At 38.4% G+C, this 51,246-nt stretch overlaps 2 protein-coding genes across 2 annotated transcripts in view; one reads left to right on the forward strand and one right to left on the reverse strand.

Annotated features, from left to right (window-relative positions):
• The window catches only part of DBT (dihydrolipoamide branched chain transacylase E2), a 44,709-nt gene extending 36,829 nt beyond the window's left edge, over positions 1 to 7,880 (reverse strand). Inside the window, exon 1 of the mRNA XM_007449610.1 lies at positions 7,823 to 7,880. Coding sequence (XP_007449672.1) covers positions 7,823 to 7,873 — 51 coding nt within the window. The 5' untranslated portion in view covers positions 7,874 to 7,880. The remainder of the gene's footprint in view (positions 1 to 7,822) is intronic.
• A 9,792-nt stretch (positions 7,881 to 17,672) lies between these two features.
• Positions 17,673 to 39,802, forward strand: RTCA (RNA 3'-terminal phosphate cyclase). The gene is made up of 11 exons (XM_007449611.1): positions 17,673 to 17,876; positions 17,975 to 18,075; positions 19,689 to 19,832; positions 22,261 to 22,384; positions 25,777 to 25,835; positions 27,280 to 27,421; positions 27,792 to 27,916; positions 28,844 to 28,902; positions 35,055 to 35,149; positions 36,309 to 36,413; positions 39,424 to 39,802. Exons 1-11 carry the CDS (start codon positions 17,832 to 17,834, stop codon positions 39,523 to 39,525), a joined length of 1,101 nt encoding a protein of 366 aa, XP_007449673.1. The 5' UTR covers positions 17,673 to 17,831; the 3' UTR covers positions 39,526 to 39,802.
• Positions 39,803 to 51,246: the final 11,444 nt, after the last annotated feature.

Consider the following 51,246-nt stretch of genomic DNA (forward strand, 5'->3'; position numbering starts at 1 on the left):
AAAAAAAAAAAAAAAAGTGACTGCTAGCAGGCTTCCCTTGTGGCCCACTGGTTAAGAATCCACCTGCCAATTCAGGGGACACAGGTCTGGGAAGATCCCACATGCGGGGGAGCAACTAAGCCTGTGTGCCACAACTACTGAAGCCCATGCTCTAGAGCCCACAAGCCACAACTACGGAGCCCATGTGCCACAACTACTGAAGCCCGCGTGCCTACAGCCTGTGCTCCGCAACAAGAGAAGCACCGCAATGAAGAGTAGACCCCGCTCGCCGCGAAAGCCTGCATGCAGCAACGAAGACCCAATGCAGCCAAAAATAAATAAATAAATAAATAAATATATAAATAAATAATCACTTTATTCTTAAAAACTGACTCCTTTAGCATCTAAAGACACTGGAAAACACACATAGTATTGTCCTCAAAGGTTTTCTTATCATAATTTATAGATGACTCTTTAGATTTAACTATTGACATTTTATATAAAATCCTAATATAATAAAATACAATGTTACAGAAGTAAGTAGGACTGAGTGTATTTCATTTGATATATCAAAACCTAAGTGTGTGAAAGGTACAATATTTTATTTTGAAAGTTAACATTTCAATGTTATTAATACCTGATAAACTACATCATACTTTTTTTTAAAAAAATTTATACAATTTTTAAAGGTTACAGTACATTTACAGTTCTTACAAAATTCAGGCTATATTCCCCATGTTGTACAATACATCCTTGAGCCTATCTTACACCCATAAGTTTGTATCTCCCACACCATCACCCCTATATTGCCCTCCCTCCTACTGGAAACCACTAGCTTGTTCTCTATATCTGTGAGTCTGCTGCTTTTTTGTTCTATTCACTAGTTTATTGTATTTTTTAGATTTCACACATAAGTGATTACATACAGTTCTTTTCTTTCTCTGACTTACTCCACTTAGCGTAATGCTTTTCAAGTCCATCCATGTTGCTGCAAATGGCAAAATTTCATTCTTTTTTATGACTGAATAGTATTCCATTACATACATATAGATAGATACATATATATATCTATATCTATATATATATATATATACATATGTATATCACATCTTCTTGATCCATTCATCTGTTGATGGGCACTTAGGTTGCATCCATATCTTGGTAATTGTAAATAATGCTGCTATGAACATTACGGTGCATATATCTTTTCAAACTAGTGTTTTGTTTTTTTTTGGATATGTACCCAGGAGTGGCATTGCTGGGTCATATGGTAGTTCTATTTTTAATTTTTTGGAGAAACCTCCATACTGTTTTCCACAGTGGCTGCACCAATTTACATTTCCACCAACAGTGTACAAGGGCTCCCTTTTCTCCACAACCTTGCCAACGTTTGTTATTGGTGTTCTTTTTGATGATAGCCATTTTGACAGGTGTGAGGTGATATCTCATTGTGGTTTTAGTTTGCATTTGCCTGATGATTAGTGGTGTTAAGCATCCTTCATGTGCCTGTTGGCCATCTGCATTTCTTCTTTGGAAAAATGTCTATTCAATTCTGCCCATTTTTTAATGTTGAGTTGTATGATTTGCCTTGATCAAATTTATCAAAGGGAGCAGTGGAAGGAGCTCAAGGACCAAACTGTTGATGACTGTAAATGTCAGATTAAGGAGTATGAACTCATACATTATGGGTTATTGAAGAAAAAGGATTAATCGTCCAACAAACGAAAAGTCCAGGACCAGATGGCTTCACAGGTGAATTCTATCAAACATTTAGAGAAGAGCTAACACTGATCCTTCTCAAACTCTTCCAAAATACAGCAGAGGAAGGAACACTCCCAAACTCATTCTATGAGATCACTATTACCCTGATACCAAAACCAGACAAAGATACTACAAAAAAACAAAATTACAGACCAATATCACTGATGAATATATAGGCAAAAATCCTCAACAAAATACTACCAAACAGAATCCAATGACACATTAAAAGGATCATACACCATGATCAAGTGGGATTTATCCCAGGGATGCAAGGATTCTTCAATATACTCAAATCAATCAATGGGATACACCATATTAACAAATCGAAGATTAAAACCATATGATCATCTCAATAGATGCAGAAAAAGCTTTCGACAAAATTCAACACCGATTTATGATAAAAACTCTCCAGGAAGTGGGTATAAAGGGAACCTACCTTAACATAATAAAGCCCATATACAACAAACCCATAGCAAACATCATTCTCAATGGTGAAAAACTGAAAGTATTTCCTCTAAGAAAAGGAACAAGACAAGGATGTCCACTCTCACCACTGTTATTCAACATAGTTTTGGAAGTCCTAGCCACGGCAATCAGAGAAGAAAAAGAAATAAAAGGAATACAAATTGGAAAAGAAGTAAAACTGTCACTGTTTGCAGGTGACATGATACTATATATAAAGAATCCTAAAGATGCCACCAGAAAACTACTAGAGCTAATCAATGAATTTGGTAGAGTAGCAGGATACAAAATTAATGCAAAGAAATCTCTTGCATTCCTATACACTAATGATGAAAAATTTGAAAGAGAAATTAAGGAAACACTCCCACTTACCACTGCAACAAAAAGAATAAAATGCCTAGGAATAAACCTGCCTAGGGAGACAAAAGACCTGTATGCAGAAAACTATAAGACACTGATGAAAGAAATTAAAGATGATACCAACAGACGGACAGATATACCATGTTCTTGGATTGGAAGGATCAATATTGTGAAAATGACTATACTACCCAAAGCAATCTACAGGGAAATGCAATCCCTATCAAATTACCAATGGCATTTTTTACAGAACTAGAACAAAAAATCTTAAAATTTGTATGGAGACACAAAAGACCCCGAATAGCCAAAGCAGCCTTGAGGGATAAAAATGGAGCTGGAGGAATCAGGCTCCCTGACTTCAGGCTACACCACAAAGCTACAGTCATTAAGACAATATACTACTGGCACAAAAACAGAAACGTAGATCAATGGAACAAGATAGAAAGCCCAGAGATAAACCCACACACATACGGTCACCTTATCTTTGAAAAAGGTAGCAAGTATATACAGTAAAGAAAAGACAGTGTCTTCAATAAGTGGTGCTGGGGAAACTGGACAGCTACATGCAACAGAATGAAATTAGAACACTCCCTAATACCATACACAAAAATAAACTCAAAATGGATTTGAGACCTAAATGTAAGACCGGACACTATAAAACTCTTAGAGGAACACATAGGAAGAGCACTCTTTGACATAAATCACAGCAAGATCTTTTTTGATCCACCTCCTAGAGTAATGGAAATCAAAACAAAAATAAACAAATGGGACCTAATGAAACTTAAAAGCTTTTGCACAGCAAAGGAAACCATAAACAAGACCAAAAGACAACCCTCAGAATGGGAGAAAATATTTGCAAATGAATCAACGGACAAAGGATTAATCTCCAAAATCTATAAATAGTTCATGCAGCTCAATATTAAAGAAACAAACAACCCAATCCAAAAATGGGCAGAAGACCTAAATAGACATTTCTCCAAAGAAGACTTACAGAAGGTCAAGAAGCACATGAAAAGCTGTTCAATGTCACTCATTATTAGAGAAATGCAAATCAAAACTACAATGAGGTATCACCTCACACCAGTTAGAATGGGCATCATCAGAAAATCTACAAACAACAAATGCTGGAGAGGGTGTGGAGAAAGTGGAACCCTCTTGCACCATTGGTGGGGATGTAAATTGATACAGCCACTATGGAGAACAGTATGGAGGTTCCTTAAAAAAGTAAAAAATAGAATTACCATATGATCCAGCAATCCCACTACTGGGTATATACCCAGAGAAAACCATAATTCAACAAGACACATGTACAATGTTCATTGCAGCACTATTTACAATAGCCAGGTCATGGAAGCAAACTAAATGCCTATAGACAGACGAATGGATAAAGAAGTTGTGGTACATATATACAATGGAATATTACTCAGCCATAAAAAGGAATGAAATTGGGTTATTTGTTGAGACGTGGATGGATCTAGAGACTGTCATACAGAGTGAAGTAAGTCAGAAAGAGAAAAACAAATATTGTATATTAACGTATATATGTGGAACCTAGAAAAATGGTACAGATGAACTGGTTTGCAGGGCAGAAATTGAGACACAGATGTAGAGAACAACCGTATGGGGAAAGCGGCGGGGCGGTGGGGATGGAGGTGTGATGAATTGGGAGATTGGGATTGACATGTATACACTGATGTGTATAAAATGGATGACTAATAACCTGCTTTATAAAAAAATAAATAAAATGAAAGCACAAAAAAAGAAATTAATCTAGGGGCGTGTGTGTGTGTGTTTGTTAGATTATAACAGGTAAAGCTTGGAGAGAAAGGACAAAGTTAAGGAACAATTATTGTATTTGAGGCATGAAATGACAGGCTCCTGGCTGAGAAGATTTAAAGTAGAAAAAGGAAGAAAGCAACATAAGTGCAATAGGCATTATGTGATAAATAGCGATTGAGTGGCTATTAAGAGAAAGCTAAAACACATTAGTGAAGCTGCCGACTAAAGGTATAAAAAGGAAAACAGAAGGATAAAAATGGAAGGAAGGGGCTTCGCTGGTGGCACAGTGATTAAGAATCTACACAGGTTCGAGCCCTGGTCCAGGAAGATCCCACATGCTGCAGAGTAACTAAGCCCGTGTGCCACAACTACTGAGTCTGTGCTCTAGAGCCTGTGAGCCACAACTACTAAGCCCACGTGCCTAGAGCCCGTGCTCCACAACAAGAGAAGCCTGCGCACCGCAACTAAAGAGTAGCCCCCGCTCGTCACAACTAGAGAAAGCCCATGCACAGCAATGAAGACCCCACGCAGCCAAAAATAAATAGATAAATTTATTTTTTAAAAATGGAAGGGAGAAGGAGAAAAAAATAATTTTTCAAGTATGAAAGACATTGTCTTCTACAAACAACACAAAAAAAAATACAAAGTAATGAAAAGATGGTTTAGCAGATTCACATAAAAAGAAAATAAATTAGTAATAATTCAGCAGGCAGTTGTTGAGCATACCTAAAGACAGGATTGTTCTGTGCTCGAGAATTCAAAGCTAAATAAGATATAGAATACAGTCTCTGAATTCAAATTGCTTACACTTTACTGCAGGAAGACAGACAAAATAGAAAAATTCAAGATAATAGGGTAAGTTAATCAAGAGTCAAACGCATGATGCCATAGGGGAGTATAAACACAACATAATAAGGCTTTCTTAATAATTTACTATAGGTGATAAGACCTCTTGTTGCTTATGATTTTTTATAACATATGAAAAATAGACTTTTTTTTACTGAGTCGTTCAACAAATGTTTATTGAGTACCTACTATGTGCCAGGCATTTAGGATTAGAGAACAAAATTGATGTTATTCCTTCCCTTATGGAAGGTATAGTCCATACTGTGAAAGATAAAAGCAAGTAAACAGGTGATTACAGCAGTGTTATAATGGGGGAGATAGTGTTAAGAAAACACAAAGGAGGGAACCTATCTGGAGAAAGTGAAGTAAGACCTAAGGATGAGTAGGAGTCACCCGGGGGTGAGATGTGTTGCAGAGTAGTCTATACAGGAGTAAGGCAAGAGTCTGTAAAGCAGAGGAAATAGAAGTGCAAAGGTCTGGAGTCAAGAGAGAGAAAACAGCCTGTGTTCAATTAACTGAAATTGTTCAATATACTTCTAGTGTAGTTTAGTGTGAGCTAAGGGTGAAGTGTCAGAGTGGGGACTGGGTAGTTAGGTTTTAGCAAGGAATGAAGCTGGAGAGTTTGGAAAGATCCAGATCATATATTGCTTCATAGTCATTTGAATTCTGAACAGTTTGCTGAGAGCAGTTTTAAGCAAGGAAATGACATTCTCAAATTTGTGTCCTACTTTATAAGATCACTGTGGCTACACTATGGAGAATGGGTTAGAGAGGCACAAGATTAGAGGCAGAAAGTCCAACTTAGGAAGGTCCAGGATATCTGCAGCTGGAGACAGCTTGGAGAAAAATGACTAGATTTTTGAGATTTACAGGCTAGAATCAAGAGAAACAGGTTTGAGGGTTTAGTTCCAGAGCCTAGAGTCTGATGTTCCTCGGGGACATTATAACAGTCACTGTGAGGTGTCTAAAGGCTAGTCCTTCCAAGCTCCCTTGTGCTAGCAGTGGCCATATAACACAGTTCTAGCCAGTGAGTCTGGATGGTACCACCACTTCCTCCTTACTGCCCTGAATACAGTTGTAGCAGCCCTCTTGTGACCCTGAGGGAAAGGCCAAAGGAATTGCTAAAATAACAACCCTGATAATGATAAGCCACTTAATCAATCTCAGCTGCCATCTAACTTTCAGATGCTTTGTATACACAGATACTTGATTTCCTACTTATTGGTTGGGTTTATTACTTACAGCTGAAAAACACCTAAAATACATGCAATTTGAAGATTTCCAGGACAGTGAGATATATGGGTCTGCAGTAAAGCTGGCTGGAAGACTGGGGAACTTCAGGAATCATCAGCATATAAATGGCAACTAAATTTGAGGAAGTGGATGAGGTAACCCTGGAAGCGCAAGAAGCACACAGAGGGGCAAAGTCAGAACCCTTAAAAACACCAATATTTAAAAGTTAGGCAAGGAAAGAGGAAGAGGTTGGGATAAAGTGTTCAAAGATGTAGGAAAAAGAATACCAGGAAGCTGGTGTCACAGAAGCCAAGCATGGAGAGCTTTCAAAAGAAGGGAGGCCAATACCCAGTAAGGTGCTGCTGAGAAGAGCTTTCTTCTCTTGGTTACCTCCTACTTAGCTTTCACAAATCTCAAATTATACAGTATCCTCTGGGAGCTCTCTGACCCCCCAAGATCCCTCCTATGTGTCTCTGTAGCTCTAGGCACTTGTTCCATCTTCTCATGCTGTGCTGTAATTGCTTGTTTTAATGTCTATCTCTGCCTTTCTCCCTCATGCTACACCACAAGGCTGTAATTAAACTCTGAGGGGGCAGAAATCAGTGTCTGCCTTATTCATATTTGTACCCACAATTCCTAGCACAGTACCTGGTACATAGCAGGCTCTTGGAAGGTTTTGTAAGATCAGGAGCCCAGCACTGTAGGAAAATTCTGAAGAGGGGACCCAGGAAGAAAAACGCTACGCAAATAGGATGAAACACTATGATTATTGGAATGTTAATCGTTTGGTGCTAGAAGACTGTGCGAAAGGGGAGAAATGAAGGAAAAATGGTGGTGGGTCTTAGCTCTGGTGATTTAAAAGGTTGTAAAGATACTGGTGCAAATGTAGGAGATAAGTTTAAACCCAAAGAACAAAGCTCGAGCCTCTCAGCTGCTTGGAGGCAAGGACCTATGGTGTTACGCTTTCCTTGCCCAGTCCCTTTCTCTAGACTGTAAATTCCTCGAGGGCAGGGGTCGTATTATCAGTATCTGAAACTAAGGGGTGCTCAATAAATGTTTAGTGAATATAGTATATCTCTGTTTCCCCAGTGCCTACCACAATGCCCGGCACCCGGATGGTGCTCAATGAAAGGCTACTGAACGAAAGGATAGCTGGGCTTCGGGTGCAGATGAAGCGGGAGGGCGACCGAGTCACGACAGAAGTGCGCCCAGGTAAGGAGAGAGAGTGGGTCTCCAGACAGGTTGAGCGCCACCTTCGCTGCCCTTCGTTTTGCATACATCCCTCCACCTCTCCATCACGCGAGCCCTGTACGCGAAGCAGTAGGAAGACAAAGTAACACAACTCTCCCGGGTGACTCCGAACAAATCACTCCTTCCCGACCTTAGATCTGCCCAACCTGCTTACCAGACGCCCGGCAGTCCGGCTGCAAGTACTCAGCACACGCGCTGCAGCCATCTTACTCCGGAAATGACAATTGCTCTGAGGTTGGAGGAGTTGCCTGCGCGGGGGACCTATTGGGAGCCGGGAAACGAGCCTTCCCTTGAGGCCTGAGCGGCCAATGGAGAGCGAAGGAACGAGCCTCCCACCCAACAGCCAATCAGGAAGCGGGGCGGGGCTGAGATAACCGTGGGGGTGGGGTGGGGAAGCCCTGCAGAGTGGGAGAAGAGACAAGTGGGGAGGAGGTCTGCCCAAATTTAGTTTCAGGGACAAAGTTAGGTAAGGCACAGCTGTGTAAGTACATGTGCGCCAACGATCATATTTTCAGTGCAAGTAATGGGGGAGATAGAGTATGTTAAGGAAACAAAGGAAGGGCACTCACCTGGAGAAATTTACGTTGAAGTAAGATCTGAGGGGTAAGTAGGAGAAAGCAAAAACAAAAACAAAAACCTTCCTTCAGCTTGTATTGTAACTGCTTGATTACAGAAAATGGGACATTTCTATACTTTGTAGCAAGGATCTGTACCGCTAGTTGAGTCAAATCTATACTGGAATACTTCCCAATGACAGGCATTTCTTACTCGCATTGTGTTCTTGGTTACCGAAACTGGCTTTTCGATTTTTTTTTTTCATGGAAGATCAACAAGGTTACCATAATGTCTAAGATAAATGTCATCAATATTATCTTTCCTTTTTAGGGAATCTGTCAGATGTAGCTGCCCAGCATATGCAAGATATGTCAGACATACTACCTTTATTTATTTGCCTCTTGGACAAATGTCAAATTGAGGTCAGTGGAACTGGTAAAGAAAAGATCAGAGCTCTAATGGTCAATCCTCCTCCCAGCAACTAAGAAACCAATTTCTAGAAATGTCCACGATGTTATTTGTCTGTTCTTCCTCTTATAAGGGAATGAAAATCTGTACAGATGTCTAAAGAATTACAGAGAACAAAACCGGAACAAAGACAAAATCATAAATTCTCAACACTGAAGATTAGTGGCTGTAGAACAAAATCTCAGGTACTTCACAAATTCACTGTTGGATATTACTCAAACTCACACTTTTTATTTTGCTTTATTTGCCTTTCAGTGTATTTCACACACACACACACACACACACACACACACACACACACAAACTATAAGCAATAAATTTAAATCATTACCTTTATAAGAAAACCTGGGATAGTCAAAGAACTTTGTTTTTTTTTAACTTTCCCACTAACAAAACATTTTATAGGCACCAATAATATATTTCATAATACTACATGCATGTGTTTGTATAAAAAGATAAAGTAGCTGTGCTTTTGAATTGAATTATTTTTCTTCCCAGAGCCCCTATACTACCTTCTTCCTCTTAACTTTCCCTTTGACTCTACCTTCTCTTAAGGAAATGTCTAGTTTACTTCTTTTCTTTTATACTCTTTACCTCAACATGATTACTGCTTCCAAATTCAGTATGGTATCTTTCCTTATCCTTCCTTCCAACATCAAGAGATATGCCACATATTCACTAGTTAATCCTTTCACTTGAGCTCAAAAGAACCAAATAACCCATTTCTTCTCTTTTTAAAAATTTAATTGAGGGAATTCCCTGGTGGTCTAGTGGTTAGGATTCCGAGCTTCCACTGCAGGGGGCCTGGGTTTGATCTCTGGTGGGGGAACTAAGATCCCACAAGTTGCGCCGGTGTGGCCAAAAAATAATAATAATAATAATTGAATGATTGATTGTTACCTGGAAATTCTACTCTTAGGTATCTACCCAAGAGAAATAAAAACACATGTCCACATAAAGACTAGTACAAGAATGTTCTTAACAGCCTTATTTATATTAGCCAAAACCTAGAAACAGCCCAAATGTCCTCCATACGTAAATGAATAAACAAACTGGTGTATTCATATAATGGAATAGTATTCATCACTAACAATGACTGAAGTAATGATACATGCTTTAACATGAATGAACCTCAAAAATATTATGCTAAGTAAAAGGAGGCAGATCCAAAAGGTCACATATTGCCTGATTCCATTTGTATGGAATGTCCAGAGAAGGCAAATCTATAGAGACAGAAAGCAGATCAGTGGTTGCCTGGCACTGGGGGTGAGAATGGGGAATGACTGCAAAGGGGCAAGAGAAAGATTTTTGTGAACAATTCAGAGATTTTTAATATATTTACAAAGTTGTAAAACCATTACCACCATCTAATTCCAGAACATTTTCATCACCTCCCAAAAGAAACCCCATGCCCATTAGCAATCAATTCCCATTCTGGAACTCCCTCCCACCCCTGAGTCCCTGATACTACTAGTCTACTTTCTGACTCTATAAATTTACCTGTTCTGGACATTTCATATAAATGGAATCATACAATATGTGGCTTTTATGACTAGCTAGTGTTCTCAAGGTTCATCTATTTTACACATGTATCAGTGCTTTATTCCTTTTTATGGCCGAATAATATTTCATTCTGCAAATATAAATATTTTTGTTTATCCACTCATCAGTCGATAGATATTTGGGTTGTTTCCACTTTGGGGCTATTGTGAATGCTGCTATGAACATTAATGGACAAGTTTTTGTGTAGACATGTGTTTTATTTTTCTTGGGTGTATACCTAGGAGTTGAATTTCTGGGTTGCACCATAACCCTATGTTTAATTCCTTGAGGAACTGCCAGACTGTTTTCAAAGGTGGCTGCACCATTTCACATTCTCACTAGCAGTGTATGAAGGTCCTGGTTCCTTCACATCCTCATCAACTCTTGTTATTGTCTGTGTTTTTCATTATAACCATGCGAGTGGATATAAAGTGATATTGAAACGGAGCAGGACCCTACGGTCCTTGCCCCCACCCCCCATATCCTCAGCCTGCCTTTTGTCTGTGGAAACAATTTAGCCAAAGAATAAGTTTAATCAGAGAAGTGAGAAAATGCAGAAACAAAGGAAAACAGTCAAAGGAGACCAAATAATAATAGTTTAATCATTAAGCATAGTCAAGGACCTTTATTTCCTCCTTAAGGGCTATAGATAATATTCTGGGCCATATCCTGTGAGCTGTTTTGCAGCTACTGAAGCCCCTACCAGGTGGAGGAGGATGACTACATGATGACCAAACTGAAGCCGTGCCATAAGCTTCTACAGTTCTGAGAACTGGCCTCAAAGAAATGGGAACAAACCCTGGAACTAAAGATTAATCAGTAATCTTGAAACAACCAAGATGATGCTCATCAGACCACCACATTACTTATTTCAAGATGACTGTCAGAGCTGACTATGCTGTTCTGCTCCCTCCCTCTGCCTATACAGCCCTGAAACTCCCCTTTAAAAGCCCCTGTCCCCTGAGCAACAATCAGGAGCTGGTTCTCTTGCAGGAGTCCACCCCCCGGTTGCCGGCCTCCGAAATAAAGCAACCTTTCCTTTCCTACCAACACTTGCCTCTCAAGAATTGAGAGAATTGTCTTTGAATTATCTTTCAAGTGGTGTTCAGTAATATTTCATTGTGATTTTGATTCGAGTTTCCCTAATGACGAATGATGCTAACACCTTTTCATGTGCTTATTGGCCATTTGTATATCTTCTTTGGAGAAATGTCTATTCAAATCCTTTGCCCATTTAAAAATTGGGTTGTCTTTTTATTTTGGCATTGTAATAGTTCTTTATATATTCTAGATGCTAGACTCATCAGATGTATGACTTACAAATATTTTCTCCCATTCTTTTTTTTTTTTTTTCAGTACGCGGGCCTCTCACTGTTGTGGCCTTTCCCAAGGAATATTACAGGCCAGCATCACTGATGAACATAGATGCAAAAATCTTCAAAAAGTATTAGCAAACAAAATTCAGCAATACATTAAAAAGATCATACACCATGATCAAGAGGAATTTTTTTTTTGGGGGCAGTACGCGGGCCTCTCACTGTTGTGGCCTCTCCCGTTGAGGAGTACAGGCTCCCGACGTGCAGGCTCAGCGGCCATGGCTCACCAGCCTAGCCGCTCCGCGGCATGTGGGATCTTCCTGGACTGGGGCACGAACTCGTGTCCTCTGAATCGGCAGGCAGACTCTCAACCACTGCACCACCAGGGAAGCCCTCTCCCATTCTTTAGTTTGTCTTTTCACTTTCCTGATAGTAACCTTTGAAGTACAAAAGTTTTTTATTTTAATTAAATTGAAGTCCAATTTATTTTTAAAAAGTTGTGCTTCGGGTGTCATAGCTCAGAAACCATCAACTAATCCAAGGTTATGAAGAGTTACATCTATATCGTCTTCTAAAAGTTTTATAGTTTTAGCTCTTACATTTAGGGCTTTGACCCATTTTGAGTTAATTTTTTAAATATTATGGGAGTTATTTAAGTCTTTAAATCATCTTGAAATGGTTTTTGTGTATGGTGTGAAATACAAATCCAATTTCATTTTTTCTTACGGTTAACCTGTTGTTTCCACACCATAAACTGAAGAGTTCTTCTTTTCCCACTGATCTGCCATCTCATCTGTCAAAGAAATCAGTTTAAGGGCTCTAAGTAATCTATTTATCACTGTACCAATCTCACATTATCTTAATTACTTTAGTGTAGAGAAATAACTGAGGACATGGAAAGGAGACGTGACCCATGAGCCCCCACCCCCCACCCCCGGCAAACCGGGGGCGTGCGAATAAGCCAGAACTGCAAACAGTCCTGGATGCTTTGGGCACTGATCCGTGAAATGTCCTCGGTATAATCAGAATGATGGGAACACAAGGAAATGTCCTTGTGCTGCTTTTGAGCTCAAGGACGAAGCACGGCATGTCTTCAGGAAAGCCCACTGTTGCTTGTATAATCAGTAAAAGCATATGTAGCTGCTTTGGCATTTCTGGAATGTTAAGAAAACAAGTCTTAAGGTGTAAACATAGATAATGCTTAAATAAAAGTCACCAACAGCAGGATGAGACGGCACTGTATTGCCTGAGCGAGCAGCAGCCCTCTACTGTTGTGTTTCTGCACAATTCATCTCTTGTGATGAGCTTACTTTCAGCCCTGTCATAAGAAACTACAACATTTGGCGCCCGAACAGGGACCTGAAGGTAAGTCTCGAGGTCACGCGGGACCGAAGGGGATTTTTGTACGCTAAAAGGGAAAAGCGAAACCTTAGGGAACAGTAGAGTCATGGGGAGTTCTCACTCAGTGGAATTTCAATACATTGGACTCCTGAAACAGTTATTACGGAGTTCTGGAGTGAAAGTGAAACAAGAATCTTTTGATGAATTGTTTGCGGAGACTCGTAAACATTGTTACTGGTTTCAACCTACTGGTCATAACCAGTTGAATTTAAAAGTTTGGAAACAGGTTATGCGAGCATTAAGAAGAGCTCATCAGTATGGAGACCCTGTATCTGTCCGTGTCTGGTCTCTCTGTAATCTAATTTCTCTTGCCCTGGAATCATTACAATCTGAGACTGAAAGTGAAAATGGGGCGCGCCCTCAGCGTCCGAATTCTGCTCCCGATCACTCTGCTACTTTTCGTACTCTGTCCCGTGAATCTCCTATAGAGGACCTTCCTCCGCCTCCTCCTCTTATGTCTGAGACAGGAGAGGATTTTTCGGGTTCCAGTGATGAAGGGGCTCTTTCTGATGATGATAAAGGTCGGGAGCAAGCTAGTAAACAAAATGAGATGCCACTTTCTCAACAGAATGAGATTTCTGATATACTTTCAAAGTTGAAAAATTTGATGGCTAAATTGGAAGAAAATAAAAACAATGCTACCACCCCTTCATATCAGGAGCCATGTCCTACTATTCCTTCGGCTCCTCCTTTAGAATTAGCAGCTTATCCTGTTGGAGCCTCTCGTCAGTTTCGATTTCCTCTAAAACCTGAATGTAATAAACTTTTATTGGAAGAAGAGATGAATAAGGAAGAAAAGCAATATTCTGAACCATTTTTTGCTTTCCCTATTGTTAGACAAGCTATGCCTGCTAATGATCAATTTCCGAATGGATATATGAATGTTGAGTATAACCCTCATGATTAAAAATTTTTTTAAATGCTAAAAGAAGCCATTAATGCATATGGGATGCATTCTAATTATGTTCAAGGACTTTTGTCTGGGTATGCTTCCAAAAACATATTAATTCCTCAGGATTGGGAGGAGCTTGCCAGGACTGTTCTTGAACCTGGACAATATATGCAGTTTAAGACTTGGTGGAAAGAAGAAGCTGAAAACATGGCAAGGACTAATGCGGCCCGTAATCCTCCAGGGCCACTTTTAGATGAATTAATAGGAGCAGGCGCATTTAGTAATCTACAAGCTCAAGCTCAATTTGACGATTTACGAATCATTCAAATACGTATGTGTTGTTTGCGAGCATGGCTACGAGTGGAACCCCCTGGAAAAACAGCACAATCTTTTACTAAGTTAATGCAAGGGCCTGGTGAGCCTTACACTGATTTCTTGTCTAGATTGCGTGCAGCCATTCAAAGAGCTGTAGCACAAATAGACGTGCAAGATTTATTACAATCCTTGGCCTTTGAGAATGCAAATCCTCAATGCCAGAAGGCATTGCGGCCTTTACGAGCTGTAAACGCTCCACTTGAAGAGTATATAAAAGCTTGCCATGATATTGGATCTCCTACTTATCATGCCAATTTACTTGCAGCTGCCATAACTGGAGGGTTGAAAGATAATCAGTACTAAATGTTACAATTGTGGAAAGTATGGACATATGAGGTGAGATTGTCGAAAAGGGCAAGGCCAAATATCAAAACAGGTTAAGAATGAACAGCCACCTGGTATGTGTCGCCGGTGTGGTAAAGGACGACACTGGACTAATGAATGCCGTTCCAAAAGGGGTAAGTTAGGAAATCTTTTGCCTCCACGAAATAATGTATCGGGAAACGGGAAGCTAGGCCCAACCCGGGGCCGCAACAACAGTACGGGAAAAGCGACAGTAAATTCTCAACAGTATCCTGTAAGCAATGGCAGCTTTCATTAGACACTACAGGACAATCTCAACATCGGCTCTTAGTTACTGATCTCATGCGTGCTACCAGCGGCAGTGCTGCCGTTGACTTAATTGCTCCTCGAGATTGTATCCTTACGCCAGCAGGAGGAGTTCACAAATTAGCTACAGGAGTTTATGGGCCTATACCTGCAGGAACCGTGGGACTATTATTAGGATGAAATAGTTTGACTCTGCAGGGTGTAACAGTTCATACTGGAGTTATTGATGAGGATTATAATGGAGAAATTTCTATTATGATTTCTGTTACAAAACCTATAGAATTTAATAAAGGACAAAGAATTGCTCAATTGTTACTGTTATCATATATAAAACAAGCAGCCGCCCCGGTAAAGCGTACTGGGGTTCGGCAGCACAGGAAAAAATGTTTTTTGGCAATCCTTTATCAACGATCAACGTCCCCAATTAACGATTACCTTTAATAATAATGTGAAATTTACGGGCCTTGTTGATACGGGAGCCGATGTGTCTATAATAAAACAGTCTGAATGGCCTTCACTTTAGCTTCATAGAAATTCTGGGTTTTGAGAGGACAAGTACCCTTCACCTCATTCTTTTTAAATTATTCTTGCACTTTTGTTCTTTCATATAAATTTTAGAATTGTCTTGTCAGGCTCCTTAAAAAAGTCCTGTGACCATTTGATTGGAATTTTATTGAAACTATATTTTCAATAATATATCTAAAGATTCTTTGAGGTTTTCTTTTTTTAACTTTTTATTTTATATTGGAGTACAGTTGATTAACAATGTTGTGGTAGTTGCAGGTGTATAATACATATACATGTATTATACATATACATGTATCTATTCTTTTTCAAATTCTTTTCCCAGTTAGGTTGTTACAGAATATTGAGCAGAGTTCTCTGTGCTATACAGTAGGTCCTTGTTGGTTATCTATTTTAAATATAGCTGTGTGTACATATCAATCCCAAACTCCCTAACTATCCCCCCCCACCGTAAGTTCATTCTCTAAGTCTGTAAGTAAGTTCATTTGTATCATTTTTTAAAGATTCCGCATATAAGCAATATCATATGATATTTCTCTTTCTCTGTCTGACTTACTTCACTCAGTATGACAATATCTAGGTCCATCCATGTTGCTGCAAATGGCATTATTTCTATGTAGGTGATCATATCACCTGTGAATAATGACGGTGTTGTTTTTGTCTGTCCAGTCTTGTGTCTTTCATCTCTTTCTTGTAAAATCTGACTAGACTTCCATCATCTGTTGAAAAGAAGACATAACTGTGGGCATTACTATCTTGTTTTGATTTTAAAAGGTGTCTTATGTTTTACCATTATTTACTGTTATTAAGAATGAACTTTGCTGTAGAGTTTTCCAGATGTCCTTAATCAAGTTAAGGGAGTTTACATTTATTCCTAGGTTCATTTGCTTTTGTTTTATCATAAATAGATCTTGATTTTTTTTAAATGCTTTTTCTTCATCTATTAATGGGATCTTAGGTTTTTGATATAACATCATAACATTTTTCTAAAGTTAGAATGATATTCAGTCCCAATTTGGTCATACTGTATAGTATTTCATAAACGTTGTTGGATTTATTTGTTAATATTTTGATTGATCCTGGTGCATCTGAATTTATAAAATTTATAAATTTTTCTTCTCCATGTCATCTTTGTCTGCTTTTGGTATCAGAGATTGGGTAAAGTATATGCATTCCCAGGCTTTCTCTGTTACAAAAGTGGTGGAATGTTGGGATTAGGAGACAATTGTGTTCACATCAGAGCACCACGGTTCATATCACAGTCTGCTAGTTAACTGTGTGGCCTTGTAGCAAATTGTTTAACACATGCAGCTGTAAATCAGAGTAAAAACAGTAAGTACTTCAGCAGGTTGTGAATGCATGCAGTGGCTAAGTGCTCAATAAATGTTGACTATTTTTTTATGATTTATCATATTCTAATTGGTGCTCCCTCTTAACTGTAAGATAAGTACAGTACATTATTATCATTAAGAAGAATGACATTATAATTTATCACTTCTCAGTCTCTACAATATACTTCCAATAACTTCGAGGCAGAAAATACCTTACTCTTCTTTGCTTACCTAGAGGCTTGCATATGATTTGGTGCTCAGTTAATGTAGGAACTGAACCACAAGCGGAATCAAGAAGCGGGTTGTTGTTCCCGCCCTCCTCTGAAGTGAATTACGTTAGTGGCACTGTTCATTGCAGTCATGAACTTGCCCTCATTCTCGGACAAGGTGGCATAACTTTGGCTTTTTTGAGCATTATATTACTGATTCTGATTCTGTCCATTTCTACTCATCCCCAAATAAATGGTGTCTAGCAGAAGAAAAAGAGATAATACTCTACACACACACACGAAGAACGAGAGGCTCATGGGTATCATCAATGCACCAGGGACACATTTCAAGGGACAAGCTGCAGAGAAGGCAAACCCGACCAGAGAGAAGGTGGTCGGTGCATTGCAGGGGCCTTTCCTACATCTTCAGCTCTAAGAGTCTCCAGTTCTGGGTACGGCAGGATCCCCGAGAAAACAGAGACAAAGATGCTTGCACAAGCCTGCGAGACAGCTGGAGGATCCGACTAGAGTTGAAAGGGAGGCTTTCGGCAATCTGCGCGTTTTGCTGTATTCAGGGCGCAAGTCTTCCAGGAACACATTTCCTTCCACGCTCCAGGTAACCTCCCCGGCCACCACCCCTCCTGCTGGACAGCTTCCCATTTGCCGGAATTTTATGGGTGCCGCCTCTTTAAGCGCCGCGAGGCGCGCATGCGCCCTGGCTGGGGGGGGGCCTGGCGAACCCGGCTTCTGCACGCAGAGCGGCTTGGTTTGGGTAGGGCGTTCCTGGAGCCGGCGCGTCCTCAGCCTTTACGCGGAGCCAAGCGACCCCGAGCGAGGACAGCGCCTCCGGAGCTGCGAGGCAGGACCCTGCGTCTCCTCTTCCTCCCGTTCGGGCCGAGGCAGAGTCGCGGTTGGCCAGGCGCCAGGACCCCCCCCCCCCATGGCGGGCCCGCGGGTCGAGGTGGACGGCAGCATCATGGAAGGGGTGAGTACCGAGTCCGAGGCCTGGCGGGTTGCGGCTGCCTTCCGGGCTGCGGCACAGAGCTTGCCCATCTGATGTTCTCTCTCTTCTCTCCGCACCAGGGCGGGCAGATCTTGAGGGTGTCGACGGCACTGAGCTGTCTCCTGGGCCTCCCCTTGCGGGTGCAGAAGATCCGAGCAGGCCGCAGCACGCCGGGCCTTAGGTAAGTCGGGGAGCCAGGCGGCCCGACTGGAGGTTGGAGAGCGGGCTGGGGGCTCGGGGCGGGGGACAGGCCATTGGGGGATGGGGGGCGGGTCTTGGGGCTGGGAATCTGGAGTCCGGCGGTGATGCTGGGAAGATCCGCCCGCCCCAGGGTTGAGGACTCTGCAGCCGGGCCGCAGGGGCGGCGGGACGGTGTTCCGGGCTGGGCGGTTAGGCGTAGCCGGGCTTGTGCGCCCTTGAAAGTTTCAAGGAGCAAGTTCAGAAAATAGGCCCACGTTTTCTCTATTTGGCTAGAGTTGTCTCGTTTCCTAATGAGTTATCTTTTAAACGGTTTCCCCGCCTCGTCGGGCATTCCAAGTACTCGGAGAGCTCGTAGCAGCGGGCGAGGTAGATCAGGGCAGAACAGCCTCTAGGGCCGGAGGAAACCCCACTTTTTAACCAGTGCATTTTCTGCTGCAGCACGTTTTAGTCTCATAAGGACCCTGAGATGTGTCATTCCAGCTTTCATTCAGACCTCTAGGAGGCTGTGGATACGACCAGGATTATCAGTTGTAGGAGAGGGGAAAATGTTGACAGTTGACTGTTTCTTCTGTCTGGGAAGCTAGGCATGCCACTATTTTTTAAGTGTCAGGTATATACACCTGTTAGAAGAGGACCCAGGGGGAAGACAGACTGATTCCTTGTACTTTTTATATATTTCATTCTAATGGATCAGTTATCTCTTAGTCTTTTATCCACACCCCATGTTGAAATTATTAAAAGGCCATTACTGATATGTGTGAATAGTAATTCTCTGTCACAGCAGTAGTTTGCAGTAACCCATTTCACCAATAGGGAAATTAATTCATTAAGGCTGTGTGAGGTATTTTATTAGTTTACTAGGGCTGCCATAACAAAATACCACAGACTAGGTGGCCTAAACAACAGAAATTTATTTTTGCACAATTCTAGAGGCTGAAAGTCCAAGATCAAGGTGCTGGTAGGGTTGGTTTCCTCTGAGGGCCATAAGGGAAGACTCTGTTTCAGGCCTCTCTCCTTGGCTTGGAGGTGACCACCCTCTTGCCCCCTCTTCCCATGCTCATCCCTCTGTGCATGCGCACCCCTGGTATGTCCTAATCTTCTCTTTTTGTAAGGACACCAGTGAGAGTGGGTTACAGCTCACTCCTGACTGCCTTTTTTAATTTAATCATCTCTTCAGAGGCCTTATTTCTAAATACAGTCACATTGTGAGGTACTTCAACATATGAATTTTAGAGGAACACAGTTCAGCCCATGCAGGTATCATAGATTATTCAGTGAAATGCAAGTGAGACTGGTGGCACTTAGATAGTTTTATTAGTTTTCCTCTCTTGCATACTTAGAATTTGCAACCATATTATCAGCATATATGTTTATAGTTATTTATAGTTAAAATAACTGGTCTGGAAGGAACCCTTAAAATAATGCCTACCAGCAGGTAGTCTACATGCATAAAAAGCCAAAAGGAAGCTCTGGCACTTACTATGGTTAGAGCTTGCTGTTTTCTTGCCATTGAAGTTTTGTAAATGTGTCATAAAAAGTGGGGATATAGGCAGTCTGAATGCACACGTTTTGATGCAGTATTATGACCTGAAGGCCTCAGCATTTATCTGGACTGGAAATGATTCGAGATTTCTGTGATGGGCAACTGGAGGGGGCAGAAATCGGCTCAACAGAAATAATGTTTACGCCAGAGAAGATCAAAGGTGGAGTCCACACAGCAGATACCAAGACAGCAGGGTATGTGTCACTTACATTCCATTTAAGTATGGGTTTTGGAATTAGACCTGGATGCACATGCAGGTACTACCACTTACTGGACAAGTTGCTTAAACTCTTTGAAGCTTTAGTTTCCTCACTTTTAAAATGGAGATAAAACACTTACCTTTTAGGGTTAGAGACTGTGTAAAGTCTCAGATACCTAATTGCTTCCTAATTGTAGCTGTTGCTATACCTATCTAGAATTTTCTCACATGTGTAGTATAGCGTATTTGTTTCTTTAGTTTTATTACTTAGAAAATGAATATCTGAAAACAGCTGTAGTTTCATGCTCTATAGTGATAGTAGTCTTTGTGGTGTAGCATATTTAGTTCTTGGCTTACAGCAAATTATGAACCATCTTCTACTTTTAGTCTACGTATTTTTGTTATCTTTTAATAGATACTTATACAGCCCTATTTAGAAATTTTTATATATGATCTTGGCTTTTTCTCCCCATTGGAAACTGGATATTTAACAATTAAATTGAGGCTTTATCCCTTTCCAAGAATCCCTCCTTTTATTGATAAAACATGGAGAGCAATTTTTGTGTTTTCTGTGTTATTGGCTGATAGTTATTGTAAGCAGCATCCTTTATCAAAATCCTATCCATTTACTAGGAAATCTGGTAAAGTAAGAAACAGTACTGTGAACCCAATGCCAGTTTGTTTCAGAAATGACTGTTTCAAAAAATTATGATTTTTTTTTAGCTTAAAATGTTTAGTGATGATTGAGATTTGAGTTATGATGTGAATAGACTTCTGCTAAAAGGGGCTTGCTGCTAGGCCTAAGGTGAAGTTTGCCAAATGAGAACTTTCTTAAGGGGATTAAAGCATTTTGAGATATCTTTATAGTCAGCTTATTATTTTGGGCATTCTCTGGTACAAAAGGGGGGAAAAGTTATAGTTAATCAGCTATCTAAAAATTAACTAACACAGAATCATAGAATTTTGAAGCTACAGGAGAGAAGATAGAAGCCATGTGTTCCAACCCTTCCTCCACTTTGTGAATGAGAGTGAAGACCCTCTGGTGTTAAGTGATTAACCAGAGGTCATAGAGTAAGGGTCAGAGCTAGAATTAGAATCTAGGCCTTCTGGCTTCTAATCCACTAGAACGTATGGGCAGTGAATTTAAGGTTGATAATCCAACTCCATTCAGTAGGCTCAAACAAGCTTGTTCCTAGTCAGAAAACACATCTTATTTATTTGAATTCTAACATTTTCATCCCTAACTGTGATTACAGTACCATGTGTTTTCTCATGTCTACCTTTGTCTTTGCAATTCCTTACTCTTCTAATATTAAAGTTTTCTTTAGTCTTCTTAGAATCTGATTTTATTGAATGGAAGAGAGACACTTTAGCTATGTTGGGTTTCTCAGGGAATAAACAGAAGTTCAGTAGTTGTAAACCTATGGTTTATGGTAAACTGAACATTTCCACGTTTTTTTCACTTGCTCCTAGGCTCAACTCCTGAGAACAGGGATTATATTGCATGCATTTTCTCTTATAATGCCTAACACATTATACAGTCAATAAATATTTACTGAATTAATGAAATGCATTATCAGTGATAGAGACTGTCTAACTCAGTACACCTGCATCATTGCTATAAGAAAGTTAAATAAAGGCTATCTTTTGGTATGTAGAGGCTATGTTGCACTCCTTTTCAAACTACAGTCTATGTATTAATATGATTGTTTTCCCTTGACTTTGGAGAAGGGAGATAACAGCTCATTTAGAAAATCTGACCGTTTCATTTTATAAAATGCTACATATTCTATAATTATTTCTTGTGATTTCTCACATTATTTGACTATAAGGACCAAACAGAGGTGAGTTATGGTAAGGATTATCTCCTTAACAGTTTTTTCCATGTAAAACATTTGGCTATCAGTCTTTGTAAAACATTACTCTATCATACCACAGATGCCAACATAGTAGGAACTGTATCTTAATATCTGGAACGATGCCTTGTGCGTGGTGGAGACTCAGATACAATCATTAGAATATTTCTAGACCTTGATGGTTTTGAATGCATTTTCATAAACTGTTACTTTTAAGAATCCTTTTATAAAAACGTTGTAAAGATGCTTTAATTAAATTTTTTTTTTTTTTACTTCTTTGTAAGATAAAGAAAAGTGTTAGGACTTAACCTAAGATCGCACAGCTAATGTATTTAGTATTGGATTCAAACCCAGATTTGCTTATCATTTAAGGCCAGTTCCTTCTACTGCGAAATACTAATCGGATGTTATCATTCAGTCACTGGAGTGTTTTTTAACTTTAAACTTGAGGGCGTGTACCTGCCTTCTCAGTTGTCTGTGCTTCAGCTAATGGTGATATGTAGTTATGTCTCTTTCTTGAGACTTTAAAAAGAAAATGCAGCTAAGCCTGTTCTGTCTTCTTCTTAGGAGTGTATGCCTCTTGATGCAGGTCTCAATGCCCTGTGCTCTCTTTGCTGCTTGTCCATCAGAACTTCATTTGAAAGGTGGAACTAATGCTGAAATGGCACCACAGATTGATTACACAGCCATGGTAAGGGCTTTTGTTGCTACTGATAAACTAAGATGATCTCACATAGTCTTCTGAATCTCCGTTCTCTATTTAAATAGATCCTGAGTGTTTTTGTGTACATAGTTGTTTAATTTCTTAATGGTGTCTCGTTCTGTTGTGGGAGAGGATAATTATTTTAGATTGTGTGTTGTATCTTAGAACTGTGCTCATAGTGAATTCTTTAAAAAGCCTCAGTTATTGTATACATTATATTGTATGTATATTATATTACTTATCATATAAGTCTGTTAGTTTGTGAATACAGGGATTATGATTTGGAAGAAAAACTCAAAGTAAGAATTAAATACTATGTTTGACAGGATTGGCGAGGATGTGGAGAAATTGGAACGCTTGCACACTGTTGATGGGAATGCAAAACGGTGCAACAACTATGGAAAACAGTATGGAGGTTCCTCAAAAAAATTAAAAATACAACTACGATATAATGCAGCAATCCCACTTCTCGGTATTATCCTAAAGAGTTGAAATCAGAATCTCCAAGAGAAATTAGCATTCCCATGTTCATTGCAACACTATTCATAATAGCCAACATGTGGAAACAACCTAAATGTCCATTGATGGATGAAAGGATAAAGAAAATGTGGTATATACATACAGTGGATTACTATTTAGCCTTAAAAAAAATAAAAGAAATTCTAGAATATGTGACAACACAGTTGAACTTTGAGGACATTGTGCTAAGTGAAATGAGCCAGTCACATAAAGACAGTACTGGCATGATTCCACTTATATAAGATATCTAAAGTAGTCAAATTCATGGAATCAAAGAGTGGAATGCTAGTTAGGGGAAGGGGGAAATTGGGGAGTTCATATTCATTGGACATAACTTTTTAGTACAGTAAGATAAATGAGCTCTAGAGATCTGTTGTACACATTGTAACTATAGTCAACAATATTGTGTTGTACTCTTAAAATAAATCTCATGTTAAATATTCTTACCACAATAAAATAAAATTTTAAAAAATAATTAAATACCATGATTTGACTATAAATTTTTAGAATGATAAAATTCAGTATTGGCATGCTTATACAACTAGTGGGAGAGAAAAGTGGTATCATCTTTTTTCTCCAGGTTTATTGAGGTGTGGTTATTTATACTAAAATTCACCCTTTGTAGTATACAGTTCTGTGATTTCTGATGTATGATTGTGAACCAGCCACCACAATCAAGATAGAGAATTACTGCAGAAAATTCCGTTATCCCTCTTTGTAGTCAATCCCACCCCTCCACCCCTGGCAATCAGTGGTCTGTTTTCTCTAATAGTTCTGCCTTTTTTTCAGAATGTCATATAAAAGAATAATACTGTATATAGCCTGTTGAGTCTTGTTTTTTTCACTTAAAATACATCTGATTAGGGGAGTAAGATGGGGGAGGGATGGATTGGTAGTTTGGAATTAGCAGATGCAAACTGTTATATAATAGAATGAATAAACAACAGGGTCCTACTGTGATAGACCATAATGGAAAAGAATATGAAAAAGAATGCATATATATGTATAACTGAATCATTTTTTTAAATAAATAAATAAATTTATTTATTTATTTATTTTATTCTTGCCTCCTTGGGTCTTTGTTGCTACATGCAGGCTTTCTCTAGTTGTGGTGAGCAGAGGCTACATTTTGTTGTGGTGTGCAGGCTTCTCATTACGGTGGCTTCTCTCGTAGCGGAGCACAGGCTCTAGGCCTGTGGGCTTCAGTAGTTGTGGCACGTGGGCTCAGTAGTTGTGGCTCGCGGGCTCTAGAGCACAGGCGCAATAGTTGTGGTGCATGGGCTTTGTTGCTCCGCGGCATGTGGGATCTTCCCGGACCACTGCGCCACCAGGGAAGTCCCATAACTGCATCATTTTGCTGTATACTAGAAATTAACACAAAATTGTAAATCAACTATACTGTAATAAAATAAATTTAAAAAAATACATCTGAGGGTTTCCCTGGTGGCACAGTGGTTGAGAATCTGCCTGCCAATGCAGGGGACACGGGTTCGAGCCCTGGTCTGGGAAGATCCCACATGCCACGGAGCAACTAGCCCCGTGAGCCATAAGTACTGAGCCTGCGCGTCTGGAGCCTGTGCTCTGCAACAAGAGAGGCCGTGACAGTGAGAGGCCCGCGCACCGCGATGAAGAGTGGCCCCCGCTTGCCGCAACTAGAGAAGGCCGTCGCACAGAAATGAAGACCCAACACAGCCAAAAAATAAATAAATTAAAAAAAAATACATCTGAGAGTCATCCATGTTGCTGGTACCAGCAATAAAAGCTAAGTAGTGTTCTATTATATGGATGTTTGTTTATCAGTACCAGTTTATCCATTCATCAGTTGAAGGACATTTGGACTGTTTCCAGTTTTTGGCAAGTATGAGTAAAGCCACTATAAACACATACAGGTTTTTCTGTCTGAACATAAGTTTTTATTTGTCTTGGGTAAATACCTACAGAGGGGTTGCTCAGTTGTAATCGTAAGTTTATGTCTAACTTTATTGAGAAACTGCCAAATTGTTTTGGCATACAACGTGGCTGCATTGTTTCGCATTTTCACCAGCGCTGTAGGAGAGTTTCAGCTCTTCATCCTCCCCAGCGCTTGATAGTCTCAGGTTTCAGTTAAAATTTTTTTTGCCATTTTAATAGGTGGTACAGTCTTTTAAAATTCAGTTTGATAGGATGTATAATGAAAGTTAATCTCTCTTCACCTAGTAATACCACTTCAAGGAAATGACCCTAATTAAATATTGTGAAATGCAGCAAAAGATAATGTTAAAGGTATTGGAGCAGAGCATTATATACTATAATTATTGTTATATAATATACATAATTATGTAATAATGAAAACTTGGACAATGGTTAGGTAAATTATGCTAGAATGCCATGAAGTTGTTCAAATATTTTTTAGGAGGAATTTTATAATGTTGGGAAAATGCTTTTGTTTATAATGTTAAATGGGGAAAAATGTATAAAATGTTGTGTATGCGGTGAGATTTCAACTATATAAAAAATAACTGAGAACGCAGAATGGAATGCTGTTCAACACCCCGTAATTTCTTACGGTACACTGTATTGAGAAGGTTAGGAAATACTGGCCTCTGGAGTTAAAAACTGCTAGGATCAAGTTTCCTGAGTTCTGATTTTTTTTTTTTTTCATTAGATAGACTTGCACAGCTCTGATTAATTAAATGTTAAACTTTTAATTTTAGCTATGTCAGTTATTTTATTTGAAAAATAGAACTAGCCTACACATTTTTATATCACTGTTTATCCATGGTGCCTCATTACTGCTTCAGTGCAGAGCACTTTTGTTTACTAAATATACTTGTTGACAGTGAATATTGGTGATTAAAGTAACAGTAAACTGATTTTTTCAGGTTTTCAAGCCAATTGTTGAAAAATTTGGTTTCACATTTAATTGTGACATTAAAATGAGGTAAGTTACTTATTTCTTAACCCTTTGACCCACTACTTGTGCTAAAAATAGTGGAAAAGTTAGATCTTGGAGAACTGTCATTCCGTAACCCACTTAATACATATCTTATAGGAATAATAGTACTTCGTGGCTTAAAAACAATAAGCATCAGAGGCATGGGGACTTGAAAGGGAATTGCTACACTGAGGCACCTTCATATCTGGAATTATCCATGCTCACCACAGACAGAATGCTCACTGTGTACAGACAACTGGAATGGGCACTGCAGGGTCATAAAAGGGATTCTCTTCCATAGAGCAACCAGAATTATTTTTCTAAGAGACATGTTGGGCATTCAGGTTGTTTCTCTGTAAGGCTTCCCTTCCCTCTGTAAGGCCGCATAGTAAAAAGGCCATATTTCTTGTGTGGCATTTAAGTGATTTGCAGTCTTATTCCAATTTACTTTTCTAGCTTTATCCTCCCTCCCCTCCATATATTCTAACTACATGATTGCTGCCATTCCCTAAACATACTTTGTGCCTTCAGACTTCCATATCTTTGTTCATGTTTTTCTTCCCCTGCTCTCCTAAAAATTGGAAATCCTACATTTTCTGAAAGTGAAACTTGTAATTTCTTATGTGAGTTGTCAGTGACTGTGCCTCGGTTGGAGTTCCTATTTACATCTCTCTTGTAGTCCTCCTTACAGCCTGGCTTGTGTCCTAGTAGATTATATGTGGAGCCCCATCTTACCAGATGGGGAGTTCTTTTTGGATAAGAGCATTGTCATTCTCATCTGTGTGTTCTCAGCATCTCTTATAGAATAAGTGACACTAAATATTTGAGTTGAAATTTTATTAGTGGTTCAGCTACTAAGTATTCATCATATATTTATTGAGCACCTACTATGTGCCAGACATTGTTTTAGGCACTGGAATATAACAGGAACAAAATAGACCAAGCTCCTACCATTAAGTAGCTTAAGTCTAAAACAGCACTGTTGAATGGAACTTTCTGTACTGAGGGAAATGTTCCTTATCTGTCCAGGATGGTAGTCACTTGATACATATGACTATTGAGCACTTGAAATGTGGCTAGTAGGATTGGGGAGTTAAGTTTTAAATTTTATTAAATTTAAATTTAAATAGAGAATTCCCAGGTTGTCCAGTGGTTAGGGCTCTGCACTTTCACTGCTGAGGGCGTGGGTTCAATCCCTGGTTGGGGAACTAAGATCCTGCAAGCTGTGTGGCCTAAATAAATAAATAAATAGATTAATTAATTAATATTCATTTATTCACATGTAGCTTCAGTCTACCATATTGGACAACACAGATCTAAAACATTATTTGGAAGTTTCAAACATGAATTATATAGTTGGATATCACTCACATATTATTTTATTGTAAATATTGAGCTTTATTTTTGTCGTGCAATCAGTTTATGTGAGTATTCATGATACTTTTCATAGGGGCTACTACCCAAAAGGAGGTGGTGAAGTGATTATCCGAATGTCGCCAGTTAAACAGTTGAACCCAATAAATTTAACTGACCGTGGCTCTGTGACTAAGATATATGGAAGAGCTTTTGTTGCTGGTGTTTTGCCATTTAAAGTAAGCTATCTAATTCACTTTACTGTATACCTGAAACTAACACAACGTTGTAAATCAACTATACTCCAATAAAAATTTAAAAAAATAAAATAAAGTAATAAAAAGTAAAGTCTAGATGATCTTAGAAGTGTGTGCATGTCTTGATAAGTATTATATCATCTAAATTTTGAAATTATTGAAAGAACTTAATTTTTAAATAAATCTTTTCATTAAAAATTTTTCTTAAAATTCTGTGTTCTCTACTGTTGAAAATTGTGTTTTTATATGATGCATGTAAAAGTTATTAATTATTTGTCTTTGAAGGCTTGAAAGCAATTGTCAAAATAATCATTAATTTATTTTATTCTATTTTTTTGTCTTGCCAAAATAGGTAGCAAAAGATATGGCAGCAGCAGCCGTAAGATGCATCAGAAAGGAGATTAGGGATCTGTATGTTAACATCCAGCCTGTTCAGGAACCTAAAGACCAAGCTTTTGGCAATGGAAATGGAATAATGTGAGACAATATACTTTTTCCTAGATGTTGGTTGAGAGAGCCCTGAAATAATTATTCTATTTTAATTAAAGATTTGTCTTTTTTTGTTTGTTTAAATTTGTAGTTTTAAGAAGATATATTTTTAAGGGCATTCCTACCTAAAACAACAGAATGATGAATTATGATGATTATTTTATTCTGAATTTCTTTTCTGAGGATGGTTTACCTTTTATTACGTTATAAGAGCCTTTTTGTTTATATGGCGAACTTAAATGTTTAAGCTAATCAGAAGTTAGCCTTTGAATATGATCCTAAGAGAAACATTTCCAGTTGCTTTTCTATATCTCAAATGTGAAATCAGTTTACAAGTAAATATTAGATATGGCAAAGATCTATTTAAAAAAGAAATATAGTATATTAATCCATTTAGTAGTTATTGATTTAAGTGTTATAAAAATGCTTTAATATTTTTGAAGAATAAAAGTATCTTTTGTGGATATTTAAATTTAAGCCTTCTTTTTCAGATTTTCTATTAAAGGGTTTAAAGTAAATGCATTTTCTTTGTATGATAATACTACCTAAAAACTATAAAACAAAACCAAACATCTTTGTAGAAAGACCTTTTCATTTAAGATAATGAGTGCAGTATGGCTTTGAAATGGTACCCCTTAGTGCTGATGACAAGACTTTTGGGAGAGCCATTCCTTACCTATGAGTGGATTAGAATCTAGTGTGACTTCTTGTCCAAAGTGCTGAAAGATACTCATACCCTGATGAAGATGGAGAATGCTAATCATGCTGCTCTCTGTATGAAGACTTTCACTTTTGTAATATACTAGCCAGATCTAATTCTGCTTATTTAATAGTCACTGTTCTCCTGTGTTGTATTTGCATGTAATTTTGGAATATTTATAGCATAGATAGTAATACTTTTTTTTCCCTATATAGCATTATTGCTGAGACATCCACTGGCTGTTTGTTCGCTGGATCATCGCTTGGTAAACGAGGTATAGCTAAATGAAGGGGGTCCACTGTTCTCAGTGCTACTGTATAATTCTTTAATTATCTGTCAGGATTAGGATGTTGTAGAATGATGGATAACAAGTTTGAAAGGATATGGTTAACTGATTCTATTTTAGAGTCAATTAAATTTTCAGTCTTTCCCCCAACTTTATGCTTTTAAAATTTTCAAACTTATAGAGAAGTTGAATGATTAGTGAATATCCATACACTAGATTCACTGGTTATGAACATTTAGCTACGTGTTGTGTGTGTTTCTGAACCATCTCTATGCAAGTTGCAGGTACCAAGTCTCACCCCTGAATACTGCAGTGTGTCCATCCAAAGAATAGTGTCTGCATAATCACATTATCATTTTTATACCCAAAGAATCTATTATATATGTATTTTTTTAAGTTTTTTTTTTTGATGTGGACCATTTTTAAAGTCTCTATTGAATTTGTTACAGTATTGCTTCTGTTTTTATTTTTTGGCTTTTTGACAGTGAGGCATGTGGGATCTTAGCTCCCTGACCAGGGATTGATCCTGCACCCCCTGCATTGGAAGGTGAAGTCTTAACCACTGGACTGCCAGGAAGTTCCCTGTCTGTTATATTCAGACATAACCAGATACCTCCAAAATATTCTTTAGAGCAGTATGGGGTTTTTTGTTTGCTTGTTTGTTTGTTTTTGAGCACACACAGCATTTGGTTGTCATGTCTGTTTAGTTTTTTTTTTTTTTAACCACAGAATAGTCTCTTCACCATTTTTTTCCTTTCATGATATTTGCATTTTGAAAAGTCCAGGCCATTTTCTCATAGGATTTTCCATAATTTGAATTTGTCTGATTATCTCATGATTAGATGTATTCAGGTTAAACATTTTTAGTGAGAATATTGCACAGGTGACTTTGTGTACATTCTATTGTATCACATCAGGGTGCATGTAATGTCAGTATGCCCTTTATCAGTACAGCTCACTGATCACTTGGTTAAGGTGGTGTTCTCCAGGTCTGTCTGCTATAAAGGTTCCTTATTTATTTATTTATCTACCTACCTATCTGTCTGTCTGCCTGCCTAGCGCTACCATGCTTCGCAGCATGTGGGATCTTAGTTCCTCGACAAGGGATTGAACCCGTGCCCCTTGCAGTAGAAGCATGGAGTCCTAACCACTGGACCACCAGGGAATTCCCCCTTTTCCCTTTATAATTAATAAATACTCTGGGATAATACTTTGACACCATCTGATCATCCTGTCTCAATACAACTTTCATCCAGTGGTTTTAGCATCTGTTGATGGTTCTTCCCTGCATCAGTTATTACAGTGTTGATTTCAAAATACTGAATGCTCTTGTGCAAGGGAAATTTCTGTAGTATTTGGTATATTTGGGAGAGTAGATACATGTATGCATCTGTTGGTTAGTATTTAAAGTTACTTTTGCCATTGAGGCAACTTCTAATTGAACATTTCACTCTGTGGCAGTTGATTGCTTTATTCCTACTTTGTAGCATCTTTAAAAGATGCTTACCCTCGCTATGCCATTTAACCACATTATTACTGCTGAATACAAAAACTTCAGGTAATTTTAGTCTGCTCAGTTGGTTGATCTAGATACAGTTGGGTGTCACATCTAACCAGTGTAATAGAATAGGTAAAATCAACACCTTTGGTTGACTGGACATAAATGAATTCTGTTTAAAACCGTGCTGTTCAATGTGTGGTTGGCGGACAGGTAGCATACTGGTGTCATCTGAGAGTTTGCTGGAAATACCAATTTTGGGGCCCACCTCATGTATCAGATTAGAATCTTTGAGAGTGGGGCCCAGGAATCTGTTTTGAACAAACTCTCTAAGGTATTATAAAATTTGAGAAATAGTGACCAAAAACATATATTTAGTGTATACTCATTTCTTGTTAGGTGCAGTGAGGAATCAGCATGGATCAGTGAGCCGCTACATGCAATATCTTTAAGCCTTGAGAGGGCAAAGATAATGCAAAATATAAAGCAGAGACTAGGACCCTATGTTACAAGTAGTAAGTGCTTGGCAGGCATTGGGTTGAATGTGAGTTCAGTTTGTTTGTATTATCGTTGGGTACCAAGATGTGCCAGGTACTATGTATGAAGGATTCAGAAGTAAGAGTCACCATTTCTGCCTCCTGGCTTAGTCTGGCAGAGGAGACAGACCAGTGCTGTGATTGTTGTATCCCCAGGGCACCATAGGAACACAGGAGAAGAACAGCTTATTCTTTGGGGGCTGATTGACCCCAAATCTGTCTTGTGCCATTCATTGATCCTCCAGTGGGTTCTGTAGATAAGTAGAAGTTAGCCAGGTAGAAAAGTGAGAGCTAAGGAAGAAGGACAAAGGAAAGTGCTGACATAAAAGTGTAGTTCTGTGTTTGGGCAACTGGAACCATATGTGATGAGTACAGGATCTGGGTCACTGCAGAGAATGAGGTTAGAGAGGTCAACAGATCTTTGAAGGGCTTTATAGGCCTTATAAAGGAGTTTGGGTTTCATCCTGAAAACGTGAAGATTTTAAGGAGGGATGTAATTCCAGGTCTTTGGAAGTAAGTCTGATAGCTGTGTAGAGGATTAGAGGAAAACCATAGTGGAGGCAGGAAGACAAGAGTCTGTTAACAGCAATTCAGGTCAGGAATGGTGAGGACCTACACCAAGGAAATGCAGGGACTGAGTCTAGAGAGATGAGTACTGATATAAGGGTATTTAGGAGGGTGAATAGACAATTTGGTGATTAGCTGGAAATGGGGGGTGAGGGATGCAGTGTAATGACCTTCTAGATTTCTAACTTGGGTAACTGGAAATGCTTAAAACTTGTGAATATGGGAGGTAGAGTTAGTTTGCCAGGGTAGAAGATAGTTTTGGATGTGTTGTATTGACATCATAAAGGGACCATTACTCTGTTATGAGCAGTACTTGGAATTAACTTTACTGCCAGCCCTGAAAAAGTTTCTTTCCTAATATTCCATAAACATTTTTTTTCACTTTGTCATATGAGAGTTTTTGAAGTTGTCTTTGGACAACGCTCATGTAGAATGCACAGTACTTATTTTTAGACTTATAGTGGTAGGAGGGAATAGAGGATAGAGCAGCACACTTACTGAGGTTGCCTGACTCCTTCTGGTGCCTGCCCTTGTTTCCTGTCAGGCACTAAGTCAAAGGAGATGTCATTAGCAATTGCAAAGACCTTGGGGTCTTCTCTCTTAGTCTAGGTAGTCTATATATTAAGCATCTCAGAGAATGTCATGGATCCCAATATCCAGATCCCTTTTTTATTTGATTTAAATTAACTAGAAAATTACTAGACTCTGAATCCTAATGTTTAAGTGTTATTATCAGAAGCAACATTGGCTGGTTGTGCACACCACCATATGTATTAGAAGCAGTAAGTTGTAACTAGTCATGTTTTTGTCATTGTCTCAGTTACTAAAACTATTTTGACCTTAGTTTCCTTATCTATTGAGTGAGAGAGTTAGCCTGAAGAATCTCTGAAATCCTTCCAGTTATAACATTCTTTAATCCTGTTGCAAAGGTGAAATTTGTTTGTGTTTTTTTTTTTTCTTGAGGGAATCTTGCAGTTTTAGATGGAGGCAGTGTATTATAACAGAGAGCACTAAACTGAGAGTAAGAAGACCTAAGTTTTGGTCCTATGTCTGTCATTATCTTACATGGTGACTCTGGGCTTTCCTTATCTGAAAAATGAGATTGGACCATTATCTATGTATAAGAATCCCTTCCAACTTTATATGATTGCTGTATGGACAGAATGTATTTGTCTTTACATAGTTGAATAAATCTGTGTATTCGTTGATTCCTCGTCTTTCCGTTAGGGTTCTTTACTATGGGACAAATCAATTTGCTAAGATGAATTATGACTCTGGTTTATCAATCCTGTTTCTTATGTATGGAAACTGCCTAGCTTGTAGTAAGCACTTTTTTTCCTCCTTCAGTGTATGTGGTATAATTCATGGCATCTCTCTGATGCTATAATCAGTCATTTAGCTTTCTCTGTTCAGCCTGATAACTGTTTTATAGTTTTGTCCTTTTAATAAGCTAGAAGAAACCCCAAATCATGGAATATTCATTTTAATTTGTTATAAACCATCAAAATTGAGACCATTTTAAGAAACCTCTAGAATATCAGAAGAGTATTTTTCAGAAAAGCCTTAAGTTTTCAAAAGAAACTAGGATTTCGCTCTTTTGTTTAGAACATAATACTAATAAGAAAAATTCTCATATTTACTTCATTTTGTTCAGTTGCCACAGACCGCTAGTAATAGGTGGTAATTATGTTAGATCCATTCATACCATTATTCGCTCTCAAGGCGGCTGGGTAGGAAGGAATGTGAATGGCTCTGAGAAGTACTTTGCCCCTAGACAGAGAAACCTTGAGAAACCTTAGTGTTTCTACTGCTCTCTGATACTATTGATACAAAGCCAGGAATTCCTTCCTTCTCCTTCACATCCTCCATGCAAATTTTAGCCATTCTTCAAGGTCTCACCTAAGTCCTTCATGTTCCATGAAACCTTCTCAAGTTATTCTAGAACCTATAATTTCCTTTTCTGAAATCTCATTGGATATATAGTTTATACCATAGAGCTTAGCACTTATCCTCAAATACTCTTATATATGAGTATTTTCTGATGTCTCCTTAGCAAAGGAACCAGTTTCTATCACTTAGTATGGTACACACATAGTAGGTACTCAATAAACTTTCATATTATATATAATATGACTTTCATATTATATATAATAGCTTGCAAAGATAGTTGGTCTGATTAAATTTATTAACTTTCAACTCTATATTCTTAAACATAATTTTAAAAATCTATATTTTTTATTAATAGCTTATTTTTATTAATAGCTTATTATAAACCAGTCTTGGTAATAGAAGCTTTATAAATATTATCTCTAATTTTAGCAAGTTTGCAACTTAGGTATTATCATCTCCATCTCCATCTGGAAGAAGCAATGGAAAAGGCAAAGTGGTTTACCCAAGAAGTCAAGATTCATACATATTCCAAACCACTTCATTCAGTCATGTAAATACTTGCCTGATTGATTTTGTGAAGATAGTTTAATTTGTTATATTATTATAATAATTGCTGTAAGGGAAATAATGGTTAAAATTTGATTTCCCCTATTCTGATAAATTTTATCAAGACATACATATAGTCAAATGAATTTCCAAATATAAAATAAAATAAAAAATAACTACATTCTCATTTTTCAAAGGACATTTTCATTTGTAGCCAAGGGTTCATTTAGTTTAAAGTAAATAGAATCATTTGACATTCCACTACTTCTGATGGACTTATTTTGTATTCAGCATTGTACCAAATATTTGTGGTATGTGTAGAGAAGTAGGAAGTAGAACATGGGAATAAATTTTCTGACTTACTTTCAAAATTAGGTGATACCGGGAAATACCCTGGTGGTCCAGTAGTTAGGACTCCGTGCTCTCACTGCCAGGGAACAGGTTCAATCCCTGGTCGGGGAACTAAGTTGCTGTAAGCTCCGTGGCACAGTAAATAAATAAATAGTTCAAATCTTAAAGGAATAAAACTTTATGTTATTTGATCTGAGAATTTTTATCTATTCTTCCTTAGATGAAAATTATCTGACTTTTTAAAAAAAATCCTTTAATTCTAATGGAATTGGCTGCCGACTAATTGTAACATACATGAATTGCAAATTTAAAATTTTGAAATCAAGGTGTAGTGTTATAGGATCATAACTTAGTTGTAAATTGGTTTTATAATTAGTACTTCTTTTTTTTTTTTCTTTGGCCGCGCCGTGTGGCATTTGGGATCTTACTTCTCTGACCAGGGATAGAACCCGTGCCCCCTGCAGTGGAAGCACGGAGTCTTAACCACTGGACCTCCAGGGAAGTCCCCCTATAATTAGTACTTCTTAAACAGGGCCAAAGCAGCCTGTTTTTTCTTCCACTTGTGCATTTAATAAAATATTTGCATATGCTAAGCTCTCAGAAGATTAAATATACGTGAAGATCTTATCCTAAAGGTTGCATTGGGTGAGTTCAGAGGCCTAAAAGATATTACACCAGTGCTAACTGGGATGTATTAAACTTTTTGCCTCTTAGTAATTAATTTAGTTTTTTTTACATTGTGCCTGTTGTAGGTGTTAATGCAGACAAGGTTGGAATTGAAGCTGCTGAAATGCTGTTAGCAAATCTTAGACATGGTGGTGCTGTGGATGAGTATCTGCAAGACCAGGTAATGACACTCTTAGGATAAAAACCATCAAGCCTATTAGATTCAAATATTGGACAATTAGATTGAATATAAATTTTAGTCATTGACTTTCAGACACTGATTGGTATGTCCTAGTTCAATCCATTTTTTAGGTATTTTTCTGGAATTTATATACTATAAATTTCAGTTCTCATCTTACTTGACCTGGCTACATCATTTAGCACAATCGAGCACTCCTTCCTTCTTGAAATACTTTCTTCGCTTGCTTCCTGAAATACTGTTATTATCTTTGTATCTCGCTAACCTTACATTCTAGTCTCTTTGCAAGTTTGTTATTGTTGTTTGCCTCTTCTCAACTTGTAAATTTTGGAGAGCCCTTGGGCTTAGGCTCTTTTGTTTATCTGTATTCAGTCCCTCAGTTATTTTGTACAGTCTCATGGCTTTAGTACCATCTGTATGCTGACAGCTCCTAAATTTATATCACTAGCCCAGACCTTTCTCCTTAACTGCATGCTCATAATATTTCTTATGCCTGTCAACATCTCTGCTTGGATGTGTCATACACCTCTCAAACTTAATATATCTACTCACATTGAGAAGTGCTAGTGAATATTTCCAAATACAGTCTTTTTATGGTGCACTGTCTTGATAGATTTTCCTTTCTACCATACTTTTTTCTCCTTAGTAGCAAATCAGATGTCTATGTTTAGAAATGTATTACTCAAGATTTCTTGACCAGTTTCTTAAGACAGTTTTCCTTATTTCTAGTCTCTTCCTTCTTACTAGTCTACACTCCAGTAATTCTGTATTAGTGTATTTATTTATGTGTTAAAATGTTGTAATTCTAGAGTATGGAAGAAACTTTAATATTATATATAATAGCTTGCAAAGATAGTTGGTCTGATTAAATTTATTAACTTTCAACTCTATATTCTTAAACATTAATTTTAAAAATCTATATTGAGGTCTGCTACTAAGCATTTCTGTGCTACACCACAGACTTTTGGTAACACAGGTTTTGTATCATCTTAAGACTTTTGGAAACCTAAAGAAATGGAAATTCTTTTTTAGCTATGTTGATTTCTAGTATCAATAGTATTTTCATATGGAAAGCAGTAGAATTTTAACCCCAAATATTAGTAAATGTGTGAGAGTTTTCTTCTTGTTCTTTTTTTAACAGCTGATCATTTTCATGGCATTAGCCAGTGGAATTTCCAGAATAAAAACAGGACCAGTTACACTCCATACCCAAACAGCTATACATTTTGCTGAACAACTAGCAAAGGTGAGTATTCTATCAGAAAGAGTAATTGATTCTCATTTTGGCCAATTTGGAGTCACATTTTAATCAACAGAAAACTTAATAGTAATTGTAATTGCTGTCATTCAGTGAATACTTCCTGTGTGGCAGACACTGAGCTCACTCAGCAGTGAAGCTGAGTTGTCTCACTCTGCATGACCATTTTAGGTGACTATTTATTATTAATCCCATTTTACTTATGAGTCTAGTGAGGTAGAGGAATTAATTGCTTAGGATAGTTTCTTAGTGGCAGGACTGAGCTTTGAGGAAACTGGGAGAGCATACATCTAAGCTCATGTGTGGTAGATACTGCCTTCCAGTAAGTGAAGATGTTTTAATGGGAACTGTAAAATCAAATCACAAGGGATTTGCAGTGGGCTATAAACTTAAATTATTTATATAAAAATTTTAAATGTTTTATTTTATTTTATTGTGATTTTATTGGGGTAGACTAGAGTATTTGCTGGACTTCTAACACTTACCAGTCCTTTCAGCTTCAGAAAAGTAGATTTATAATTTTTTTTTTTTTTTAATTTGACTGCACTGCATGGCTTGTGGGATCTTAGTTCCCCGACCAGGGATTGAACCCGGGCCCTGGCAGTGAAAGCGCTGAGTCTTAACCACTGGACCACCAGGGAATTCCCTAGATTTATAATTTTTAGTGAAAAAGGGTTTGACATTGAATAAGCTCATATTTATACCTCTTCTACAGGATTCTTAACTTTAAACATGTGACATGTATATTTCATCTGAAACTAATCTCTTTATAGAAAATTTAGAAAATAGAGGAAAAAAGCTGTCCCTAACTCCCCCTTGCCAGTAAAACCACTCTTGACGTTTAGGTATTCTCCTCCTCCCTTCAAATTGTTTCTCTTTGCATGTTTTTGCAGTTAATGCATACAGCTTCATTTCTTGCTTTTTTCAGTAATGTGTGGCATATTTCCATTTTGTCATAGTCTTTATAATATAATTTTATAAAATACTATGAAATTTATAACTCAGAATTTTATGAAGGAAGGTGCTGACCTTAAGTATTTTAAAGAGTTATAAAAATAATGTGCAGTAGTATTAAGAAATTAAGCATTACAGCGGTGTACCAAGCTCAAAGCCACGGTTGCCCTACTCCGAACATGTTATTTGTATGATTCTTAATAATATGTACTTTTTTTGTTGTTATTAGAAAGGATAGGTAGATTTTGGTTATATTGTGGGAAAAAGGCTTGATAGGAGGCAAAGGCAAATTATATTTGATGTCAAAAGATAGTTAATTGTATTTTTTATTATTCTACTTATGCTGTATTTTGTAACTACTATTTGTCTCCCCACGTAGACTGTGATCTTCTTGATAGCAGAGACAAGGCTGTATTCATTCTTTTCTCTTTTTTTTTAATAAATTTATTTATTTAATTAATTTATTTTTTGCTGCATTGGGTCTTCATTGCTGCACGTGGGCTTTTTCTAGTTGGGGCAAGCGGGGCTACTCTTCATTGCGGTACATGGGCTTCTCATTGCGGTGGCTTCTCTTGTTGAGGAGCATGGGCTCTAGGCGCGTGGGCTTCAGTAGTTGTAGCATGCAGGCTCAGTAGTTGTGGCTCGTGAGCTCTAGAGCACAGGCTCAGTAGTTGTGGCACATGGGCTTAGTTGCTCCACGGCATGTGGGATCTTCCTGGACCAGGGATCAAACCTGTGTCCCCTGCATTGGCAGGCAGATTCTTAACCACTGTGCCACCATGGAAGCCCTGTATTCATTCTTTCTACAGTACTTTGCACATAGTAGACACTCACATGTTATTTGAAGTGAATACACTGTGGAAAGTGCCATGAGCTGGAATTTCTAGCTCTGGTTTCTTGTTCAGCTTTGTTGTGTTTTAACTCAGTGATTTGGGGCAAAGGTGCTTCATCATTCTGTGTCTCAGTGCAGATAATTCATCAGTAAGGTCAGAGAGTGTGCTGTAGTCCCTATGACTCCTTCCAACTCTAAATTTTTGTAGTTTTCAGTAGGTTTATATATAGGCTAGAAATGATTTCCATAATTATTACCTGTGTTTCATATTTATATAGTGCTTATAATTTGAGAAAAATATATATACTATATAGTCTGTCTGGCTCAGAATTCAGATTCAGTGTTTATTCATTCAACAGTAATTTTCAGTGTCCAGTGTGTCAGCGCACTGCCACATAATACTGAAACTGGAATAATTTGTAAATATTACAGTTCAACAGGGCCTCAGAGTAGTGGTTTTCAAATTGTATTTCAGAGAATCAAAAGGTTTTAGGCATACTTGAAATCCCTTTGTCACAAATTCAGTCAGCCTACTCAGTTGTTTTGATTTTAATTCAGTTTTCTTAGAATGAATACATTTGCTTTTTAAAAAGTCATGTTTCCACAATATAATGATAGAGGTCAAATGTTTCAAAGCCAAACTTGAATTAGTTAAGTGAAAAATACGTTAAGCCCAATAAAGATGAATGAAGACGTTAATTGTTACCTCCCTCTACCTTTCTGCTCTGAACTAGGTATTTTAAATAGTATATTTAGGGAATTAAATTAGCAAGAAAATTTGAGGGAATTAAAGGGTATTTTTATACTTGACAAGATAAAAGAAGTATAAATGCTTCAGTGCCATGTTTTAGAAAAATTTTAGGAAGTAGGTAGTAGAGATGCATTATTATTAACAGTTGAGATTTAAAAATTTATATTTGCTTAAGCTGTACTCCTGCGGGGTTCTGATTCAGTGGGTATGGAGTAGGGCCCAGGCTGTATATTCTGACAGAACTCCACAGGTATGTATACCTCTGAACAAGGACCATGCTTCTGGAACAGAATATATTATATATAGGCCATTGAATTTCTTATGAGTCATTTGATCTTTGTATCTCTAGCTTCAATAAAATGAGTTTGGTATTAACTACTGCCTATTTCAGCTGGAGTTGTGGGCTCGTCCCTCTATCGCTTTTCATATTATTTATATACTAAATGCTCTTCTGGTTTCAGGCTAAATTTACTGTGAAGAAATCAGAAGATGAAGAAGATGCTTCTAAAGATACTTACATTATTGAGTGCCAAGGAATCGGGATGACAAATCCAAATCTATAGGGTATTTGCCTTTTAAATGATACCTCAATGATGTATTGCACTAATCATTTCATAAATATTATAGAACAATGAATAAGCAGTAACTTATTAAAGGACCTGACTTAAATTTGGAGATGAAATACAGAAAGTTCTAGATTTGCTGAGAATGCTTCGTCCTATTAATCTCACTTTGACTGTCTTCTGAGATAGATAGGGACAGTGAAATTTGAGAGTTGGTGAATATGTATGATAGCTGATTTCAGTATTAAAGTATTGAAATAAAATATTCTTTTCACCTGAAGTGTGTTTTTATTTTTGATACAGTATATTAAGTTATGGATGTAGATTTGATCTGTAATTTGTGTATGATTCTAATCACTACTAGAATCTCGTAAAATTTAATGAGACAACTTTGTACACATGTACTTGCTGTGTCGACAGTAACATTTAACAAGCATTGTCTCATTATATGTATCTTCTTTCTAGTGGGTATTTGGTAGATATTGATTTTGAATCTGTTGAATATGTTGTGAAAGCTAAACAATGAGAATTGCAAAATTTCAACCCTAGTAAATTTGGCCAGATTAGCCCCAGGTATGTTTTTGTTTGGCTTATAGTATTAAAAAAATAATTGCCTTTAGAACAGAATGCTTTTCATTACTCTGTTGTCTTACACCTAGCCTGTTCCACATTTAGATTACTTCTTGGTCCCTGTAGGCAGTTGAGGTTGTGACTCAAATGAAACTAGTTTTATGTAACAGCTAAATAAGCCGTATTGTAATATAGTGAGGAATTCATTGAGACTTAGTTCTGTCTTGGACTTAATCTGGTAATGATTGAAACGTAGTACAAGATTGGGATTGACATATATACACTAATATGTATAAAATCGTTAACTAATAAGAACCTGATATATAAAAAAATAAATAAAATAAAATTCAAAAAAAACCCAAACAAACAAAAAAAAACATAGTACAAGATACAGACCCAGAGGATGATATTATAAAACATTCAGAAAGTGCAGAATTAGTCTGTATAAAAAGGTGTAATGAAAAAAACTACTCCACGTACATAATGGTAATTCTTGTCAGTGATTTCTGTGGCATTGGACAGTTGAGTTCAATTTGTTTTAAATATGATGATGATAGTATTGCTTGCTATTTGTATTTTCAGGGAGTAAATTTTATAAGTTAATTTCTATAACACATGAGGCATGAAATGTCTTTCTATTTTAGAGTCAGACCACACTTTTAGTATAGCTGTTGGAGAGGCTGTGATAAGTTTGGGGGTTTTAAGACTAGTGATGATATCTGCTGCTTCTGATGAGGTGTGTGGCAGTGTTAATAAGGTAGGTTGGAATGCAGAGAATGGGAATTTTGGAGCAAGAGATTTAAGGTCAACAGTGTACATGATGGGTTTATGATTAATCTTGGCTTGGGTGTGTCACTACTGTTAGTCTCAGCTTGGGTAAAATAAAGGTGGGACTACTGCAAAGAAATTTTTGTGAAGTTCTAGAAGAAGATGTTTATTTTCCTTAAACAAAATTGTACTTCTGTTCCTACTTCTCTATCTGAAATTGTATTGATATTTCAGTATGCATCTTCATTTTTTAATAATGACCTAATCCAAGTAATTCTGTTGATTGGACCCTATGTGCACAATGGGTACATTTAATATTTTGATATTCTTTAAAAATATTCTTTAGTGACTTTCAAGCAAGGGTATTCATACCACGTGAGTTTCACAGAGCCTTCCCATGAATTTCAAGTTTTCAGATGTCAGTAGTTTTTAGAGAATATGTTTCCAAATTTCTCTACTTAAATATGTACTTCTTTCTAAAATAGAGTTGCTGGCAGTCAAAGTAGGACTTTGTAGTTTCTCCTTTTTAGCTTCTCTTTCACAATCTCCATTTTTTCCTTTTTACAAAAGGAAAGTTTATTTTTTACCCAGCCTAATTTTCCTATGGTGTATTCCCCTGGAATATAAGAAAATCTCAAAGGCACCAAATAAAGGGACAATCTGAAATATTAGTCTCTGAAAAGTCTTCTCAAACTAAGAGATAAACCTGTACCTTATTATATATATTTGCATGACTTTAAGTAAGGAGATGAAAGCTCCAATGTTTACTTTCCACAGATCAACATGACACCTTTAAATAAAGCTTATTTTTCTGATTATTAGGAGAAACATTTCAGTAGCTTTGCTGAAAGGCTACTAGAAAATTTAAATCTTTTTTTAAAAAATTATTTTATTTTATTTTTGACTGCATTGGGTTGTTGTTGCTGTGCACGGGCATTTCTCTGGTTGCAGCGAGCAGGGGCTACTCTTCGTTGTGGTGCGCGGGCTTCTCGTTGCAGTGGCTTCTCTTGTTCTGCAGCACGGGCTTCTAGGCTTGCAGATTTCAGCAGTTGTGGCTCACGGTCTCTAGAGTGCAGGCTCAGTAGTTGTGGCGCACAGGCTTAGCTGCTCCGCGGCATGTGGGATCTTCCTGGACCAGGGCTCGAACCCGTGTCCCCCGCATTGGCAGGTGGATTCTTAACCACTGTGCCACCAGGGAGGCCCTAAATCTTTTTCTTTTTAAACTTTGGTAGATTACCGCTTAGTAAGAATTATGAGTTACTTCTCTGCTATCTGTTCACCCCTACCGTGTGGAGTGTGTTGTAGCTTCTGTAATCTATATTATTAATATTTTGTAAATAATACACACAACAATTATATATTTTTAAGCCCCACACAATAACCTTTTTGTTATTGATTTCCATTGAGCTCTATCTCATCCCAATAATTAACATTATCTGTCCATAGATACATGATCTAATTTTTTTAAAAAGAACATCAGTTTCATTAAGAGATATATTTCATTTTTTTCTTTTTTCTTTTTTTTTCCGTATTTTTTGGCCACAGTACGTGGCATTCAGGATCTTAGTTCCCGTACCAGGGATCGAACCCATGCCCCCTGCAATGGAAGTGCGGCATCTTAACCACTGCACCGCCAGGGAAGTCCCAAGAGATGTATTTCCATAAATTTTACTTTTATATTTAGTGGTATATCAGAACATATGTTTGTTATGCTCCATTGTATAATAATACTGATAGTAATTAATCAAGCCAGAAGAAATTTAAAACAATTTTAAGAGTCTTGTGTTCACTGAAAATTTTAAAACAATGTAAATTAAAATACGTATTTTTATTGCAGAGAAATATAACGAGGTGAACTTTTAAGCATAAAAATATAAAATTGTGGGGGAAGGGAATGTATTTTTTTAATGGAGATGGTAGATATTAAACAGCTATAGTTTTTAGAGTCTAGTGGATAAATTTGAGAGTGATGGAATAGTTTTATTTTAAAATGACAATATTTATAACATTGATTACCTTTTTTCCTAGAACTGTTGAAACTTACGATGAAAAATTTTGAATCCCAGATCTGTTTAAACAGTATTTTTTTGTGTGTCCGTGAGGATGTTTCCGGAAGAGATTAGCAGCTGAATTGGTGACCTGAGTAAAGTAGATTGCCCTCCCAAATGTAGGTGTACTTCATATAATCCTTTGAGGGCCTGAATAGAACAAAAAGGTAGAGGAAGGTTGAATTTGCCCTTTGACTGATTGCTGGAGCTGGAGCATCAGTTTTTCCCTGCCCTTTGTGCTCCCTATTCTCAGGCCTTCAGACTCAGACTAGAACCTACACCATTGGCTCTCTGGCTCTCAGGCTTTCGAACAACAATTCTGGCCTTCCTGGGTCCCCAGTTTGCAGATGTGGGACTTCTCAGCCTCCATAATCACATAAGGCAATACCTTGTAAGTCGCTCTCTGTCTGTCTATATGTCTTTCTGTATATCTTTCTCCTGTTGGTTCTATTTCTTTGGAGACCCCATGACTAATACAAGTGATTTTATCAGAACCTACAACTCTGAAGGAGGGGCTCTCTGGGACTGATCATATCTCTCAAGAAAGGGTACTCTTTAGCTGGTTATCAGACCTCAGGAGCATTGTGGTTGGTTCTCAGACTTTTAAAGGAGAGGGATGCAACCTGGCAGGTGCTTAGGTGGTTCAGGTGGTACGGCCCAGCAGGTGAGGGAGCACAGCGGAACTAATATCCTTACTGCCAAGGGAGCGTAGCAGGGTATGTGGCAGGGCCAGCTGAAGAAAGCTTGGTTGGAGCCATAGCTGGCGGCTGCTGTTGCTGCTGCTGCTGGAGCATCCCTGACAGGAGCTGAAAGCAGGAAGAGTCCTTTCTTCTCTCCTCTTTGCAAGTTCCATCTTGGGCTTCCCTTTTGCAGAATCTAACCAGAAACCAATTGGCAAGGGAGTCTGGAAGTTTTAGTTTGTACACCCAAACATCATGAACAGAGTCTTGAAAGGTGTGCTTGGAGCTGAGAGACAGTGAATAGCTGTAGCAGAATCTTTTTTTTTTCGGTCGTTCAATATCGATTTACATGTTTCCGTCTTACAACAATAACATTCTTTGCTTTTGCTTCACAAGATGCAACTATCCTTTTTACAAACAAAGATATTTCCGTCCTCTTCTTCAAAAGAAAGCTAAAGTCCCAACAGTCACCATAGCCATCTCTGGGGGATGTTATTATCTGTTTTACTCAATCCCAACTAAATAAATATTCTGTAGCATCCAGACCAAACTGTAAAGTTAATCACCAGTAATAGTCCTCATAGAAAATAAAGAGGGACAATGAAGGGCAAGGAAAAAATAAGTAAATATATATTAATATATTCATAAGGAGGTAGGAAGAAAATTTGCATAACTGCTGCAGCTGTGTGCACTCATATCTGCTATAAATTCTCTGTTTTCTTTACCCTCAGCTGGCACCACAGCCAGTCAGCGTTCTTTTCCTGATGGAGGCAATCCAAAACTTCACTCCCAAAGGGTCTAAATCTTAGGGGTCTGTGGTTTTTTTTTTTAACATGGGCAAATAAAACAATGCTTTATTTCTAATACCTAAAAAAAATATTCTAATATAACATTATTTCAGGAGGTAAACCCACATGTATTTTTCTATATTTTTATATCATTGTATAATTTAAAAACACCTAAATACCCTAAATCTGTTCTTAGTGGTCTGTCTTTAATGTGTTGCTGTAGTTTTTTTTTTTCTTGCGTTATGCGGGCCTCTCACTGTTGTGGCCTCTCCCATTTGCGGAGCACAGGCTCCGGACGCGCAGGCTCAGTGGCCATGGCTCACGGGCCCAGCCGCTCCGCGGCATGTGGGATCTTCCCGAAACGGGGCACGAACCCGCGTCTCCTGCATCGGCAGGCGGACTCTCAAGCACTGCGCCACCAGGGAAGCCCTGTTGCTGTAGTTTTGCCTTAACTTGTACAACCAGATTTGAGAGAACTCAGAGAATGCCTTGGGCTCTAGACACAGTCCTCCTGGACTGTTATAGCAGCTACTCCATTTACCCTTAGTCATTGGGAGCAATTGCCCCAGGAAAAGCAATGATCTCTTCTTTGTTATTTCAATAGCATGAGAAGCTCAACATAGCCAGTGGAAGTCTTATCTTCCAGTTCATTGGAGGTATTGTCATGATCTCTGGTGGGAGCATTCTGCCTTTGGGAATTAAAACCTCTAAACCAAGAGCAGTCAAACTTGGAAGGAAGGAAAACAAAATTTGGGTGGGGTGGTTGTAATTAACTATTATATTGAAGGAGCCTCTCCCACTTCTACCCCTTGGTTCATGTATTCAGGCTATGGGAGAAAAGAATACGCTATATTAGTTTCTGATCCCAAGAATAGCCTACATCCTACAGGATAGCGCCCTAACCTTTCAGTGTGTTGTTTCTCAGCCTGCACTGTGACTGATTCACTGGGCTCTTTTATCAGCTCTCCTGCTTCTGAGGGATGTCCTTCCTACCTGACAAGACCAATAAACCCAGTGGGCATGAGCTTACTGGCACACTTTTTTAGTTGAGAAATGAGTTCCTTGGTCAGAAGCAATATTATGTAGAACAACCGTAAGTCCACAGATAGTCATTATATTTATCCATTATTGCATAACAGATTGCTTCAAAATTTAGCAGTTTAAAACAGCAAACATTTATTATTTCACAGTTTCTGTTGGTCAGGTGTACAGGACCAGCTTAGCTCGGTGGTTCTGGCTCATGGCATCTCCTGAGGTTGCAATCTAGCCAAGCCACTGGGCGGAGGTAACAGTCACCTTAAGGCTTGAGTAGGGTTGAAGGATCTACTTCCAACCTCACTCATAGTTGTTGGCAGGCTTCATTCAGTTCTTTCCAGGCTGATAAACTGTGGGCCTTTCCATAGGGCTTCTCACAGCAAGGCAGCTTGCTTGCTTTCCCTAGTGTGAGTGGAGAGAGAGAGACAGACAGGCAGAGACAGATATTGACCTGAAAATGGAAGCCATAGTCTTTTTATAACCTTATCTCAAGTTACATCCTATCATTTTGCATATTCTATTAAGTAGCAAGCCTCTAGTGCAGCTCATACCCAAGGGAATGGGATTAAGGGCATGAGTAACAGGAGGTGGGGATCATTGAGAACCATTTTAAAGGCTGGCTACAACAGTCATGCTAGCAAAAGCACAGGCCACTAGGGTTTTGGAATAGATAACTATCCTTTTCAGAAACAGCTCTTGGTTTGCTACTGGATCCTGGTACCAACTGAACTTCTGATCTGGGACATCTAAGAGACCATATGACCTGAGCTTCCTATGATGAACTGGATGTTTTCTCATCCACCAAGATACAAGGTTGGTTGAAGGCATCAGCAATCCAACATCAAGTGGAAATGGTATAAATAAGATGAAGTGCAAGCAGCTCCTGAAGACATAAGCATCTGACTGAGGAAGAAAAAAGCTAAGGCCTAGTTTAGCTGGTTTTCACAGTGTTTTGGCATCAACTGGAAGCAGATGGCTGCAGCATTACAACTCCATTCAGGGGTGTCCCTGCAAGACAGTTGTGGTGGAAAATCCTCTCAGCGAGTAGAAGTTTGAGCAATGCATTTGTCCACTTTGTCTGCATTGAGAGATGGTCAAAAATGCAAATATACTGATTCATGGATAGTGACTGGCAGTTTGTCCAAAAGTTGGGGACTCAGAAAAAAGTTTTGGCAGGTTGGTGACAAAGAAGATGGGGAAAGAGGTATGTGCATGAAACTTTCAGAATGAATATAGAGTGTGAAAAAATATTGGGTCCCGTAATACTCAGCAAAGGGCATCCATGTAGAGGAGACTTTCAGTAAACAGGTGGACAAAACGACCTGCTCTGTGAATGACAGGCAGCCTCCTCCTGCAGTTACCTCAGTGCTTGCTCACCAGCCACAGTGGTGGGGGTAAAGGTTATGTGTGGGCCCAACAACATGTACCCACCCCGCTCCCCCAGGGCTGGTGTGGCTATCCTCATTGCTGAGTGCCTAACCTGCCAACAGCAGAGATTGATGCTGTGCCCTTTACACAGCCCTTTCCCCAAGAAAGACCAGAAGGATACCTCGTGGCAGGTCGATCACAATGGAGGGGGCAGCAGTTTGTCCTCACTGGGAAGAACTTACTCAGGATATGGGTTTGCCACTCCTGACCACAATGGTTCTGCCAATATGACTATCCTTGTACTAATGGAGATTTGACACAATATTGCTTTTGACTAAGGAGTTCATTTTTAAGGCATCCTTATGTTACAAAAAGGCAGCTTTTCTTGGAAGAAAAGAAAAAGAGAAGGTAGGAAGGTAATATATCAAAATGTTAAGAGTAGCTGTCTAGTGGGAATTGCTGTTTCTTTCCATTTTTCCCTTTTTTCCAAATTAGTGTGTATCTGGAGTAATATATTAAAATAAATTATGAAGGCAATTGAAGATAGTTTTTAAACTGCACTCCTAAAAAAGTTCAGTTTCCTGACTCAGGATTTCCTGGAGGCTACTCTTTTTTTTTTTAAATTAATTTTTATTGGAGTATAGTTGCTTTACAATGTTGTGTTAGTTCCTACTGTACAGCAAAACGAATCAGCTCTACATATAAATAAATCCCCTCTTTTTTGGATTTCCTTCTCATTTAGGTCGCCCCATTGCATTAAGTAGAGTTCCCTTGCTGTACAGTATGTTCTCATTAGTTATCTATTTTATACATAGTATCAATAGTGTATATGTGTCAATCCCAATCTCCCAATTCCTCCCACCCCTCTTCCCCCTTAGTATCCATACATTTGTTCTCTATGTCTGTGTCTCTATTTCTGCTTTGCAAATAAGACCATCTGTACCATTTTTCTAGATTCCGCATATATGCGTTAATATATGATGTTTGTTTTTCTGACTTACTTCACTCTGTATGACACTCTCTAAGTCCATCCACGTCTCTACAAATGACCCAGTTTCGTTCCTTTTTATGGCTGAGTAATATTCCAAGCCTACTCTATTTTAATTATGATTTCAGTTTGGTTATTTTCAGGCAAAGACTGTTGCAGTCTCAGTCAGTGACATTTCTGTATAATCTCAGAACTTCAGTGTACATAAGCCTCCAGGGAGGCATAAATATGAAAACTCCCAGTCCACCTCTCTGTCCTGGAAATACTGACTGGGTGACTCTGGGTGGGATGTAGGAATCTGTATATTTTAAAAAGGAGTCCACCCTTGTTGAGGTGGTCCACATAACATCCTTAAAGGAACACTACTCCAGGAGGCTCCAGGGCTGGGGAAAAGCTAGGAAGAATTCAAATAAGACTCTGGGGAAAAAAACAGGTGTAAGTTGTTATTCTGTTTACGGTAGGATCAGATTCCAGAAATACAAGTAGAAAGACAACCCCAAATCCTTTTTCCTTAGCTTAGCATTGATTCAAAATGTAGCACGTCATTGCACTCACATTACCAATCTAGGAATGCAGAACAGTTCTCTATCTGCATGAGAAAGGCTACACAGCATAATGGGTGCTGGTATCAGATTGCTCTTTCACGACCATATCACAGCTGCCTCCAAAGCCAGTGGAGACATCTGAATTTGAATACAAGCTTCATCATTTATTAGTTGTTGATTTGGGGTGAATTAACTAAGCCCTTGAAACCTTGGATGTTTCATGGGAATAATAGTTTAGAGCTCTTACAGAGTATGAGTTCTGTTGAAAGACTTAATCATTGTAGACCTCAGTTCTTCTATAAAATAAAGAGGACTAGAATCTGATATTCTTTCCAGCTCTAAAATTCTTTGTATATTTTACTAGGATCCTATTTTTGTTATAAACTAAGTGAAAACGTTCAGATACTTGCAGAAAACAAAAAATCACAAGGTAGAGATGAAAGCCGTTAAAATCTGCTTCCTTGGGCAGAATTTTTTTTTTTTTTAATAATCAGTATACTCCTAAATAGAATAATGAAGGATAAGGCAGTGATTACTTCAGGTGAAATGAGACTACATGGTGAAGCCATAGGGTCTCCTGAATTACAGGCAGTCTTTGGACCTGCCCCCTAAGTGCTGCATTATCAGACAAATCCTGTGAATGTCCTCAGTGGACTCTCTATCATGAAAAAGAGTGTCCACTGATGACAACCTGAAGTTCCATCACACTGATCCTGACGTTACCAGCTCCAAAGTGGAGTATATGGAGAGTAGATGATGCTAAATTCGTAAGGAACCTTTGAGCTAAAATAGGGCATGGCATCTCATCTCACCTCTGATGTGTCTCAAATTTCCCCCCTCTCTGTCACCACCTGAGAATACAAAGGGGAAAGGTTTTCCTATCAAAGACCAGGATCCTGGAATCCTGCCTTTTCCCCACTTTCTCTCATTTTCCTGGCACCCACCTGTCTACTCCAACACACATTGTCTAGGTTTGTGTAGACAACTGACCTCTGCTTCACAGTGGGGCTTCTGAGACATGAGCACTCCCTAGTTGAGAGTTTTTTTCTCAAGTGCACTTCATATCATTCAGCTGGTTTACACAGTTACTAAATCTCCTAGGTAGGCATACTTGCCAAACAGTCTTGCAGGTTTAAAGTACTAAGCAGATATTCTTCTTGGAATTCCACCTAGCTCTTAGGTCTCTATGGGGACCTCACCACTGGGAGTATAGTTACTCTGATGGCTCTTTCTCCCTTTTCCATACTCTGGGTCTTTCTGTTCGCTGGAGGACTTTCCATCACCCTGAGAGGGAGCAGGTAGCATCACTGAATCAAGGAGAAACAGTAAGTAAATAAACCAGGTTCAAGAAAGCCAGTGAAAAGGCCAAGAGTGAAGCACAATAGAAAACAGAGGGGCTACTCTCAAGTCACCCTGCGAGAAAAATTTCATGAGAGTCAGGGGTCATGTAGAAGTTATAGGTCAAACCAGGGGAGCACTCAGGAAACCAGAAGTGGATATAGAGCACCGCAAATAAGACCTTGAAACTGAACTGAGAAAGGAAGCACTATGTAGGGTTCTCCTTTTGCTGTCTTGCTGAATTCTTGTTGCGTGACGGATGCAGGTGACTTACTTTCCCAGACTGACTGGTCCAATGCAGGGTTGAAAAACTCACCTCGCCTTTGATGAAAGAACTTGATTCCATTTGGGGTGTAATCCAGATCTATACTCTGGCTTTTGGCAAAAGTGACAATGATTTTTCTTTGTCAATTTGGCTGGTATAGCTTCTCTTCTGCCCCAGAGATGCTGCTTTTTCTGTCACTCCTGTCTTATCCATAAAGATTCTAGATAATCTATTTTTCCCTGTCTCACTTTTTTGGTTTGTTTTTTTCTATCAGACAGTGATATTCTTTGGATTCTTCCTCTTGAGTTTCTCTCTCTTCTTATTTTCCTCCTTTGCAGATGATCTGCTGTCACATTCACTTTTATACCCTGTGCTTTTTTTCTGGCAGGTATTTTGGTTATTCTCATAGAGTTTCCCCACCTTTCTCTTGCAGATATTTTTTAGCTCATCATAACTTCAGTCCCAGTTTCTCCTTATTGTCAATCATCTTAGATAAAGTAGAGATTATCTTGTAGGAATTCTCTTGCTGAAATACATCTTTAGCTTTTTCAGTGTGGCTACCAACTTGATAGAAGTTTTATTGTCTCGCACTGAAACAATGTATATCAAATAGGATGTTTTATACAAGAATTTAAAATTTTTTGTTTTTTCAATTCAGTGATTATTTAAGAATTAATATAAGCATATTCAGGATCATCATAGCAGCCAAATAATGCTATGAAAGTTCAGTATTCACAGTTGCACATATAGACACCAAAGAGAACAGAAGTAGACTTAACATATAAGTGACATGTTTGAACAAAGTGAAGGCTGAATGAGATGAATATTTTTCAGTGATTGAAATACAGAGAACCAGTGGGAGAAGTGAGTTACCACAGCCAAACTAAAGCAAACCTATGCTTTGGCAATTAATACTATGCCTTGTTTAAACCAAATCACGTCATTAATCACCTTAAATTAATGTTATTAATTCACTTTTGGATTTGACTATAATTAATTTGTAAAATTTTAAGAGTTTTTAGTTGTATAAGAGTTATATGTCTAAGGGGCTTATAACTTTTTAATTTGAGGATATTTACATAACAATAAAAAACCCAATTTATCGGGCTTCCGCCAAGATGGAGTAAATTTACCCTTCTGCCCGAGATAACTTAAAAAGTGGAAAAAAAATATATGGAGGGCCTCCCTGGTGGCGCAGTGGTTGAGAGTCCGCCTGCTGATGCAGGGGATACGGGTTCGTGCCCCGGTCCGGGAGGATCCCACGTGCCGCGGAGCGGCTGGGCCCGTGAGCCATGGGCGCTGAGCTTGCGCATCCGGCAACGGGAGAG

Source organism: Lipotes vexillifer, unplaced genomic scaffold, assembly GCF_000442215.2.
Source record: "Lipotes vexillifer unplaced genomic scaffold, Lipotes_vexillifer_v1.1 scaffold445, whole genome shotgun sequence".
NCBI lineage: Eukaryota > Metazoa > Chordata > Mammalia > Artiodactyla > Lipotidae > Lipotes > Lipotes vexillifer.

Coding starts and splice junctions, on each gene's coding strand:
- RTCA (XM_007449611.1), top strand. CDS start 17,832: ATGGCGGGCCCGCGGGTCGAGGTGGACGGCAGCATCATGGAAGGG. Junction 28,903..35,054: donor ATCATCGCTTGGTAAACGAG/GTATAGCTAAAT, acceptor TGCCTGTTGTAG/GTGTTAATGCAGACAAGGTT. Junction 36,414..39,423: donor TTGCTGAACAACTAGCAAAG/GTGAGTATTCTA, acceptor TTCTGGTTTCAG/GCTAAATTTACTGTGAAGAA.